This window comes from Megalobrama amblycephala, linkage group LG1 (genome assembly GCF_018812025.1).
Source record: "Megalobrama amblycephala isolate DHTTF-2021 linkage group LG1, ASM1881202v1, whole genome shotgun sequence".
Taxonomy (NCBI): domain Eukaryota; kingdom Metazoa; phylum Chordata; class Actinopteri; order Cypriniformes; family Xenocyprididae; genus Megalobrama; species Megalobrama amblycephala.
Window position 1 is genome coordinate 39,978,328 of NC_063044.1, and position 59,249 is coordinate 40,037,576.

General features: G+C 36.5%; 1 protein-coding gene across 3 annotated transcripts; it reads left to right on the top strand.

Annotated features, from left to right (window-relative positions):
* Window positions 1-10,275: 10,275 nt before the first annotated feature.
* On the top strand, window positions 10,276-50,356 carry card11 (caspase recruitment domain family, member 11). 3 transcript variants are annotated; one of them, XM_048192650.1, is made up of 25 exons: window positions 10,286-10,430; window positions 25,921-26,110; window positions 28,356-28,571; window positions 31,425-31,562; window positions 31,873-32,198; window positions 32,357-32,536; window positions 32,662-32,808; window positions 35,293-35,418; window positions 35,516-35,710; window positions 35,842-35,991; window positions 36,087-36,138; window positions 36,265-36,371; window positions 36,471-36,574; window positions 36,771-36,823; window positions 36,923-37,058; window positions 37,243-37,441; window positions 37,580-37,706; window positions 38,457-38,697; window positions 38,872-38,956; window positions 39,508-39,603; window positions 39,712-39,832; window positions 40,233-40,415; window positions 46,078-46,202; window positions 48,559-48,674; window positions 48,816-50,356. In XM_048192650.1, exons 2-25 carry the CDS (start codon window positions 26,086-26,088, stop codon window positions 49,018-49,020), a joined length of 3,453 nt encoding a protein of 1,150 aa, XP_048048607.1. In that variant the 5' UTR covers window positions 10,286-10,430; window positions 25,921-26,085; the 3' UTR covers window positions 49,021-50,356. The 3 variants fall into 3 exon arrangements, with proteins under 3 accessions (XP_048048614.1, XP_048048607.1, XP_048048622.1); XM_048192657.1 differs by lacking the exon at window positions 25,921-26,110 and having other exon boundaries at window positions 10,276-10,430; XM_048192665.1 differs by lacking the exons at window positions 10,286-10,430; window positions 25,921-26,110 and adding an exon at window positions 10,441-10,561.
* Window positions 50,357-59,249: the final 8,893 nt, after the last annotated feature.

The window sequence follows — 59,249 nt, forward strand, 5'->3', positions numbered from 1 at the left end:
AAGTAACCATGCATATGGTTAATTACAAGACACAGCCAATCTGAACAGCCTTCTCTGTTTCGCACGCTATCTCACACTTTTTTAAATACCGTTTCTGAACAATGCAAAAATAAGAACACAAACCTTGTATTTCCATGACTTCTGTGATGTTTTATCAGACGCTTTCATGGTTCTTCTTGTAGAATCTTGTCATTTCTGATTCTAAACTTCCCATAATCAGTCTCTCGTCAAAAAAGCACGCCGTCTTCCATGTTTGATGTTTATTATCCTACATGAGTAGCAGTGCTTTGGCCCAATAGACCCTTTTCACAATGACGTCAGTTAACTTCCGCCTATCCGCAAAGCAGTGTATCAGTTGTTCCGTCTTACCTTCGCGCCGGCGACTTCTCTGGAAAATGCTTTAATAACTTTAAATGCGAACGGTTTATGTCAAGGATTTACACAGTCGGCTTCTTCTGGTAATGATATTTATTATTTCCTTTCTGTAACTGCCTTGGTTAGGGTTTCCACGAGCAGAAACTTTAGCAATGTTGTCATTGAATTGAGTTTTATCACAACGATTGTGTGTCCACACAAATCTGTTAGCCTATTTGGAATAACAAGAATATTGTCTTTAAAAAAATCTTTATTTTTAGAAATAGGTAGGCTATATGATGATGCATATTGTTCTTGTGAGATTTATTTACAAATAATGGACATCTGGAAGTAACACGTCCACATTTAATACTCCGAAGAATTAATGGTGTTAAGATTTTAGATAATTTTACATCATACCAGTTTAAACTGAACTGCTGCAATATATTAAGATTGTATAATTTGTAATAAGTGTATTGAAAATACAAAACGGAAGTAGCCTATGTGTTCATTTAATGTTATTCCCTGGAGAAAAAATTTGATTTTGTTCATTTGCTGCTATAACAATGAGTACTGTTGTAAATCCTCTATATATATTTTTGTATGCGACGATCTTGTTCTGCAATAAAGAGACGAATGACAATGTTTTTTTTACTATGGTAAAAATGCCATGTACATGAGTCAGTTTTTACAACATTAACAGTCTTCATGTAGAAATAGTATTATATTAAACACAATTTGTATTATTATGTATGCCATATTTATCGAAATATAAGTATAAAAATAGACTTTGATATTTTAAAAAATAAGCTTATGTTGATCTTCATTGTACATAGGCCTGTAGTAGGCACTGAAATAAGTTAGTGCATTAAGGTTTGAATTAATAGTTTTTTACTGCACGTAAATGTTGGAAACATGCGTTTATTTCACAAATATATATAAACAGCTTCATCTGCAATAAAGACAGCAAAGTGTATGTATGGCTTCAGTACGTATTCAACTCCTCCGACTTTAAGCAGCAAATCGCGCCGATCGGTAAGTTTTTTTTTTAGATCTGCGGCTGCCAAATACCTCACCTTGAATTTACATGAAATTGGGCGACTACAGTCATCCTTTAACCACATTTGTGGCATATGTACAAATATTGAGTGCACTTCATTCGAGTCGCGCTAGTATTCCACTATGCTGACGGAAGTGAGGATACACTGCTTCGAGTCCTAACGGAAGCTGTGTGACGTCATGTGAAAAGGGTCTATAGAGTGCCCCAGGGATGACGCGTTTTTGTAGGCAAAACCCGGAAGCGAGTTAGCATTTTAGGACTTCCGGTTCCAACGCCATAAAGTCTATGGGTTTTTTGAATGGGTTTTTGCTAAATCGCCTGAAATAAGGTCTGTGGTAAACAAAGCCTCTAAATACTTTCACGTTTTGATCTATGACATAAAACACACCAGTTATAACCCACTTGTGATTTTTTAAACTTTTACTGCGTCTTCAAATCGGCGGTTGCTAACAAATTGCTAAAAGGGACTACTTCCTTTGGCGGGGACTTTAGACGTCATCATTAAAAACGGGACATTTGGACAGCATTTCTCATGAAAAAGTGGATAAGTATTCATACACAGCGCAGATCATAATCAGTGAGCATGTTTTTAAATAGAGTTGTTTTCTAAATAAAGTTTGAGGACGCTTGGTGGTGACGACGTTGATCCGCGACCATGGTGTGCTGCCGTTTATAGCCTACTGTTAGCCTTTTATATCTGACGACTTTATTTAGGCTTCAAAATCTATAAATGTTGTGTTAACTTGTAAAGATTATCTTGATAGACAAAACGTGTAAGTGTCATAACCCTTTGTTAAACACAGAGCTTATTTTCTGCGATTTTCCAAAAGTCTATGGGAAAAATGAATAGGCTTTCAGTCGAGGGAACCCGCGCGCCGCTAACTTCCGGGTTGGCCTACAAAAACGCGTCATCCCTGGGGCACTCTATAAGCTCTCACAGTGGGCGGGGCTACCGGAACTGTCTCACAAAAAAATATAATATTTACATCATGTATTTTATCCATTCTGAAAACTATCTTGTGAATTCTGAGAATTTTTACAGAGAAGTTCAAAAATGGTTATGGATAGTAAAAAACAAATTAGGCTTAGCTTCATCATGTCAGCCACATGGTGTGTAAAATGCACTATGACAGTCTATCATCACATTATCTTGGTTTATTTTAGAGCCTTTAGAGACTGTATGTGTCTGTGCCCTCATCTTAAATTGATGTATTAATATTAATTTCACTGATAATCAGCCATGTCTTTGATTCAAATAACAGTGGGCCGGCTTGTATGGATACAAATGAGCAGCTTAAACATGAATGAATGGCTTCAAAAGCGAGGATGATGATTCATCTTTCCTCTGTTCTTCAGAATAACATCCCGCTTAAGTTTCATATCCCCTCGTTAGATAAATCAATTGTATTTAAGTAATGTGATAATACAGAACTGGCTGGTTTTACCCGCACTGTGTGAGTAGATTATGACAATGAATGGGATGAGGACATGTCTGCCTTTTGTGAGACTAAAATCACATTAGGAGTGAAGGACATGACCTTCCCATAACTCTCTCCATCTGGTCTAATGCACTAAACACAAGTGGATGTATAAGAGGGGCCCCGTTTGATTGAGTTGCACTCAGATCAAGATGATGCTTAATGAGAAATATCTCTACTAATAACATCTAATAATTTACAAATTTTTCTCATTGATTGCAGTTAATTGTGATGGTATCCTACTGTTTAAGGGTTCGTCCACACAAGGTACATTCTTGCATCTATATGCTTTTCTCCGATTGTTTTCAATCTCAACATGCACTAGATGTCTTTGACATATATACACCGATCAGGCATAACATTATGACCACCTTCCTAATATTGTGTTGGTCCGACTTTTGCTGCCAAAACAGCATTGAGCCGTCGAGGCATGGACTCCACTAGACCCCTGAAGGTGTGCTGTGGTATCTGGCACCAAGATGTTAGCAGCAGATCCTTTAAGTCCTGTAAGTTGCGAGGTGGAGCCTCCATGGATCTGACTTGTTTGTTCAGCACATCCCACAGATGCTCGATTGGATTGAGATCTGGGGAATTTGGAGGCCAAGTCAACACCTCAAACTGTTGTGCTCCTCAAACCATTCCTGAACCATTTTTGCTTTGTGGCAAGACGCATTATCCTGCTGAAAGAGGCCACAGATACCAGGGAATACCGTTTCCATGAAAGTGTGTACATGATCTGCAACAATGCTTAGGTAGGTGGTACATGTCAAAGTAACATCCACATGGATGGCAGGACACAAGGTTTCCCAGCAGAACATTGCCCAAAGCATCACATTGCTTCCTCCATTGCTCCGTGGTCCAGTTCTGATGCTCACGTGGTGCTTTCGGCAGTGGACAGGGGTCAGCATAGACACCCTGACTGGTCTGCAGCTATTCAGCCCCATACATAACAAACTGCAATGCACTGTGTATTCTGACACCTTTCTATCAGAACCAGCATTAACTTATTGAGCAATTTGAGCTACAGTAGCTCGTCTCGTTGGATTGGACCACACGGGCCAGCCTTCGCTCCCCACGTGCATCAATGAGCCTTGGCCGCCCATGACCCTGTCGCTGGTTCACCACTGTTCCTTCCTTGGACCACTTTTGATAGACACTGACCACTGCAGACTGGGAACACCCCACAAGAGCTGCAGGTTTGGAGATGCTCTGACCCAGTCGTCTAGCCATCACAATTTGGCCCTCGTCAAACTCGCTCAAATTCTTATGCTTGCCCATTTTTCCTGCTTCTAAAACATCAACTTTGAGGACAAAATGTTCACTTGCTGCCTAATATATCCCACTCACTAACAGGTGGTGTGATGAAGAGACAATCTGTGTTATTCTCTTCACCTCTCAGTGCTCATAATGTTATGCCTGATAGGTGTATATACAGTAGTCAACATTTGAAGTTGTCCTAAAATCTTCTTCTTAGGACAACTTAGTTCTTAGGACAACTTTGATGAACTTTTTTGATCCACTTCAAATGTTGACTACATTTATGTGAAACAGAAATCGTTCATCATTATGAATGTCTTCCCTGTAATATTTAATCAGTTTAATTCATCCAAACTTTTGAACAATATACACAGTATATTTTTGTGTCTGTATGTATATTTATATATAACAGAGTAAGGAGTTATGTTGCCTTGACAACTCTTTGCTCATGAGGTTGTTTTAGGTCATGTATTATAGTTAGCTCAGCTGGGACACAATTACATTGTCAAAATAATTATGCGGGGGCAGTTGTGGGCTAATGGATAGAGTTGGATTTGTAACCTGAAGGTCGCGGGTTCGAGTCTCAGTACCGGCAGGAAATGTAGGTGGGTTGAGTGAATGAACAGCGCTCTCTTCCACTCTCATTACCCACAACTGAGGTGTCCTTGAGCAAGGCACCTAACCCCCAATCGTTCCCCGGGCACCGCAGCAAAAATGTCTGTCCACTGCTCCGGCTGTGTGTGCGTTCAGTACTCACTGCTGTGTATGTGCACTTGGATGGATGGAAATGCAGAACACAATTTCCGAGTATGAGACACCATACTTGGCTACATGTAAACAAAGAAAAAAACCTAAAAAGGTCTAAAAGGACAAATTTGCCAATGCCAATCTTTGCCTTCAGGTCACGTTTCTGAGAATCGTACATGACTCTAATGAGCACAGCTCATTCCACATCTCACCCATGCAGTCTCATTTCTGCACAAGAAGGCAAACACAATGCTTTCCACTGCCATCAATAACTAGTCCATTTGTTATACCATTTTTAGGCCTATTGTTGCTTTTGCTCAGCGGTTGGGCACGGAAATGGATTCATGGTCAAACCGCTGTTATTAATGAACTTGACTGAGCAGAGCTGGCGGATGAAAATGAGAGCGAGTGAATGAAGATGAAAATTGCTTTCAGAAACTTCATAAGACCTCCCCATTGAAAGGTGCCTTCTTTCAGCTCTGTGATTAGAAGAATTACCTGAATGTGCATTGGGCCTAATTAAATATTTATGAAGCACGGACACATGCCAGGGTGTATAAATTCATTTCGCCCATGTTTGTGTCCAAATTAGATTCATTAGATATAAGACATTAGATTTGATTGCATTAATAATTTATATTTGACCAACAGGGCTTGAGAATGAAAGAAGGCCGACAGAAGAGGAGTCTAAGTTGACCAGAAGGAGGCTTTAAACTGATCAGAGATGTTGCATCAAGGCTGGTGTTCATCGATTTACCCACTTCTGAGGAAATTGATGGACTCGTACAGAGCCAGGGTCCATTATGGCTCTCAGTAATGGAGACTTTTTTTGAAAACAATTTATTATTTTTAAGTTACGATCAAAACAAATAAGATTACCGCATAAACCCTTGATATTTGGAAAGCTTTAATGCTTTTGCCTCACCATTTGGATTCACCAAGGACAGCAGAGAAAGCAGAAATATCACATTTTGTCCTGCTCTATGGCAAAACTCTATTTGCTATGAAAACAGTAACATTAATCCTCTGTTGCATGGTGTCTACCACCACGTAGGATTTGTAACAATTCATTGAGCATTGCAAAAGGGAATTTCTATTCCCTATCAAGACATTGGATTTAAATTTGTACATTAGCGTGCAAAGGACGGCAAAGAGAAGAGATAGGACAACATGGCGAGAAAGAGGGTGAATAGAAACAAAAATGAATTCATCAAACTGCTCTTCTTGTTGGTTGATCGAAATATAGGAGTGCATCATAATAGAAAGTATGCATACTTATGTTCCTCAATGATATTAGTATTCAGGAACCGTATGTAAACCAAAACCCTGCAATATTAAGTATTGTGCTTATTTTTTCAGTATTGTCTGTTGGCCAAAGGTACTCACCTGCTTCACGAGCTTGTTTTCTTTCATTCAATGATTCAGAGAACTTCTCAGAAAAGGTCATCAACTATTTTTCTAATGTTCTTTTAAACAGTACTTTATGTTCAATCTATGTGGACCTCCCATCTCTTGTAAACATCTAAAATAAACATTCAGTTTCACCTGACATAAAGTGGATTAATAGGTACTCGATGTACGAGCAGCAGAATGTTAAGAATGCTGCTCAACAACAAATGCGGACTTCGATGTACTGTAATTGTCAACAACGACAGCATGGTAATCAAGAAACTTTTCTGTGAGACACACTAGCAAATTATTATTTTTTTTTTAACAATCTCTAGAATCCATTTCTCAATACATTTCAAAACTCTTCACACACACAGTAAGCAAAGCAGCAGTTATGAATTCTTTTCTCACTCAAACACACAACCACCGCCAAAACTTTATGTGCCTATGGGCCAATTTGCATGTTGACAATACTCAAAATTAAGTTCAAATTACATACAAAACTGAATAAGACAGCAATTTGCCACATTTTGTCTACGGTAATGCCATATTGAAATATATTCCGAATCTAACAACAACTAGATATAGCTGAACACCATGTGTTAGTCTTTCAATTTCTATACAAACCTAAAAGGAGAACATTTTGTACTTTAATGTAATAGACCATGTAACATAAGACTTCCCATCAACTGTTTGCTTACCCATATTCTTCAAAATATCCTTCTTTTGTGTTTAGCAGAAGAAAGAGATTCATACATGTTTGGAACAAGTTGAGGGTGAGTAAATGATGACAGAATTTTCATTTTTGGGTGAACTATATCTTTAAGTGTTTTGGTAGTGGCTATGTGAAATGAACCGCTGTACCAAGCTGGATGCTGGTTAGGAGGACTCCATGTGAAGTGTTATAAAAAAGTGTATTGAGAGAAAAAAAAACGGTAACACTTTAGAATAATGGTCATTAGTTAACATGAACTAATAATGAACTGCACTTATAAAGCATTTATTAATCTTTGTTAATGTTAATTTCAACATTTACTAATACATTATTAAAATCTTGTTAACATTAGTTAATGCACCGTGAATTAACATGAACAAACCATGAACTACTATTTTCATTAACTAACGTTAACAAAAATGAACAAATACAGTAACAAAATGAACTGCTCATGGTTAGTTCATGTTGGTTAATACATTAAAGGCAGGGTAGGCAAAAAAATGTATAAAAAACTTTTTTTCAAAATTTGTTTAAACTTTATTTATATATCAATACATAATTAAAATGTAAGTACTCTGAAAAAGAAAGTATAAAAATCGAGTGTCTGTAGACCTCTCACGACTGTTTTAAAGACAGCTCATTATTTCCATTCACTCCACCCCCTCCCTTCTGGGCTCCTTCCAAAGCCACGCCCCCAAAACGCATGAACGTGTGACTCCGACCACTGAGCTGGAAGACGCATTATTTACCTGAGACGAGCGGAGAGGAAGGAGCACAGTGCATGTAGTGACATCATGTCAGAATCACATGTAATAAAAATAACTTTAAAATTATGAAGATAAACAAACAAGATGTATTTTAGTACTCACTATCAAGCTAGCATATTGATATTGGTAAAGTTTAAAATATATATTTTTTGATTCGCTAACGAGCTAGTTATCTATAAGGCAAAGCTAAAAACAGGTTGCATGATACACGTTTTTCCATTACCATCATTTACACTGTGATGAAGATGAATTTCGTGTAAGATTCATAACATATACGTTGTTCTACAGATCAACAGAGTAACATACACTCAAATATCAACTCACAACTGCATTGCAGACACAAAATAATAACACACACATACAACAAAGTGTGTACGACACACACAGATACAAGATAAAGACATCAGTAAACATAGGTAGAGAATATAAAAACAAAACAAAGGCGAAAAAAACGTGCAGGTAAACTTGCAGGTGAACATGGTAAAAGACTTAGACAGAGGGTAAAATTATGCACAATTCAACACTATAGCTATCATTATTTATCGTCTCTACTACGGCTCGCTAAGTAATGTTATGTTAGCTATATTACGCAGCTACGTGTGCTAATGACACATGCTTCATGAAAAAATAAACAAAAAAATATGTATGATCAAAATACAAAAAGAAAGATTTACCTGTCCAGCAGAAATAAAGCCATCAAGGAGTCACTTTTCAGCCCCTTGAGTTCCCTCAGTTCTCGCCATCGCTGGAAAGCCACGCCGATATTAACTCGCGTTTTATTTCTTTGTTTATCCAAAGACTTTTGTTCATTGCCTTTTCTTGTACTGTTACTGTCTTCCTTTTTTTGCCTGGTTTGCCTTCACTAACTGCATAGGCCGATACTGTGAATTTAGCTTGCTGTTTCTCTGCCATTGTTTTGGTATTCCTAGGATCCGTGCCTCTTGGATTCCCCAAATCAAACGTGCGCGCGCAAGTGGGCAGGTCATGTGTGGCAAAAGGGTGGTTGCCATGGTTGCGAGAGAGTGACAGCCGCCTAAGCCAATCCTATGTTTCGTCCCGGATGGAAATAATGAGCTGTGTTTAATACAGATTAAACGGTCTAGAGTCACTCGATTTTTATACTCTTTTTACCAGAGTTCTTACATTTTAATTATGCATGTATATATATAGAAAGTTTAAACAAATTTGGAACAAAATTTCTTACCTACCCTGCCTTTAACTAATGTTAACTAATGACCATTATTCTAAAGTGTTACCTTTGCCACTAGAGGGCACAGTCTTTAGTTAATTAACTGACTTTCTTTGTTTGGTACATTATGTGACACTGTGGAGCGTCATAACTACAAGGTCTGTATTAGAACTATGATATAAAATGTGGTCTGTATTGTAATGTTTCTTGTACGTAACCCTAATATGAATCTAAGTATGATCTCCACAATAGGCAATGTGTTATTTCAATGACTGAGACCTCATCTCAGTTGCATTTACACACTATCATTCGAATAGTTTCTCCCTAACATGACTCCTCCAACACCTCCAAGAACCGCAATGTGTACACTCAACAGTCAAAATAAAATGCAAGCGCTGAGCCGAGTTAAATTTAAGTCGAGTTAATTCAGGTTTATTTTTGTTCCGCTCATTTCTGTCAAGTGTAAAAAAAGAATGAAACATTCCCTCTGGAGGCAAGGTGTGACATTTGTGTAACTGTTACCATAAACAAATGTTTAGAGGGATGCATTTGCATGTTCTGAAGCACAGAGTTGGACTGTCAGACGTTGGAGTGGAGAACATTTTCCACAACAAATGAGCACATAAATAAAGACTTCACACATATATATTCCTAAATCTGTCTGACAGCTGTCTCCACAATATTTTCATGGCACTCCAACATTATTTATGGCATTTTGTTCATCTTCCAGATCTGATCTTATGAAATCTAACTTTAGATTGAGACAAATCATTTTACAGATTTTGTGTTATTGTGATTTAAGATGAACCACCAATAGGAGGATTTCAGAATCCTCAATAATGACTTGTTAAGATTATAGTTAGAATAAGATTCATATCACGCTAACTAAGCCTTTTGTTTAGTGTTAGACATAAGCAAATTAGGCTATCCATCCAGTACTAAACAATAACACACCAATGGATTACTAGCTACACTATCGTAGACAATGATGGAAAATGAATGAAAATGAAGTATAAGCAAACTAAACTACAATTAAGTATAACTGACAAAAATGTATTCTCAATGATGAGAAAATCTATTTTCTTTTACATTGTAAGCAGTCTCTGAAAAAAAAAAATACTCTTTTCAGCAGTATTACACTTGCACTTCTCACTGACGTGAACATACCACCTAAAACTTATTTTATTTTTTATTTTTAAAAAAAGAAGATATTTAAAATGTATTTTTCTGTTTGCTTGCTGCACTTCGGTCAAACTTTGACTGCATCTGTAAGTTTATATAGTGATGAGCTCCACTAGCTCCGCCCACTCGTCACACTAACGCTTTGAATGACAGCTACTGTGAGGCTGCAGGTGAAAAGATCCAGCTTATCTTGTGAGTTGTTGCGACAGAGTTCAGCTGTTTGAAACACTGGCGACTTCAAGTAACTAGAATGGAGCGGTTGAATTAGACCCCGAGAAGCGATCTTCAACAGGTAAATCACTTTACTGTTGATTTAAAGAGGAAGACGATGTATGTAACTGTTTAGTAAGTAAACATTTAAGCCTCGAACATAATCACAAACTTTTAGAAGAAGGACCCCGGCGTCAGACAGACCGCCATACGGTACGTAGGAAACTAATGCGTATCAGTTTTTTTTTTTCTTTCATATTATGTAAAATACTTAGTCTTTGGACTTCTTGACCTATATATTTGTACATTACTTGACTTAAATTCAGTGTAGACGTAGGTTAATAAAGTCTTTTCCAATGTGTAGTACTCGCGCGCATAACTGAAGTAGGCTATTTTAAACTGATGCAACAGATGAATTAGTGTGATTAGGTTATCTTCCTGGCAGAAATAGAAAAGCTAGATTGTGGTTGTTATATTTTCTATATATATATATATATATATATATATATATATATATATATATATATATATATAGCTGTTTTACTCATGAAATCCGTCGTTCTCTCCATTTATTAGTCACTCTTCCTCCCTCATAATCTAATAAGCAACTAATAGGATGTGATGAGTTTAATCTTGCAGCTATAAACTAAAAGTCTAAAGTAACAGTGCATGCTGTGTGCACTCATTAAAAAGTCAGGGAGTGAAATGATCATGCACTACAACATTAATCTGCCACCATTAATCCAATGATAATATGTATTGCAGTGCTGGGTTATTCTGATATTTATGTAATGCACATAAACATCAATCTACTGTCAACCTCGATCTGTCTTTCTCCTGCATGCTCCATATATCAACTTGTTGCTGTTACTGTACAGTTTTTGCACTGTTCATGGGATTTGTTGAGGCACACACTGTCTGTGTCCCCCTCTGTCCTGCTTATGTCATGTGATCGTTCATATATAGGAGGTTCCACTATGTATGTGCAACAGATGCACTATTTTGACCTCATATTTGCCTAACAAATTGAACCACATGTCATGGCATGTTTACTTTGATAATGGCTAAGACTTTAGGAGAGTCCTATAAAACTAAGGAAAGTTTTTCCTTTCAAAGTCAGCTTGCTTTACAGGAATAGTGTTTGTTGTAGGATATGCTTCAGTAGGCTTGGGGTGTCCGCCCTGCCTTGGGCCTTTCAGGTTTGGTGATGTTCTGCAATAACACGCTAATTTCTCATCCACTCCCAGTTAATAAATCAGTGGCTATAAAGAATAAACTGTAAACTGTTGTTGCAGAACAGCAAACAGTAATGCTTTATTAATGTAATCACTATTTTGGATTTGACATATTTATGAGTGAGAGTGATTTATAATTCATGGCATATTTATTTCATAGTATGTTTTAATTATAGACATGTTGACACCTCATGAATATGTATATGATATGTTGGTTGATTATTCACACAAGTGAATAGTAATAATGATAACTGGTTGGGGTTCATTGGTTACTAAGTATTTCATTAATGTATGAAATAGTTGGCATAAAACACATGAACAGTATCTTCTGTGATAGTTTAGGTTATTTTACTTTTTAATTGTATTATTAAAATCCATTTGTCTGAGACAAATCTAAGATTGACTAAGCTCCAAACAAAATGAGACCATTTATTATAAAAATATAATGGTTGGATTTATAGGGCTCACAGAGAAAATAACACTGAAAGTGATTATAAATATTTAAGATATAAGTGTAAAAATGCCAAATATGTCAAATCACTATTTCAGAGGTGAGTGTTGTTGAATGTACAGCTAACATAAAGAAACCGTTAAAACATCTCCAAAATTTTAAATAACAAATATTAAATGTGTTCTAGCTTTATTAGCAAGTATTATTTACACCTACATTTGTATGTGTTGTTGATTTAAGAGCCATGATTTGTTCAAATTGAGTTTTTGTTTCAATTAGTCTGGGTGAAGTTATTGTTAAAATGTAATATGCCCCTCCTTTCCAAAATCCATTTCAGGGGCAAATATCGCCCTGTAATTAAAGAGTTAATTTCTAACATGGCAGTGTCTTACTGTAAAAATCGAAAGATACTGGAGTTCCCAATCTGGGTTCCTCAGTCCGTCAAACAGGTAGATTCATCTGGAGAAGAATTGTAAAGTTATTCAAGTGCAAGTTCACAAAGCCAAAATGGCTCCAACAAAAAACTAACACTTTTTAAAGATGTTTTAATTATTTTTCTTCATTCCACAATTGTGGCTGGTTTTCTGTTCAATAGGAACTTTCTGGAGAAATTTTAGGCACTCTTATTGATAAGGCAGATTTTTGGGGAACTTATAAAATGGAAAGTCCCTTGCAAGAACTCTGCAGTCTGTCCACAGTTCCTTCAATAACCTTAGCATTAGAGACAGGCTTCAAATATATTTTGGTTAGGATATTTAAGGCACCTTCAAAAGGGTGTCAGTACCGTACATAATACATCACATACAAACATCATCATGCCTTTTTATATCAAACAGATCAATTAGAATTAGCTTGAATCAAGACATTGGTTGCAATAAAAAACAATAAAGAACAATACACAGTTCTACTGTGGTGTTACTAATATATGGTATGACATGCAAAATATGTTTATTATACACAGTCCAATCTGTCTCCAGTACCAATCTGTGGCATGTCATTGTGTACTACGACACAGAAGATAACACTTTTTAGACATAAGTTGAATGCGTATGGCTGTAGCACCGGAAGCTAGTTATTTTACTTTACAAAGTTTTAAATAAGTATATTTGTCTTACACAAATGCATCAATTCGCTTCAGAAGGCCTTTATTAATCCCCTGGAGCCACTTACACTCAAAAAAATAACTCTTTGAACAACCATAAAAAAATCATGGAAAGGATTTCCACATGATTAAGTTGCTTTATTTCAGCATTATGCAATTCTGTTATTCCAATTTAATGTACTTACGTTGGGTCAACTTAATTTATTAAGGTTGATTCAACTTATTGACTATGGTTGGGCACAGCTTAATTTAATAGTGTCAGCCCAACTAATTTGCAATGTTTTGGAAAATAAATTAAAAGCAATAAATAAAAAATAAATTGTTTTCATATACATTGATTTTTACAATTAATTCTTCTTGTTTAGTTTTGTGATTTACATAACTTTTGTGATGTTCTGTGTTAGAAATCTAGATGTGATACTGGATTCATCCTAAATTGGCTTAACCAAAAACATTGTAAAGCCTAAATTGATCATAAGTCCATTGGTGGCAATGGTTTACAATCAACATAGGCTTACAATGCTTTTGGGAAATGCAACCCAGAGCACTACCACAGTGATTACTTTCTGAGAAAGTTTGTTAGCAGGTCCTCAACCCAAGTACAAGTGCAACAATTCACCACAATGGTAACCCTAAAACTATTAATTAACAGAAACTTTTAAATACCAACATAATAGAACAGTAAACATTAAAAAGTCTTTCCATTTTCTCATCTTCCTAAAAACTGCTTAAAATAACACTTTATTTCAACATTTACACTCCTAGTTCAGCCCCTTTGCAAAGCATGATGGGAAGTGAAAATCCTGTTTGATTGAGTCCTGGTTGGGTTTATTTGATTTAAACATGTTATTTCAATATGAAAACATCAAGTTAAGTCAAAGAGTAATCGTTTCAAGTCAATTTAACATGAATCAATCACATTTAAACCAGAAACCTGATACAATGGTGTTGAATCATAATAAATTGTTTAAATAAACTGAACAGCATCAAAAAATCTTTTTTTTTTTTTTAAGTGTAGAGTATATTTTATGATGGATGGATGTACTTTTTATGGGCTTCAAAATCTCATCCTCCAATCTCTCCCATTATAAAGCTTGGAAGAGCCAGGATATTTTTAATATAACTCTGATTGTGTTTGGCTGAAATAATAAAGTCATATAGGATGGCTTGAAGTTGAGGGTGAATTATGGGGTAATTTTCATTCTTGAGTGAATTATCCATTTAATATACCACTGACAAAAATGTAAAATGTTATCACGCCATTTGGGTCTTTGAAAAAGTGCTATTTTATGAAGAGATGATAAGGCAAAACTCTTCTGTTGTCTTTAGGATTTTTTTTTCTTTCTTTTTTTTCCCTGGCTGAACAAGCAGAGTTTCACCACAAAGGTAATCAAGTTATTTTCAAACCTTCAAATATAGTGATACAGCCTGTCTTGTAGTGATTTCCTGGACAAAATGTGCGACGTAAAAACACAATTTGTAATGTCATGAAACAACTTTAAATATGAAAAATTAAATGATTTTAAACTTTAGCTCATTTATTATGGAAGTGCAAGCAGAGGTGTGGTGTGAGCATCTTGATGTTTCACTCAAAATCCTAAGTAGAAATGTGCAGGCACAGATTTTTATACTCCACAAATACACATGAAAAGCATGCCATGTCAACCACACTGCACACCTGACTGAGGGAGAGCAGAAAGCTCCTGTTTCTGTATTGTGAATGTCATCAGATCGGCTCTTAGGTTCATGTGCATGGCATCGTCCATCACAAAGGTTGAATTGTTAGGGTTTGCTGGATCTTGTATCCAATTCAAAGCAATTGCATTACAGCTGGAATGCGCAGACTCACTCTTCAACTCAGAACAATGGATTTATTATGGTTCCTTTGAAGCAACTGCATATTTCTGTCATTAATCTGGGTGTGTAGCATTTTTAGAACGTCTCAGCTGCATCTGTGCAGTCTGTCATCAAGTTTAATTTGAAATGTGGTTTGTGATCTAAGGTTGCTATTTGCATGCTTACCAATAGCACACTATCACCAAAAATTCAGGAAGCAAGCTGATTTAAAAATTTATTTTTTGGCATATGTATTTATTAATTGAACTGAGTGAGTATTTTGACAATGAAAAGGCGTGGGACTGGTTTATTTGTCTGCCCAATTTGCGGGGGATAGTATTTGGGAAACTTGTTTGAAAACAGTCAGTGTTTGTTCAGTTCTGTTTGGTGTCGTTAGTTGCACATAAATGACACACCTAACGAAAAGAAGTACTGTAAATCACATTTTAGAATAATATTACAAAGTCATCAAATGTATAAAATAGCACAAATGTAAGTATGAAAATTAAAATTAAAAAAAGATGTGTTTAACTTCACCATCACAGGAATACATTACATTTTGAAAGTTATTTTGAATTGCAATAATATTTAACAATATTACTATTTTACTGTATGTTTGATCAAATAAATTCAACCTTGCTGAGCATAAGAGATTTCTTTCGAAAAACTTCAAAAATTTGAATGGTAGCATATTTGAAATCTGATTCAAATCAGATTCCATGTGTCTCAGTCTCAGTGGTCAGATTTCATTACAAAGTGCTCTATATTTTTAGGAGCTGTGTCCAGATTCACTAATTTTCAACTAATATTGCAAACTACATAGTGAAAAAGTTGATTATTCAACAACAACAACAAAAAAATTCAGTTATACTTTTCTTTTTCCACTCTATCAATGACTTTCAGATGTTCTATGAGTCTCTTGCCACTTAAACACTGGTGTAGATACAGATAATTTGACTAAGTGGAAGTTGATCTCCTGATAATTTGTATTTAAATATACTGCGTGCAAAATGAGTATCACTTCTGCTGTGCAACTTTAAATATATGGATATACATCATTCAAACCTTATCGTTCAGAGTCTCATGCTCATCAAAGCTACATTTATTTGGTCTAAAATACAGTAAATACAGTAATATTTACAATTTCAAATAACTGTTTTCTATTGAAATATATTTTAAAATGTAATTTATTCATGTGATCAAAGCTACATTTTCAGCATCATTACTCCAGTCTTCAGTGTCACATGATCCTTCAGAAATCATTCTAATATGATGCTCAAAAAACATTTCTTATTATCAATGTTGAAAATAGTTGTGCTGCTTAATATTTAATGTGGAAACCATAATTTTTCAGGATTCTTCAATGAGTAAAATGTTCAAAAGATCAGCATTTAATTGAAATAAGAAATCTTTTGTAATATTATAAATGTCTTTATTGTCACTTTTGGTCACTATATGCATGGGTTTATTATTATTTTTTTTTAAGACATTCATGGCTGATACATGTTTCCTTGTGCAGGATGTCCAGGTTCCTGTATGTCTGTTGTGCAACACCCCCATTCCCATTAGAAAAGGGGAAATGCCAGATTTGTAGCCACAATTTATATTCGGATACAAAATTAATGTCAGATAACACAAGCTCATGATAAACAAATTATTCAAACCTCTGTGGTCTAGGTCTCATTGGTTAAAGTTCACAACCTTAAAGTATGTTCGAACAAAAGTGAAAATTGTGATGTTGTTATTTCTGTACTTTCCTCTCTGGAACACAATACTAGACACATTGCAGAACGTCTAGTATCAGAACTTCAAAAAACGACTATAAAACCCCCACAGAACTCAATACGACAATAAGCCAATATGTATTCAGTATATTCCAAGTTTTCTGATGCTTCAGAAGCCATACTGAAATATTTGCTGAACAACTCCTGCTCCATGGTTCTCAGATCTCAGCCTGGCTCGTATACAGTTCACATTTGGTGCATCACGCCAAGGATGTCAAATGCGGTGCACAAACCCGACATGGCATTTGAACTGAGATTTGAGAGCTTCAGCCGAGGTGAAGACTTCATGAATAAAATTTTGGCCTCTTCCTCACAGAAAGCTTCAGAAGGCTTGGAATGTTGCCCTTGAGTCTCATGGACACTTTTATGGTGCACTGTTTGCTTTGTCAAACACCCATACTTTTTGAAGTCCTTTGGTGTTCAAGAAAGAAAGTCACACAGGTTGTGAACGATATGAGGATGATTAAATGATTTTTGGGTAAACTGTGCATTTAAGGAAGTAGTGCTGTGTTATGTTTATGTAATATATGATGTGTATCAATTTTTATCGGTAACACTTTACAAAAAGGTTCATTAGTTAAACATTAGTTAATGTATTAACTAACATGAACTAACCATGAGCAATACATTTGTTACCTTATTAATCTTCGTTAACATTAGTTAATGAAAATACAGTTGTTCATGTTCGTTCACAGAGCATTAACTAATGTTTACGAGATTTTAAATTATGTATTAGTAAATGTTGAAATTAACAAGATTAATAAATGCTGTAGAAGTGCAGTTCATTATTAGTAACTAATGTAGTTAACTATTATTAACTAATGAAACTTATTGTAAAGTGTTACCTTTTTATCTTACAAAAGTGCTATATTTAGATTTCTCATCAGCACAGTCTTAATTAGGTCAGAATTTACTCTTGATCCTGGTGTTTAGAGCATAAAATTTCAGTCATGTAAAGGAGCAGGCCCCACATCAGAACTGCTTTACTGTTTCACTTTCACACAAAACAGCTTAGTGCAGTTCCCCTGAACTGGTAGCTTGGTGGAGCAGGGCTGCAGCCCATTGGCTGATGGGTGCTTTTGGTTTGTGGTTTTTTTCTAAAATCGGATGGAGCCACGGGAGCACGTGGTAAGGGCTTCCGCTAGCTTGGTTTTATGCTGCTCTTAAACATGAAAATCACTCAAGCAGGGTCCCACGGGGAAAGACGCAGAGTTAAACAACCTGTAGATGTAACACAGTTTCATTGTTCTTGACTGCTCAGTGAACTTGAAACAGTGTAAATATTCCACTGTTAAACAGAACAAAATTATAGGTCTTTGACTTTGTTAGTTTGATTTTTTGGTGTCTGACTCAATCCTGTTTAGTAGTTAGTAAATCACTTCGAAATCTGATGTATACTACTGTTAAAAATATTGGGGTCAGTAAGATTTGTTTTGAAAGAAATTAATACTTTTATTCAGCAATGACACATTTCATTGATCAAAAGTGACAGTAAAGACATTTATAATGTTACAAATGATTTTTATTTCTAATAAATTCTGTTCTTTTGAGCTCTTCTTGAAAATTCAGCTTTGAATAAATCTCATTTTAAAATACATTAAAATAGAAAACAGTTATTTTGAACTGTAACAATATTTGACAATATATTTCAAAAGCTCTCTCCAAACTTTTGAACGGTAGCATATTTGAAAACTGATTTAAATCAGAGTTTTGATTCAGTGTGTCTCAGTCTCAGTGGTCAGATCACATTTCAGAGTTTTTCATTACAAATTGCACTATAATTTTAGGATCTGTGTCCAAATTCACTAATTTTCCTTATATTGCAAACTACATAGTGAATAAGTTGATTTGAGCAAAACAAGATCAGTCTTCCTTTTCTCTTTCTACTCTATCAATGACTTTCAGATGTTCTATGAGTCTCTTATGGCACTTTTCCACTACATGGTACAGATTGGTACGGCTCACTTTTTGGCACTTTTCCACTGCATAGGATGGCTCGGTAAGGAACGGTACGGCAAATAGTAAATAGTACCACCTCGGTGGAGGTTCTAAGCGAGCCGAACCGATACTAAATGTGACACTGCAGATCACTGATTGGTCAGAGAGAATCGTCACTACCAGCGTCATTGGATTTGAACAAATAGTCAGTAACAGCCACGCAGTATCATTTGTTTGCGCAACTTTTTTAAACAACTTGCTTTAAACGACCCTCGCACGCAACTTGAAAAATGAAATGGCTATATCGTGGTCAGTAGATGAGGTGCAGACTTGTTGGTAGCCGAGGAGCGGATCCACGGCGGATCAGTCTATAATCCCACCCACTTTGAAGTGATACTAAACTGCAGTGGAAAAGCAAAACGAAAGTAAAGCGAGCTAAACCGAGCCGTACCGTGCCGAGCCGTACCGTGCCATGCCGACCGGGCCGTTTACACCTGGTATTAAGATGCATTTTGTTTGATTGGATCACAAGTGCACAAGGCTAAATACAAGTATAAATGAGGTCTAAAACATTTTGAGCTTGTCCACTTTCGACCACTTCCAGAGGGGGTCGAAAATGCATTCGACCGGATTGATTTCTTAGTGTAAACACTCATGTGGTTGAATGTGTTCGAAACACTTTGAGCATATGAAGGATGACGTTTACTAGTTATTGGAACGCGAGTGAAGTACATAGCTTAGTTTACATAATAAATAATAATTTAGCATCCAAATACATCGGGAATATAGAAACATTTGGATTCGGATTGCCGAATGAAAGAGGTAGGCTACGTGAGCCCAACGCTGGTTTCAGTTTCGCTTTAAATTATTTCGTTTTGGTAGTATTATAGGCCTTCTTGTTTTTCATTCTTGTTCTGTTTTGAATACCATAAAATTGAAAGGATTTGTTGTGGAGTGAGGTGAACTAAAATAGCTTTTAGCAGTGTTTATCTGTGTTCCGCTTTATATAGGCTACCAGTATTTTACATTATTTCGGATCTAATAATAAAAATCAAACCCTGTATGCAATGTCACGTTTATGGACTTCTGTTTTGTTATTCTGTTCTGTTAGTTCCTGTTTAGTCTATTCCGGTTTCATTGTTTTCTGATCATCTCCTCGTTTGCTACTATAGTTACGTGTAGTCATCACCTGTCAGTCAGTATGTTCATCTTGTATTTATACTCCCTGTTTCATTCAGCCCCTTGTCGGTTCTCGTTTCAGTTTATTTGGTTTGCATTTTCCTACGTCCTCTGTGAAAAGTGTTTGTTATTCTGAATAAAAGACTTTGTTTATGAGCTCTATCGTCGTGCGTGCTGCAGACCACCTTTTAGGTCCTTGCACACCGAGTCTGAAATTCTCATCCGTCATATAAAAATAGTATCGGGTTCAATTTTCTGCGTTTTTCGCATCTGTAGCAAGCATTTTGAGAGGTGTTTTGACAATTCAGTGCCACCGTACAAGTGAATGCCAAAGTTGATCCACTTCGTCTCGCAGCACAAAGCATGACAAACAAATTGTGGAATGCATATATATTGGTGGTCTTCTTTTTAATATGTGGCTCCAGTATCGCTAGCAAACTGAGCCACCGACATCCTGAAGTAAACTTTGAATCCCTCGGGATAATCCCGCAGCTCCTTGATGAGGAGATGGAACTCTCCTTCCTCTCTGCGCAATCTCAGGATTGGATGGACCCAATATTTCCTCTTGCTTTTTCTCTTTTTAAAGCAACACTATGTCATTTTTTCAGCCTTAAAATAATGTCTCTATGTGCAACCTGCCGGCATATTTAGACCTTTACACATGACTTATCTTTTTTTTTTCTCAAAACCCGTTTTATATCGTTTTTTTTTTTTTTTTTACCATGCAGCAAACTTTTTAAAATATATTGTACAATTATCCTACTTTAAAAATGACTTTTTAAATAATCCGACATAACCCGTCCCTGATACCAGGTGCAAGCAGGGTCTTAGACACCCATGTAGAGACAGATATATTGACTTACACTGGTAAGTGGAAGTTGATCTCCTGATAATTTGTATTTAAATATACTGCAAAATGAGTATCACTTCTGCTGTGCAACTTTAAATGTGTTCCCAACATTTCTCCTTTTAAGAGGCCAAGCTAAACACCTGCTAATGAAATGAGGAAGTGAAGAGCTCTCTTACTTACTCACTTACTCCAAAATAAGTCAAGAGGAAATCTGGTCAAGGTATAAGACAGGGGTGGGGGTGGACTGCGTGTTTGTGTGTCTGTCAGAGTAAACCGCTATAGTACGTGATGCTTCATTTTTTGATTCGCTGAGTCATGTCCTGACTTGAACACAAAGCAAATGTGATGAATGATGGTATAATGCAGTATCTCTATTAATCAGCATGCTAAAATGTGAGGGGAGAAACCCAATATTTCCCAAACAAACGTTAAAGGTCCTCTCGCAGCTTAGGTGGGTGTTTTCGTCGTGGGAGAATGCACACGCCCTCATTGCTTTCAAAGCTTTACATTGACACAGTCTCCCACTCATTTCTCTGATTTCCAAATATGAAAAAACGGTCTTTTTTTTTTTTAAACAACATGAGATGATGCTGATGCCTATTGTTAGATGTGTGACTCCTGCTGTGGCATATCCTGTCTTCATCCCCCTGACCTCAGAGTGACTGCATATTGCACATTTAAAAATGGCAAACGCCAGCTAAAATCTGCAGTTCTTTTTTCTCTTTAACCAGAAGCTGTCCTCCTGTGTCTCTCACCCACTGATGTCTGATTAAATGTCTCCTGTCTGCTAGGGATGGGGAAGTGGAGGCCATTACAGTTAGTTTATGCTCGCATAGCTGTTCCTGAGCCTAGGGGTGCAAAAGCGAAAGGGCAGATATAGGAATGGAGTCTGGGATGATAGATACACAGGAATATGCAAAAGTGTGTGTAGGCATATCAGTAGCAATGGTTTGATTTCATTTGCAAAGGCCCATGGAGCGCTGGAAAACAATGCTGGTATTATGCAGCCGAAGGGGGCCAACTGCACCTTCAACGTGCCTCTTCGCCACAAAATGTATGCAAAGAAATTTGTTAATTTACATTTACATCCCACAGAAAATCAGGGAAAATATGAAAGGTCATCAAGAGCATCCTGGAAGCAGGTTATAGGGGCGATCCTAGGATTTCTATAATAGGGGCTCAGCCCCCAATGAGGGTATGATTTAAAAAAAAATGTATATAGTCTATTGTTTATACATAGGCAGGAACAATACCTAGGTTCTATACCTATCAAGTCAACCCATGATCATATTCATTAATATGCATTTAGAATATAGACAAACCTCATATTACTGTAATTGTTTTGACTGGCAGTATGTTTAATCTGCCCTATATTAAACCATTCCCTTTTTTGTTTTCTGTTTAAAAAACAAAACAAAAGATGAATCTATCACTCTGCCATTTCTAAAGTTATATACTTCTAAACCACAAATCCCTTTATTCTAAGGATATAAATATCACATTCAACTGCTCATTATTTATTAGGACAAAATAATTCACTCTAAGCAGTTTAAATGAGTGCATTGACTGAGTGCTGTTTGTCATTGCACTGTAAAAAAATATTTTCATGATTTATCATAACTTTTCACAAATCTTTTGTCAAATCAGCTTAGGTTCACAAATGTTGTTCAGATAATATAATATTTTCTGAGATTCTGTTGAATAAACCAATCTCTTTCTTTTGTATCAACTCAAATTTATAGTTTAAATTAACTCAAAAATTAGAGGCAACCAGGTTACTTTTAAGTTAAACTAACACACCATTTAAATAATTTCTGTGCATGAAGTTAATAATGCCACATGCACAATAATACATTTTATTTTAAATTTTAAAATTTCAAATGAAAATTAAACCCGGGCTCACCGGCACCTGTTGGCCTTAGGAAAACAGTGAACAGTGGGCGACATACATTTAAGCAGGAAATATAGGAGAAATATGGCAAAGTCCTTTTGATGTGCCACACTTCCTGTTGCCAGCAGGTGGCACTTTGACTATAACTAAATGTTGCCATGTAGATGTCTTCAGGTCAGGACTATTATCAAACGAGAAGTTTGGAGCAGATCGGACATTGTATGCCTAAGTTACAACAACTTCCTCTTTAGTGGCGTAAATCGCATACATTAGCAGTGAGCCAAGTGTTGCATGATTTAACGTTTTTCTAACATGTACATGTTTGGTACTATGTGGCATATTTAAATGGGTTTCTGAGAGTGAATTACAGTGTAAAGCATGCCATTTCCTGATGCCAGTAGGTGGCGCTATGACTGTAACTGAATATTACAGATCCACAGACACGCCCTTCAGTGAAAACTCAAGATCTTCGCAATGTAACGTCGCTAAGGCCTTAAGATTAGACTGACCAAATATGATGTTGATCTTATTAAATCTCTAGGAGGAGTTAATCACAGTGTAAAACATGTCATTTCCTGTTGCCAGCAGGTGGCGCTATGACTGTAACTGAATATTGGCATGTAGGTGTCTTCAGGCCAAACGTGAAGTTTGGGGCAGATCAGACACTGTATGCCCGCGTTACAACAACTTCCTGTTTCATAGCGAAACATCGAAATTTGTCAGGCCACCACGGACACGCCCTTTGGCGAAAACTCTAGATCTTCGCAATTTAACGTCGCAAAGGCCTTTAGATTAGACTGACCAAATATGACGTTGATCTGATCTCTAGGAGTAGTTTGTTAAAGTACAACATCTGGAAATGGCAAAAATTGCTAAAATTTTGCAGAGAAAACTCAAAATATCTCACTTCCTTTTGGGTTTTCAGATTTTGGGACTTTTTTGTAGGTATTGGGCTGATACATGTGTCTACCGAATTTCGTAACTGTACATGAAATGTAGCACGAAGGGCACTTAATTGACATTTTGTAGGTGGCGCTATCGAGACATTTTGCCACACCTAAATCTGAAAACAATATCAGATGCAAATTTTCAAAAATGCGATTCATTTCGGAGAAAACCACTGGTGCTCGGGCCCTAATAACACTTTCTAAAGTGTCTTCATGTTCCGTTCTCGCTGGAGGGGTGAATGCAGCGAAAACTTTACAGTGGATGGATGGGAAACTGTCTTGCATTGCTCCCGCGTCATATTATGTAAATGGCATTTATGACAAAGAACCACACAGATGCAGGTATCATGACAATCTATCGATAAACACATACCTTGTCCTCTGCTTCTGATGCTTGTGCTGTGCTACTGAGGAATGATTTCTGAAGGATCATGTGACACTGAAGGCTGGAGTAATGATACTGGAATTCAGCTTTGATCACAGGAATAAATTACATTTTAATAAAAGTACTGTATTTTTAATGGCACTTGGTGAGCATGAAAGACTGCCCTGAATGTTGAATGTTCATTAACAACAGACCAATCAGCTTTGAGCTCCAGACTAGATTCAGCAACATTAAAATAGGTCATTTTTTTATTTGCTTCTAATTGGAAATTCATTGTTATAAAAACAAATTAGGTTGTCATGACAAATTAGGTGGTTGCTAGGGTTGCTCTCCATTTTGCAATCGTGTGTCAATCTGTCCGAGAGCTGTTAACACAGGATGCGTTCTGTGTTTCCTCTGGATTTTTCTTATTGTTGGTCTATGTACACATGCTTAAAGGGATAGTTCAGCCTTTAAACATGATTCACACGTGTATGTAAGTGTCTGAGCATTCTGTCATCATTTACTCACCCAAATTTCATGCTAAAACTAAAACTTTCCAACATGTTGGTGCATGTTGGTAACAAAACAGTTTTGGTGATCATTGACTTCCATTGTGTGTGTGTATATATATATATATATATATATATATATATATATATATATATATATATTTGACCGGTATTGTATATATGTATATATTTATACATACATATACAATACCGGTCAAAAGTTTGGACACAATACTATTTTTAAGGTTTTCGAAAGAAGTCTCTTCTACTCATCAAGGCTGCATTTATTTGATCAAAAATACACAAAAAAAACAGTAATATTGTAAAATATTATTACAATTTAAAATATTGGTTGTCTATTTTAATACACTTTAAAATTTAATTTATTTCTGTGATGCAAAGCTGAATTTTCAGCATGAATACTTCAGTGTCACATGATCCTTCAGAAACCATTCTGAACTTATTATGATGATTTATTATGAGTGTTGGAAACATTTGTGCTGCTTAATATTGTTTTGGAACCTTTTGATAATTTTTTCAGGATGAATCACTGATGAATAAAAAGTTAAAAAGAACAGCATTTATTCAAAACAGAAATCTTTTCTGTTTTTACTATCACTTTTAAAATGTCTTTTCTATCACTTTTTTATCAATCAACACATCTTTGCTGAATAAAAATATTAATTTCTTTAAAAAAAAAAAAAAAAAAAAATATATATCTGACCCCCAAACTTTTTAATGGTAGTATATATTGTTACAAAAGATTTATATTTTCATAAATTTTTATTCATCAAAGAATACGGAAAAAAGTATCACAGGTTATAAAATTATTAAGCACTTAGCAAACTATTTCCAACATTGACAGTAAATCAACATATTAGAATGATTTCCGAAGGATCATGTGACACTGAAGACTGGAGTAATGTAAAGATCATGTGAAACATGTATCATGTGACATTGTAGACTTGAGTAAATTCAGCTTTGCATCACAAAAATAAATTATATTTTAAAGTATATTAAAGCTGCTGTCTGTAACTTTTTGAGCAAGTACATAACCAGCCAGTGTTCAAAACTATCTCCGATTCACAGTGGTAAACTTGTATTCTAAAATAAATTATAATGCTTTATAATTTGGGTGGTACTGGTGGGTTTCCATGGGAAAATCTTTGCGTCATTGCATCATATCTGTATACATAAAGAACGATGTATACACTACATCGCAGGTCAGGAGGATCATTTATAGCCTTTTCTCACAGCAGCTGCAATAATTAAACTTTATCATTTTGATGGCAGATTGTATGGTGTGACAAATTAACGTTAGAGATTAGACTGTACAGAAATTAAAATCTATAGGTAACGCTAATACAAACTAAATACACATATTCACGCAATGCTGATGTTGTTAACATTAACAATTTGAGAAAGTATAACAATAATAACCATTGGCAGCGAGAATTATTGTAATGCTTTTTTTTTTCCTCAGTTGGTCAGAACAAAAGTGGCAGGCGTTACTTACTTGTTCAGATGACATTTTCCAGTGAAAATTCTTACTTTGGTCATACTTCCAAGACTACTATCTGTGATCCCGAAGTACTACACCGGTGTAGTGACTGACAGCAAACATTAGATTCATCCGCGTTGAGGAGCCATGCCGATGCACAACGCACGTAAAGGTGATAATTCCACAAACAACTGCAATTGCAGGTTTCAAACAGAGATGGCGACAAAGAGGCAAAACCACAGACTGCAGCTTTAAAACAGAAAACCATTATTTTAAATTGTAATATTATTTCACTATATTACTGTTTTTTTTTTTTTTTTACTGTACAATATTACTGTTTTTTCTGTATTTTTGTTCAAATAATTGCAGGCTTGATGAGCAGCATATGAGACTTCATTCAAAACATTAAAAATAGTAATGTGTCCAAAGACCAGTACACATATATACATAAATATGTGTGTTTGATACATATAGAGCAATGTTCTCAAAGCTGTTCATTACATTGATAAACCCGTGAATTTATGAATCTAGTATAAAATGAGCAGAAAGCATTCATAAGTACATGCACCTCCTCATTTTGCAGGCTTTATTAAAATGTAATTTAATACATATTTACATTAAGTGTTAATTTAATTCCAGTATTTTTGAGTCATCGTACTGTATTATGCATAGCCTATATCAGCATTTTATCAGCCATCTGCAGGCCCGCTCTCTGCATTCATAACATTCCACCATTAATCACTATGCCGCAGTCCCCAAACCAGGTACGCAGTTGATTCACACGTGTTTGTGAGTGTCTGTCTGAGCTGCAGCCATCAGCTATTCAGAAGGCAATCAGCTCAGTTCAGCACTAGTGGAGACAAACTATTCTCTGCGCTTTCGCATCAGCGGTGTGCTGTGACATCTTTACAGCCACTGTCCACAAGGTTTAAAAAAAGATATGGTTTGTTTCACCTCCTGTAAAAACGAGACAATGTGTGGTAGCAAACAAAAGCACGCTCGCCACAGGACATGAATGCCCGCCACAGCTGCAGGTCACTCTTGTACAAATTGTTTCACTGCTGACGTTATCCTGAAGATATTTAAAGACAATAAACGTAGTAGTAGTGTGAAGGTAAATTCACAATTGTGGAAACAATAATCATTGTAACTGAAAAATTATTCTTTGCAAGTGTCAGTCAGGGGCAGTTTAATAACATTCTAACAAGAATTTGCATTTAAATAAACTATAACATAATAATAATAAGTTTAAAACCTCTGTAATGTGAATGAAACAGGAGAAATGGATTGTACTGTTGTTTAACAACATGACAATTGTTCAGCTAAGACAAACCTCTGGCAAAAAGTCAGGATGACACTGTAGTTTAGGGTCCAATTCTCACTATTAACTAGTTGCTTATTAGCATGCATTTTACTAGGATATTAGTACTTATAAAGCACATATTAATGCCTTATTCTGCTTGAACATATTCTACATTCTTAATCCTACCCAATATCTAAACGTAAAAACTACCTTACTAACTAATAATAAGAAGTAAATAGGAGTTTTTAGTTAATAGTGAGAATGGGACCCTAAACTAAAGTGTGACCAACAGATTTTCAGTAGATAAAAATGCCATAAAACAGCTTTGAAAATTGTGAGTTACAAGTCATGTGTGATCTATTGTAAAAACTATAAGTCTATCCATCACAGCCTCATTTTCATTAGTGTAAAATTCATTATGGCATCTACCCTGATTTAAGTTTATTGCCTGCACGGTCAGAAATGGAAAGTTGTTTCAAAAAAGGTATTATATTTAGAGCCGTAAGATTCGAATTGCAATTTTTCTGATTTAAAATGCTATGTTTGTTTGTAGGGCTGCACAATTTGGCCAAATATATAAACTATAAAATAATAATATTGATGATTATGCTTCTAATAATACAAATGATAATAATCATTATTATTATTATTATGACGATGTAAAAATCATAAATCTTCAATTTCAGTCATTAAACTGTCAAAGTAATATTTTAGTGGAAAACCGCAGGCAGCCCTTACAGCATGTAAAACTACAGTGCTGTGCTCTAATTTAATTAAAAAGCCCTATAGCGATTTTGGTTTTACTTTGATTAATCATGCAGCCCTCATTATAATATGTTTTTTGGCTACAGAGACAAATATTTTATTTGGAAAAAAAACATGCACCGTTCTAGACCCTAAAACGGCATTACAGACAGCAGTTATAGACAGCCTAAGACAGCAAATAAGGTCATGCTAACTTTAAAGCATTGTTATCACGGCTGAATGGTCACATCGTTCTTTGTGCATGCAATAACAAGTTTTTTTTTATCTGATGTGCTGTCAATGCTGTGGGTGTGAAAGGAGTGTTGAAATAGCATCTGAAACTTTATTCTCTTTCATTCTTGTCTCATAGGGGCCTCTGCAGGAATGGAGAACGGAAGCTTAATGAATTTGCTGGACTATGGGGAGTCATTGTGGGAGAATGCAGAGAAGAACCGGTACATCTTGTGCCGTTTCATCAACCCCAACAAGCTAACCTCATATCTGCGGCAATGCAAGGTCATCGACGAACAGGACGAAGACGAGGTGCTCAACTCGCGTCTGCTGGAGTCCAAAGTCAACCGAGCAGGTACGAGTGTTCTTCTTGTCCGCTTTTAAGCATATACAATAGCACTGTTGACGATGTGATACGGATTCGCCCAAGGTCGGTTTCGCTCTCTAAGTCGGATTGCGCAAGACATCAACATTCATAGATGCCAGTGACAGAAAATACTAAACACTGTGGAATATGGAAATGCAAATTCCATGCCGAAAACATTTACATGCAAATCACATCATCAATCAGTTACTCGGTCACCCCATCTTTCACTGTGTTTTTCCAGTGGTGTAATGTGATGATGAATGGACGCTTTTAATCCTGTGAGCTGCCGCTGTAGTTTTTCTTTCCCAACGACTCCTTCCTGAACCTTTGTATCATTTTTCAACTTCAGAACGGCCAGAGGCAAAACGGATGACAAGGATTTCACCCGAGCAGCTTGCTAAAGTCTGCACTGTTTGTTTGTCACAAAGCCGCACATCAAAATGCTTGTTTACCACGGCTGGGATTTTCACAGCCCCCTAATGATTCTCTTTTCCCTCTGGGACTAGCAGTTTGGCATGTAATACAGAAGATCTTTCAAGTATTTTTTTTTTTGTGGCATGACATTCTCTAGTGAGTTAAAATACAATGCACCGCTTTTATGACAAATCTGGACATTCCTGCTATAGTGCAGCAAGCAACACTAAAAAATGTAATTCTAGCATCAAGCTCTTTGTCTGTCCACACCAGACGCTACTAATAAATGAATGACAATCACGGCCAATAGGAATAGTGTGTGGGCGGAGCTCACCCTGCAAGCGCATTGCTGTCTCATTTTAATATACTGCAGATCACAATCAGTAGTGTCAGTTACGTTTTTGATATGCCGGATGGTGGACCCTCTTTGGAGCCCCTCAAGGGGTGATGGACCTTTAATCCCACTATAAGCAATAAGTACGATTGGCTAGTACATTTTGGAGATGCATGTTTGCAGGATTCTGACAGTGTAAGGACATTATTTATTTCAGCCTTGGTTTATTCTAGAAATTATTTGATATTAGTCAGGGTTCCCACGGGTCATGGAATTTCTGGAATATCATGGAATTTTAAATGGTCTATTCCAGACATTGAAAGTCAGGGAATTTGATTTATTTTTTGTCCAAGTCATGGAATATCAGGGATTTTTGTTTGTCGCTTTAAATTTTAGTTTCCATTTATCAAAATGTAATTTTTCTATACCATTTTCTTAATCGCGTTGTTTCACGCGTTTTGTTATTTATTTATTTTTTTTGCTGCGAACAGAGCCTTCCCACACGCTGTTGTCATTGGCTGTGATTTGTGATTGATTTTGTCGTCTTGTAGCTATGTCACGTCTGGTTAGGACACGGTAAGCTAAAAAGAAGAAAAAAAGGACACCGGATTAGGATACGAACGTCGCATTTCACCCCCTAGTGGCAGTTGCACAGAATTTTCAAATTGGTTGTACGTAGCAGTTACCATTGTTTGTTCACCATGGTAGAATAAATAAATATAAATAAATGAATATATGCACATTGGATAAACTAGGAAAAATATTATGGGTTTTCCAGGACTTAAATAATTAATCATTATTTAATAATTATTTCAGACTTAAATAATCATAACCATTTTACAGAAATAGCCTAGTGTCAAACAGTCTAAGACAAAAAATAAATGTGAAGAAATAAAAAGACTGAATGATGAACTTGATGACAAACAGAAAATCCTCTAGAGCGTTTAACCCCTGAAAGAATAAAAACTATAAATTAATTTCTGTAGAAAAAGTACAGAATAATATCAAAGTGCATTTAATGGGTGAAAGCGCAAATAAATAAATAAGTAAATAAAATAAAAAAAGTAGTGTTTAATTGTTTTTAACTTTGTTTTGTACTAAAAAAGTAAATAAAGCTTGCAAATGGATGGATTGAAAAAATACTGTCTGTGGCTGATTTTGTCTGCTCAGTGTTTTTCCGTTCATTATAGGTCATGGAAATTCAGCTTTTTAGTCAGTGAATGTCAGGGAACAATCAGCTTATTTGGCTTAGAGTGGGAACCCTGATTAGAGCCAATGAAATTACTGACACTCGTTTTTCACATTTTTACAACGATAATGAAACAAATAACTTTGTAATATATTTACAAAGAACAAACTATGCTTTTGAAGAAGAAATATCTGGAAAGAATATGATTTTCACATAATCTTATCATAGTCAGCAATGTCAGGGATTGCTGTTGTTTTCATGTTGATTGTTAAAAATGTTGACGCATGGCACTATTTAACGGAAATAATGACAGATTTTTTTTTTCTGTATTATGACAAACATTACAGTAAAACAGCTTACAATTGATTGTAAAAAAAAACAGCCCATTTACTCACCCTCATGTCATTCCAAACCTGAAAGACTTTCATTCATCTTCAGAACACAATGAAGATATTTTTAATGAAATCTGAGAGATTTCTGTCCCTCTATTGTCAGTTCACACAACTACCAATTTGACGCATAAAAAGTTCATAAAGAGATCATAAGACTTTTCCAAAAAAGGATGAATCATTCACAATAAGATCACTAACATGTGTTCAGAGAATACATGGTGTGAATTTCCATTTTATTCAGATTTTTAAATTAATATATAAAAATTGTGAATATTTGGTTTCATTTATTTTGTCTTGTCAGCTACCTAACTAAATTTAGATGCCATTTTAATCAAGAGCAACATGACAAAATATTGACTAAATGACACAGTGTAAAAATATGAACACTGTTTGATATAAAAGATTCAATGTGATCACATTAACATATACTATTTATGAGGGTCACACCAGGTAGACCACATTGTACTTTTTTCACTTCAACAAGTGTCATGCTGCAGTGGTTTTTGTTTCAGGTCGGTTGTTGGATATTCTGCATACGAAGGGAGAACGAGGTTATGTGGTTTTTTTAGAGAGTCTGGAGTTGTACTACCCTGACCTCTACAAACTCGTCACGGGGAAGGAGCCCACTCGCAGATGTTCTACTATAGTCGGTGAGACGCTTTTAATTTAAAATACCGCCCATATAAATGACCTACGACTATGCCTTAAAAATGTTTGTTGCCTTCCACCTGCTTCCCCTCTGGGACGAGCATCTGCCATAAATCCCCTTTCAGATTTGTGCAGTAACCTTATAAGCAAGTACTGTGGTGGTACTATGGTACAGTAATGGTATCAGAGGGTACTTTGGTGATAAATGATTACCATACTCATAAACAGTGATATTTACATGACATTTGAATAATAACACGGTGCTGTTTTGTGCAGTTGGGTTTTATTGACTGTATTTGGTTCTTTGCCTAGTGGAAGAGGGCCAGGAAGGACTCATCCAATTTTTAATGAATGAAGTCATAAAGCTGCAGCAGCAGTCCAAGGCCAAAGATGTGCAGCGGGTGGATATCATGACCAAATGCCGCACGCTAGAGGACGATACTAAGAAGCTACGGCTGGCCAACCGGGAGCTGCTGACTTTCCAGGAGCGCTACAATAAGATGAAAGAAGAGCGCAATAACTATAATGATGAACTTATTAAGGTGAAGGATGACAACTATCAGCTGGCCATGCGGTACGCTCAGCTCAGCGAGGAGAAGAATATGGCCGTGATGAGGAGCCGAGACCTTCAGCTAGAGGTCAGAGGGCTTCTGAAAGCATTGCAGGATGATTTGAGTTTTCACAAACTATTTGTTTCCTAGATTTGCTACTAAAAGTGATGGGTCACTCATATTTACATGAATTACTTGACTATGTGGGATACAAATATTGACTGCTGTCTCTCCATTTTCTCCAGATCGACCAACTAAAGCACAAGTTGAACAAGGTGGAGGAGGAGTGCAAAATGGAGAGGAGGCAATCTCTGAAACTGAAGAATGACATTGAGAACCGGCCTCGGAAAGAACAGATATTTGAGCTGGAGCGAGAGAATGAGGTCTTGAAGATCAAACTCCAGGAGCTGCAGTCCATCATACAGGTGAATACCCTTTCTGCATCGCAGTAAATAGGTGACAGTGAAAAGCAAACCTTTGGGAAAGGTTATTCAAAGTCAGAGTTTTTAAAGTTGTTTTGTATGCTTGTTTTGTTTCTTTTTATGCATAGCCTGGGCCTCTACCTGATTCAGACAAGGCCATCTTGGATATCCTGGAGCATGACCGACAGGAGGCTCTGGAGGATCGTCAAGAGTTAGTCAACAGACTGTATAACCTGCACGAAGAGGTCCGACAGGCTGAGGAGCTTCGGGACAAGGTCAGGACTAGCCTTATACTTTGAATAATCATTTCAGCTTCAAGCTCTTTGCCAAACAATGCATAGCAAATATAAATGTTGTTGGGTAACATAAGCAGAATCAAAATAATGGAGGCTTTTTAAAATTGTCAAACATCAAACTGAAATCAAAAATATGGGTCAGCATGATTTTTTTTTTTTTTAAAGAAATTAAAACTTTTATTTAACACGGATACATGAAATTAATCAAAAGTGGAAGTAAAGATGTTTATAATGTTACAAAGGATTTCCATTTCAAATAAAGGGTGTTCTTTTGATCTTTCTATTCATCAAAGGATCCTGAAACAAAAGTGTATCACAGTTTCCACAAAAACATGAAGCTGCACATCTATTTTCAACATTGATAATAATAAAAAGAAATGTTTCTTGAGCACATCTTACTGACCCCAAACTTTTGAACCGTAGTTATCAATATTTATCCAAATTTAATGATACAATGTAGCCTTTATTCATAGGTATGCTAGTTGCACTGCGTTCTGGGACTACCTTATCTGCAAGCGATGCAGTACATATTTATCAAAAGAAGTCATCTTATATGGCAGCACAACTTTGCAGCCTACTGTTTACAGTCATGATACTGTTTGTGATGCCTTAAAAGGCTGTCGCGGTAGGCAGTTAACTTTTGGAAGAGAGCTTCAGAGTGGGGTCGTATTGGTCACTTTTTGGTCACATCCTGAATGTTTAAATGTCCTCATAATTAATGTGATATTACATTGGCATCATGGGGCATTAAGTATATTTAATATGGACTCAGCATGAGAGTTTTTAGTTGACGGCTAGAAATAATGAAGTGTAGGCAAAGGTTTTTTTTCTTGTCACACATGAACGAGAAGTGACAGAGGCTGATGAGGACTGGCTGCTCTAAGTGGCCCCTTCTGCAATGTGCTGCAGCTCTAATTAGAAGTGCATCTGAAGTGACGTGTGAAAAGTGTCAGAATTCAGGGTTAGGCAGGAAGGGGGGAGGGGTGGCGGCAGTGACTTCTTATCACAGTCAGCCCTCTTTTGGAGCTTTTCAAATGTTCCACTTCTTGCATAAAATGTGTATTTTAGAGTGTTGAAGGCTTACTTTTAGCCAAAAAAAGGGGGGGGGGTATTTTAGTTAGTCTTGGATAGCTTACCAGCATCTCTCTTAAAGGGGTGGTTGATTATGTTTTAACTTTTTTAACTTTAGTTAGTGTGTAATGTTGCTGTTTGATCATAAACAACATCTGCAAAGTTACAACGCTCAAAGTTCAGTGCAAAGGGAGATATTTTCTTTTAGAGAAATCACTTTTTAAGGACTACAACAAATGGCTGGTAGGGGCTACAACGAGCTTCTTAGCGGGTTAGTGACATCAGTTAGCCTAAAATTTACATAAACCCCGTCCCCGAGAAAACGCAACAAAGGGGGCGAGGCCATGTTGGGCTGCTTTAGAGAAGAGAAGAGTTGTTGTAGTAGAGTGTTGTTACCATGCCGTCATTTTACACCAGACGGCTTCACAAACGAGGGTCAGTTCAACGCTGGATTTGCACAAAAGATTAACATGACGGCACATGCTAGTCGATGAGTTGAATCAACTCCACAGCAACTAAATAAATTTATCCACTAACCCTTCAGAAATGTCCAGTTTCATTCTAAAAGTTGTAACTTCTTCCTGAGTCTCTCCATCAGTGTCTGACTCTGGTTGGAACAATGTAACACAGTTACTGACAATTGTCGTTTTGGCTGTGTGAGATTCTCCAGCTTTGTTGTTAAAGAGCAACCGAAGCACGAGCTGTTAAAGCTCCGCCCTCTTCTGGAAAGGGGGCCGGAAGCAGCACCTCATTTGCATTTAAAGGGACACACACAAAAATGTTGTGTTTTTGCTCACACCCAAATAAGGCGAAATTTGACACCCTATAATAAATGATCTGTGGGGTATTTTGAGCTGAAACTTCACAGACACATTCTGGAGACACCAGAGACTTATATTACATCTTGTGAAAGGGGCATAATAGGTCCTCTTTAACTCTACAACCACGTTTAATACATGCAGAATGCTTGTCAAAGCCAAACAAAATCTTCCACATTCTCAAATAAATGTTTGGTGTTTATTTGTTTGTTTGTTTATTGACATGGAGAGTAATCCTTGTTTGAAAGTATTGGTGTGCAATATGGAAATTTCTGCTACAGCAAAATGGAAATGTATGCCGTAGCAGAGCTTTTTCTCTGTAAATGATGAAGCTTTGTCTCTTCGACATGCAGTCAGCAGGGTTTGAGCTGCATAACACCATTTAGTGTGGAATGATGGTCTGAGGGGAAGGTATTAATGATGTTCTGAAAAGAAACCCTACAAACTGTTGCTTTTAAATCTTTTTTACAGTTCAGAAGGTTTATTCTCAGGTTCATGTGATACAGTGTTGAATGATGCTCTTTATTCTACTGTTGGGTTTAAATGAGAAACGTTTTAATTTAATAATGCACAGTACCTGGAAGAGAAGGAGGACCTTGAATTGAAGTGCTCCACGTTGGTGAAGGACTGCGAAATGTACAAGAACCGCATGAATACAATCATGGTGCAACTGGAGGAGTTGGAACGTGAGCGGGACCAGGTTGAGTACTAATGTGTTCCTAGTGATCCTCAGTTCCTCAGTTCACTTCCTGTTACTTAAGAGCCATTGATGTAGTATTTCTTTTTTCGTCTCACAGGCTTTCAAGTCAAGAGATGACGCCCAACACCTTGTGTCTCAATGCCTGATTGACAAAGACAAGTACCGCAAGCAAATACGGGAGTTGGAAGAGAAGAGCGATGAACTTCAAATTGAAATTGTACGCAAAGAAGCCAAGATAGTCAACCTGGAGTGCAAATTGAGACGGATGGCCAAGGAAAATGGTTTGGATCAGGTGAGACATTATCTGTCTGATTGACAAGTTTATTGTTTCTTCTTGAAAAAAAGAGAAGTCCATAGCAAAAATGCTTTATCCCAAGCCATTGATTCGACATTGAGTATTTTTTCATGATATTTCCCCCTCAGAGTCTGCCACGAGACATTACTCCACTAATTATAGCTCAGCACTTTGGGCAACCCGATGCAAATACAGGAGGTCCTTCAGAGGACTCCGGAGAAGAAGCTGTTGATGAGCAGGAGTTTAAGCTCCAACGCAGATGTAACCTCAAAGGCAGAGTGAGTAGAAACTTGAAAGTATCTCATTGAATGTCTTTGTAATTTATAGATGCTAATATTTCTGCATCTCAACACCTGTCATTCTCATTTATAAGATTAACAGACCAAAATCCCCAGCAGCTGGACCCAAAAGTCCTCAATTCCCAGGTAAAATATTTATTAAAGAGCTTGCAATTATAATAAGTGGTTAAAACATGGTAATGTTCACCAAATGTTTGCAATAAGAATTTCCTGTGAGCTTGGTTTCTTTTAATTCAATCTCTTATTATTTAGCCGTGCCTTTCACCAATGGAGATCTGTCAGAACCTGCAGCCACTGACAACACAGGTCTTACCAGTGCCAGTGTAATGATTTCTCCTGTGGAGATCTACAGTAAACATGTATGATTCATTTTTATCTAATTATTTTGTCTCTCCAAGTAGCTCCAAGTAAATTTGAAGGCAGCTATTGTGTATGTGCATTTTTGTTTTGTTTTTTAGCTGCGTTGCCGTAACGACAGTATCTTGTCTACTGCGCCAGAGCCTCCGGGCCCTCAATCGATCGTCAGGAGAACCAAAGAAAACCCAAACTCTCAATACAAGTGGTACGTTTAACATTCACACATAAACCTAGTGTAGTTGTATATCTTTAAAACTAGCTGTGGCAGTATTGTTACTTCTTTTATAGATTATTTAGAATGCATTTCCATAAAAATACCACAGTCAACACAGTAACAGTAGTGAAGTGAATTGCTGTTGGCATTATAGAGTCACATTTACTGTGCTGTATCTGTCTTTCAGTGTTCCCTTATCAGACACTGGAGATACTGACAGTGGAGACAATGCCGATATGGGTATGAACATGTATAAATCGTTAATTCCGCCCACTCACTGTGTGAATCATACACTTAAGTGACTCATCTTTGTAAATATGTCTCTTTCTTTTCCTGTAGATGACCATGACTTGGACATTTCGTCCTACGGGCCTTCATCCATCCACTCATCTTCGTCTTCCCACCAGTCTGAGACAATGGACACATATGATCTGGAGCAAGTCAATAACATCTTTAGGAAATTCTCTTTGGAGAGGTTTATTGTTTTATTTATTAACATAGTGTTATTTCTAATCATTCTTTGAACACTGCAGCGAATTCCTTTTTGGCGACCTTGAGAAAAAAATCTTTATCTGTCTCCGTCATCTCAGTTCGTCCTCACTTTACATTTTTGTACATCGATATTATTAACTTCTCTTTGATCTGTGCTTTTTTTCCAGACCGTTTCGTCCGTCATTGACCTCAGGCCCTCAGCGAAACTCGTTGCGGCCGGTGCAGAGCCTTTCTCTCTCTGGAGAAAACCTTCTGTCGGAAATCACTCTGATTGGTGGAAATGATAGTGGCATCTTCGTGTCGGCTGTCCACTGTGGCTCTGATGCAGATCAGGCCGGAGTTAAAGTCGGACACCAACTTTTAATGGTGAGGTTGAACTCTTGCATGTGTTCCACAAATAAAAAAAAAAAAAAAAAAAAAAAAAAAAATATATATATATATATATATATATATATATATATATATATAAAAACTGTAGTAATAGTGGTTTCATTTTTCCCCTAGCTGGAGGGCAGTGTCCGTGGAGAAGCCCAGAATGTGGCTTTGGACACCTGTACCAAGGAGGAAGCACACTGGACCCTGCAGAGATGCTCCGGACAGGTGCATCTCCATTACAAGTTGAACCATGATGGTGAGTCCAGACTCTTAAAGGGTGAAAATTATCCCATGATTTACTCACCCTCAAGCCATCCTAGGTGTATATGACTTCTTTCTTCTTTCAGACGAACACAATCGGAGTTATATTAAAATATATCTTGGCTCTTCCAAGCTTGATAATGGCAGTGAATGAGGTGTGAGATTTTGAAGCCATATGCATCAATTTACGGCAAAAGAGTAACCTCTGACGTGATGTAGGATGTAGGAGAATCGTAAGCTTAGACGCCTCTAGCGGTTCAAACATATAGGGCTGGGCAACAAACTGAAGCTCCTTTTCTCTTATCTCGAAATCCTCCAACATTAAAATTCTCATTTTAGACTTAACTCATGACCGGTGTTTTGTTTTGCTCTATCCTCTGCGCTTCCACGTTTGTCATTACGTCGTGTGTTGGGTCAGAGGTTACTCTTCTGCTGCAAATTGATGCGTACGCCTGACTACGGAAGCCAGTTATTATAGTTAATATAGATATTTTTCTCACAAACCCCATCGTTTCACTTCAGAAGGCCTTTATTAACCCCCTGGAGTCGTATGGATTACTTTTATGATGAATGGATGCACTTTTTCTGTTTGGTGTAAAAGTCTCCTGTGAGTCCATCACACACCATCTTATTCAGTGCGGTGTTGGTTGCATTCGATTCTTAGAAGCTCAGTGGCTCCTGTGTTCAGGTTGTTATTTATTAGTCCACAAAATGTCCAGTTTTGACCCCACTTTCTTGTTTCCAGGCTACAGGCGGCTGCTGAAGGATATTGAAGATGGCACAGTGGTATCCGGAGACTCCTTCTACATACGTCTCAATCTGAACATCTCCAGCCAGTTGGACAACTGCTCACTGAACGTACGATGTGACGAGGTTCTCCACGTTCTGGACACCATGCACCAGGGCAAATGCGAGTGGCTGTGCGCCCGTGTGGACGCTTTCACCGACAAGGACCTAGAGAGAGGCACCATACCGAGCTACTCCAGGTGAGGACACTGAAAAATGAGTGACCATTATAGTTTCAAATCAAGTGTGAACATTCGTCTATTGCCTGCTGCAGATTGTCTGTCAGTGTGTAGGTGACTGTGTGGGTGTGCATTTTTATGTGTTGACTGTGACGAGAAGCTGTTAAGCGAACTTAGCTGTCACCTCCTCCCCAGAGCCCAGCAGCTCCTCTTGGTGAAGATTCAGAAGCTGATGTGTCGAGGAGGTCGAGAGGAAGTCGAAACTCTGCGAGGGCTCCGGGTCAGTTCCTTCTGGATTGTTGGAGAAATGTGCACACTTTTGGCTTTTACATTTGTAGATGAGTCAGAACTAGCGGGACACAACTTGAATGCCAATTAAAAAAAACACTTTTTGTAGCTTTTTGTCACTTTAAAGGGATAGTTCACTATAGTTCACCAAAAATGAAAATTCTGTCATCATTTACTCACTCTCATGTCATAAAAATGTGTAAAAATGGGCCATTTATAATGTCAGTCAAAGCTTCTTGGCTCAAAACAGTCATAATTTGACCATCAGAATTAAACTGTTTTTGTTACGTCACCTCTGTTGTGATTGGCTAACCTCCACATTACAGTAGTACACACTGTTGTTGATCAGTGTTGCTCACTACAGTGTAGGTGTTCATGTGTGTGTATGGTCAAACGTCACATTGGTAGTCGTGATGTCATACCCACAATGGTTTTGAAATGAGATGTATTTTTAGCTTGGTTTTCATAAATTCTACTGGTAAATCTCACTTTCCATTTCTTCCTTTCGAATGAATTATCTCTGTTTTCCGGTTGTGCTCACAGAACACCCTACAACCTGAGGAACCGACACCTTCCCCGGACCCCAAGTCTAGTCCACGTCTGTCGAGAGCCAGTGTCTTCATCTTTCAGTTATTACAGGTAACAGGTCCTCTTGAGTTTGCTCACACTGCCATAGTGCTGAGGTCTTGTCTGAAGATAGGAAAAGAGTGGAGTCTTGCTGAGATTAAAAGAGATCCCTGGTGTCAGTTTGTCAGCAGGGTGGATAACAAGTACAAGAGGATGAACAGCAGTGAGCGTGTCCGCATTGTCAATGGAGGAAATCCATCATCAGTTTCCAGACCAGGTTTTGAAACCCTGAGGCCTGAGGGTAAGACTGCCCACCCTCGTCTTTACTTGTTTATTTCAGAGGAATCTTTGCAGTGGATGACATATGGACAGGTTTCGTACTGTCATGAAAATGAAGCCAGAAAATATTAGGGAATTTTTAAAGCTTGATTTCCAGGACTGAAAAGTTAATGGAAATGTTATGCTCTAAAATGTTTTATCGGCTAGAAATTGGCCTTTTTTGAGCACAGTCTCCAAAAAATGATTTTCAAAATCCAGTCTTTGTGAATGCCTGGAAAATTCACCGGTTGAAAGGGATGGGAACCAAACGCTTATTCACAGTGCCTCTCATGTCAATTTCTAGTGTTTATGCTGATTTACATTTGACATTTAGCAGTAAACTGCTTTCAAAGCTGATCCATGAGTTGTTTCCATTCTTTCAGACACATCTGACCCAGAAAGTGACTTAAACAAGAGCTTGAATCTGATCCCGTACAGTCTAGTGACCCCACACCAATGCCAGCGCAAAAGACCCATCCTCTTCACCCCCAACATCCTAGCTAAGACCATCGTCCAGAAGTTCCTTAATCTCGGAGGTGCTATGGAGTTCAATATCTGCAAACCAGGTAAAAATAGCTGGAAGAGGTTTCTCCTTCTAATTATAGCAGCACATTGTGGTGGTGGTGGTGATGATGATGATAGAGATATTGTTCCGTAAATAGAAAAAATGACTGCCATTATCAATGATGGGTCACATATGTGATATATTAATCTTGATAAAGAATCCTTATTTTAATTTGTTCCATGACTTCAACTATTATGTCACAGGCAACAACCCACTCAGTCCATGTTTAGCGCAAACTTGCACAAACTAGCACAAATTTGAATATATGTAATAGACCTCAGTAAAGATATCACATAAATCCAGCTGTTACAGTTACAAATTATCAGTTATTAATGTAGAGTAGGGCAGGGCGTAGAAATTGACTGGCATTTATGTTAAATAACTATGAAAGCCCATTTCCGCCACTAAATAAAAAAGTAAAAATGGTAATTGCGACTTTTTTCTCAGAATTCTGACTTTTTTTCCCGCAATTCTGACTTTTTTCTCTCAATTTTGAGTTTATATCTCAGAATTGTGACTTTGTATCACACAATTGCGAGTTTATATCAGAATTGTAACTTTATATCATGCAATTGCGAGTTTATATCTCAGAATTGTAACTTTATATCACGCAATTGCGAGTTTATATCTCAGAATTGTGACTTTATATCAAGCAATTGCGAGTTTATATCAGAATTGTAACTTTATATCATGCAATTGCGAGTTTATATCTCAGAATTGTGACTTTATATCATGCAATTGCGAGTTTATATCTCAGAATTGTGACTTTATATCACGCAATTGCGAGTTTATCTCTCGCAATTTTTACTTTATCACGCAACTGCGAGTTTATATCTCAGAATTGTGACTTTACATTAAGCAATTGCGAGTTTATCTCTCGCAATTCTGACTTTATATCACGCAATTGCGAGTTTATATCTCAGAATTGTGACTTTATATCAAGCAATTGCGAGTTTATATCAGAATTGTAACTTTATATCATGCAATTGCGAGTTTATATCTCAGAATTGTGACTTTATATCATGCAATTGCGAGTTTATATCTCAGAATTGTGACTTTATATCACGCAATTGCGAGTTTATCTCTCGCAATTTTTACTTTATCACGCAACTGCGAGTTTATATCTCAGAATTGTGACTTTACATTAAGCAATTGCGAGTTTATCTCTCGCAATTCTGACTTTATATCACGCAATTGCGAGTTTATATCTCAGAATTGTAACTATATTACGCAATTGCGAGTTTATCTCTCGCAATTTTTACTTTATCACGCAACTGCAAGTTTATATCTCAGAATTGTGACTTTTTATCTCAGAATTGTGACTTTATATCACGCAATTGCGAGTTTATATCTCAGAATTGTGACTTTATATCACGCAATTGCGAGTTTATATCAGAATTGTAACTTTATATCATGCAATTGCGAGTTTATATCTCAGAATTGTAACTTTATATCATGCAATTGCGAGTTTATATCTCAGAATTGTGACTTTATATCATGCAATTGCGAGTTTATATCTCAGAATTGTGACTTTATATCACGCAATTGCGAGTTTATCTCTCGCAATTTTTACTTTATCACGCAACTGCGATTTTATATCTCAGAATTGTGACTTTACATTAAGCAATTGCGAGTTTATATCTCGCAATTCTGACTTTATATCACGCAATTGCGACTTTATATCTCAGAATTGTGACTTTATATCACGCAATTGCGAGTTTATATCAGAATTGTAACTATATCATGCAATTGCGAGTTTATATCTCAGAATTGTAACTATATTACGCAATTGCGAGTTTATCTCTCGCAATTTTTACTTTATCACGCAACTGCGAGTTTATATCTCAGAATTATGACTTTATATTAAGCAATTACGAATTTATATCTCTCAATTCTGACTTTATATCACGCAATTGCGACTTTATATCTCAGAATTGTGACTATATCACGCAATTGCGAGTTTATCTCTCGCAATTTTTACTTTATCACGCAACTGCGAGTTTATATCTCAGAATTGTGACTTTACATTAAGCAATTGCGAGTTTATATCTCGCAATTCTGACTTTATATCACGCAATTGCGACTTTATATCTCAGAATTGTGACTTTATATCACGCAATTGCGAGTTTATATCAGAATTGTAACTATATCATGCAATTGCGAGTTTATATCTCAGAATTGTAACTATATTACGCAATTGCGAGTTTATCTCTCGCAATTTTTACTTTATCACGCAACTGCGAGTTTATATCTCAGAATTATGACTTTATATTAAGCAATTACGAATTTATATCTCGCAATTCTGACTTTATATCACGCAATTGCGACTTTATATCTCAGAATTGTGACTTTATATCACGCAATTGCGAGTTTATCTCTCGCAATTTTTACTTTATCACGCAACTGCGAGTTTATATCTCAGAATTGTGACTTTACATTAAGCAATTGCGAGTTTATATCTCGCAATTCTGACTTTATATCACGCAATTGCGACTTTATATCTCAGAATTGTGACTTTATATCACACAATTGCGAGTTTATATCTCAGAATTGTGACTTTGTATCACGCAATTGCGAGTTTATATCAGAATTGTAACTTTATATCAAGCAATTGCGAGTTTATATCAGAATTGTAACTTTATATCACGCAATTGCGAGTTTATATCTCAGAATTGTAACTTTATATCATGCAATTGCGAGTTTATATCTCAGAATTGTGACTTTATATCAAGCAATTGCGAGTTTATATCTCAGAATTGTGACTTTGTATCACGCAATTGCGAGTTTATATCAGAATTGTAACTTTATATCAAGCAATTGCGAGTTTATATCAGAATTGTAACTTTATATCAAGCAATTGCGAGTTTATATCAGAATTGTAACTTTATATCACGCAATTACGAGTTTATCTCTCGCAATTTTTACTTTATCATGCAACTGTGAGTTTATATCTCAGAATTGTGACTATATCACTCAATTGCGAGTTTATCTCTCGCAATTTTTACTTTATCATGCAACTGCGAGTTTATATCTCAGAATTGTGACTATATCACTCAATTGCGAGTTTATCTCTCACAATTTTTACTTTATCACGCAACTGCGAGTTTATATCTCAGAATTATGACTTTATATCACGCAATTGCGAGTTTATCTCTCGCAATTTTTACTTTATCACGCAACTGCGAGTTTATATCTCAGAATTGTGACTTTATATTAAGCAATTGCGAGTTTATATCAGAATTGTAACTTTATATCAAGCAATTGCGAGTTTATATCAGAATTGTAACTTTATATCACGCAATTGCGAGTTTATATCTCAGAATTGTGACTTTGTATCATGCAATTGCGAGTTTATATCATAATTGTAACTTTATATCAAGCAATTGCGAGTTTATATCAGAATTGTAACTTTATATCACTCAATTGTGAGTTTATCTCTCGCAATTTTTACTTTATCACGCAACTGCGAGTTTATATCTCAGAATTGTGACTTTATATCACGCAATTGCGAGTTCATATCTCAGAATTGTAACTTTATATCACGCAATTGCGAGTTTATCTCTCAAAATTTTTACTTTATCACGCAACTGCAAGTTTATATCTCAGAATTATGACTTTATATTAAGCAATTGCGAGTTTATATCTCGCAATTCTGACTTTATATCATGCAATTGCGAGTTTATATCTCAGAATTGTGACTTTATATCACGCAATTGCGAGTTTATATCTCAGAATTGTGACTTTATATCATGCAATTGTGAGTTTATATAATAATAACTAAATTATTTTGTACTCTGAAGGTGAACAGCTGGCTTTACAACACTTATACATTAAAATAATTTATGCAAGTTACATAAAAAGTTAACTGTGAACAATGTAGTTTCCCATGAAATGCACAGTGGTGTAATGCCATTTTTGGTTGTTATTTTTAAAAACTCATTAGATGGCATCTAGGGGTGTGACGAAACAGGTATCTCACGAGACGAGACTCGAGATCGAGTTCACGAGAACGAGACGAGACAAGATTTTTACACACTATTTTTAAGAAATCCTCAATGGCGAAATGCATGACTAGAAAAATATTCTGCAGGTGTATTTAAAATGTTTTAACTAATCATCTTATAATGAATGTCATTTCAGTTCTACTTTCTTAGTATGAATTATCATATGCAGTAAAAGACAACAATTCTCAAGCACTGTAAAAGGTTTTGCCACTAACTCAACTGACTGACTTCTCTCCTGTATGATTTCAGTCTCTTCAGACCTTACTGTACATGATTGATGAGCTTCTACAACTTTTGACCTCCTAAGTGAACTCCTTTCCACAAACTGATCATAGAAATAAAAACAGTGTAAATAAAAATGGTAACACTTTACAATAAGGTTTCATTTATAAACATTAATGTATTAATAACCAACATCAACTAACAATGAGCAATATATTTGCTACAGTATTTATTAATCTTTGTTTATGTTAGTTAATAAAAATCATTGTTAGTTCATGATAGTTCACAGTGCATTAACTAATGTTAACAAATGAAACCTTACTGTTTGTGCTTAATAAGATTAAGAGAAAACTGTTATTCATTTTTATGGTAACACATTACAGTAAGTGCAACCATAATCGCACTCTCTCAATATTCAAAGTGCAAATAAGACCAAATTTTTCTTTGATACAGAGCTGGTTACAACTACACAGCCCAGCCTAAAATAGCTTTCATATTGAGAGATATCTGTATTCATCAGGGAACCGCTTTCAAAATGCGGAGTATTGAAATCGCGTTTGAATGCGCGCTCGCGCTTACTTTCACTTTCACGATCGCGCGTAACTCTGTGAATATGGAGCGGCGGCGACCGTTATCCAACTGAATTAAATGTTTTTTTATTTAAATACAAAGCAAAACGACAGTGGAGGTGTAATGTAAACGAAGCGGTGGCATATTCTTTCCTAATCATCCTAACTCTCTGTCATGGCAACATCAAGAGACTACTTTTCGCCTCGACGAGAAATCTCGTCACACTTTAGTCTCGTGACACGAGATCTCGTCACACCCCTAATGGCACCATTTATTGGTAAACCCAGTATCTAAGAATAGAAAACTGACACATAAACTGATCTTTAATTTGGAATCAAGAACCAAATAATTTTTTTTTTTAAATAAGTAAAATAAAGAAACCACATGAATTTGATGACAATCGATTTCATTAATGGTTCAAGGAAATCTGCATTCAAAAACTCTGACACTGTTTTTGCTATATCTGAATGCGAAGAGAGAGAAAAATAGGTGCCATTTGTCAGATTCTTGAAAGAAATGATCTTATTACCTGGTCTTGAATCAGCTGAAAAGACTCACGAATCAGTCTGGATGAATTATTGATTAATGTTTACATAATCATAATGTTAGACTCACTTAAGTGACTGGTTGTTCATATGACAGCATGTATCTTCGATTACACATCCACAGTTTAATTGTAATGGTGCTTCTTCCAAAGTACCAAAATAATCATATATATCAATATAACATTTAAGGAACTGGAATTGTTAAGAGTAATCGAATCAGTGCCACGTTGTTTAAAATCCTTACGATTGTCATTCCTTAATGCAATCGATGTTTTCCTTGACATGCCTGCTTACAAGAACTATTAATTCATCTTCTTTCCAGACATTGTGACAAAAGATGAATTCCTCATGAAACAGAAGATAGAGCCCATCATTTATTCCAAAGAAAAGCAGGCAGGCACATACGAATGCATCACCCCAGAAAATATCGAAGCGGTTGCCTTCAAGGTACAGTAATAAATGTTCTTTTCAGAAGAATTTAATAATAGCTAAATTTTGTTTTTGCTTTTATGTGCTGTCATATCTTCTGCTTACTTAAGAAGCTTGCCAGAAATGTGTGTGTTTGCTGTTTTGCCCAACTGTATCATTTAGAAGTGCTTCCTCATGGTGAGAGCTTAACCCTTTCCTAAAGACACCAATGGGATTTTCACACTACACCTATCCCTGACCTAACTTCTAGTTAAGGGCACTTTTAAACCTGGATTAAGCAATGTTTCACACTTGTCATTTTGAAAATGGTTTAAAGTAAGGCTGCACAATTAATCGGAAATAAATCGCACGCGATTTATTTTAACGGCTAAATGCTGCTCCATCTGAAAGCCAGAGGGCGCTCTTGCACAGAAACTCCAAATATGCCCCGTATCAGAAAGATAACACATGTCGTCTCAGGAAATCGCTATGGGCATCATATCATCGCTGTAGCTAAATAAACAGAAGATTGAAACGCTTTGATTAAACATGACTAATTAACACACGACTACAACAATATATGGTTTATCTGAGTTCTTCAAGCCTTCTTGGGTATTTTCATGATAATAAAGTATATTAATACTTCAGTGCTAATCGACATAGTATTCTATACTGTGATAAAGGCTATGACATAATATGTCGTGTGCCTTATTCTGTGTAAGAAGCCACATCATCTCACAGAAAGAAGGATGTTATTTCAAACACTTGACTGACATTATAGGGTGACCATACATCCTCTTTTTGCCAGACGACATGTCCTCTTTTTAGACCCGTTATTAACATGATATCTTGCTTTCAGATGCTCAGTCTTTTCAGAATGACCAAAACAAAAGCATTTCAAATGCTGTGCAATGCAAAGTCACATGCCTTTTTTGTCGCGCATCATGGAATTTATTCAGTAAAAGTGTTTACATCGTAGTTTATGCGCATGTTTTTGACTTAGTTGAGTGCATACGTTTTTTTAAGTGCATTTTTTTTATTTATGTGCATCTTGGTGTTTCCATCTAGCGTTTTTTATGCGTAATCCCAAAATGCGCATAAAATAGGTGGATGGAAACAAAGCAGGGACTTCTGTGTACACAATACAACTTTAAACACATGCCTACTTGATTGATAATCAAGAACTGTTGGGAAAGATTTGATCTTCAGGAAAGTATACCAGAGAACACAAGGAGGACTGAAATTATTTTTGACTGAAATAGTAGGGTTTTTTTTTATGGCAAATTTATTTTATTTTAACCTATGGCCATGAAAAGAAAAAGTGTCATGCAAAAGATGTTAAAAGCTAAACTATTTGTTTGTTATTATTCTTTGTTGAGGGCCAAAAGTTGAATGGAAAGGATGAATTACTTTATGTATTGTTCAAGTTCAACCCAATCCTCTTTTTGAAAACTAAAATATGGTCACCCTAGTAAAAACATGTTATTAAATGTGGTCTTTTGTTGGACAAGAGGTTCATAAATGCTTCTCATGTTTGGAAAGATGTTTGACGCTCTGAGATGTTACTCATCTCAGAGCCGTGCTTCACTGACAAGCTGCGCATAAAAAAAATAATCGCAGCCTTTGTGATTTTATAATCGCACTAAGCCAAGCGGTTTAAGCGCGATTTCAGTTTAATTTTGATAAATCCCCCCCCAAAAAATCATTTACTCAGCCTCATGTCATTCAAAAACCCGTAAGAAACACACATTAAGATATTCCTAATCAAACCTGAAAGGTTTCTGTCTCTCTATTGAAAGGTCAGGCAACCAAAATTTAGAAGATCCAAAAAAGATCATGAAGGCATCATAAAACAGATCCATATGAATTGAGTGGTTTAATCCAAATCTTGTGAAGAGATATGATCGATTTATATTTTGAACAGATTTATTTTATTTATTTACATGAGAGCACATCACATATGGTAAACACGGAAGCTCAAATGTGCACAAGTCTCATTGTGTTTAAAGTGACTGAGAGGGGAATCAGCAGCACTATGTAGGAGACAGACATCTCCTGATGGCTGCAGATGCAATCTGCTTGTTGGGGTTTTATCAGGTGGTTAGGTGAGAGGCAGCATATTGTTTTTCACTTGCTAATGTGTCAGGAGATGAGTCTAATTTTCCACTGCAAATCTTGTTCGAGAGGTGTGCCAAAAACAGGACAAAAATGAGAACCGACACCTCACTGGATGAGTTCTCAATTCTCTCTTCAATTCTCAATTCCCTTTTCTGGTTTAAAATATGAATTAATATTTACTATATTGCTTATATTGCTCTATAATTGTCATAGAACAAAAATTAAAGTGTATTTTTTTTTTAAGAAAATTATATTAAATCATTCTTTTGCTTCGTAGAATAAGCACTGTCTTCTTGAAGCTGATCTGAGCTGTGTCAAAGACCTTTTGAGGAGAGAGATCTACCCCATTGTGATCTTCATCAAAATCTGTGAGAGGAACATCAAAAAACTAAGGCAAGCAGTCCTCCAATGTCCTCCAGACTCACTGCACTCTTGAATGAATGTCATATTGATTATTTAGTTCCAGTTTGAAGATTCATTATTCATGGACAAATGATCCATTTAGTAATTGTTTGTGGTGTTTTCTTCGAGCAGAAGGCTTCCACTGAAGGTGGACTCTGAGGAGGAGTTCTTGAAGATGTGTCGCTTTAAGGAGAAGGAGCTGGAGACGCTGCCGTGCTTGTACGCGGGCGTGGAGCCCGACTCTTGGAGTGGGGTGGAGGATCTCGTCAAGATCATCAAGGACAAGATTTTTGAGGAGCAGAAGAAAACGGTCTGGGTGGAGCAGGACTTGCTATAATCTGATCACGGATGCAAGTTAGGGCTTACGGCGTTTCTGTGTATCAGAACTCTGTCTGTTTGCAGCTTGAGTGGAATGTGTGCATGCAGCACAGGCGTGTGAACAGGAAGTGACTTTGTCAAAGGCCACAGCTTGCTGAGGTGTGTTTCTCTCTGCTGTCAAAAAAACAAAAAACAAAAAAAACCAACCAAAAAAAAAAAAAACCACATGGACAAGGAACGGGACCATGTGATGCACCTGAGATTCATATAGTAAGCAGAGGAAATGTTCTGAGCTTCTTATCTATTATTCTCCTGAAGCGAAGCTGTTGTCAATAAAACATTATCCTTCTCACCATCCACCTGTAATGCTCAATATAGTGCTGCCTGCTGCATTTTCCTTCAGTTTTATTCTGGCTGATTTGTGTATAACTGTAAATTGAATCTGATGCAATTATTGTTGCAATATACAGTATGTATGTTTAATCTTTATAGGCACATAAATTAATATAGTTAATTCATCACTTCTATATTTATTTTAACACAAGCACACTTGTTTAATGTGTTTTCGAAGTCGATAACACACGTGTGGCTTTAACTCTGTGCCCATTTCAGCTGCTACCTAAAATACTTGCCAAGGTTTTACGTGTTTTAAGTATACTGTAGTTCAATGGCATTATATGTGTTTCCATGTTGAGCTCACAACTGTTATTTGCAACTTTGTGTTTTTAATGTAGGCATTATTTTGGAGTCTGTTTAAGCTGTCATTGACGTCCTAAAGTGGGCTCTCAGATGTTATCATAGCGAGAGATGACTTACTGCTTGCCATTTAGACATACCATGATTTATAGGTAGTCTACAAATATGTACATTTTAGGTTAAAATGTATGTGAATGTATAAGGGAAATGTATATTTTAGGTATTTTTTGTAATTCAGTACTGAAATATTGAATGATGTCAACTACCCTTATACTGACCCCTGTGATTTTAAACATATATGTGTATATAATGATATATATTTATTGTTGAGAATGATGAAGGGGAATTTACTGCACCAGCTGTTTAATAAAATCAAACCGCAACGTCAGGCTGTTTTTTAGCTAATGTTTGTATATGTAATGGCATCTTATCCAGGGGTGTACATGTGTTGTGTTATAAAATTACACAAATTTGTCACTTATTAAGAAACTTTTTTTGTGTGTGTGTGTGTGTGTGTTTGTGTGTAATAACCCACTCCCAAGCCGTGATTTTAACTATTTTTGTACATATTATTTTGTAAACAGACACAGGAATGTACTTCGCTGAACTGAAACAACATTACACGGTGTGTTTTATGTAATAAAAGGATTTGAGAAGCAGCATTTCTGTTTTCTGGGTTAAAACTTCGCGCACATGTGCTTCAGAAAGAAGCTGACACGTTTTTGCTGTTGAAATGAGAACTGAAAAACAGTTAAAGGGCTTGAAAAGAGGAGAAATCCTGGAGAGAGTGTGTCACGAGCAGCGCAGTGGAAATTTCAGTTGGGCCCTGACAAGCAGACATCTTTATGCTTTATGTGGTGTTGGTGGTGGTTCCTCTCAGAGTAACGTCACTGGCAGACAACAACTCTGACGGTAAACCAACTTTCCACTGTGATTGTAAACACCATTGAAGAGGCTCTCGGATCTGTCACTGCTCACTAAAACAAGGAGAAATCAGTTTCATTTAACAGAACGCGTCGCGTTAGATGTTTACAACCTAAAAACGTCTGTTACTTTTAGTCGTGGGCATCTTGTGTTTCTCTGAATAAAATACTGTGTTTTTGCTTCCTATTAAATGTGCCAGGTTATTGTTTAGGATTGAAGCATACGTAAAAAGGCCAAGGGGAAGTAGAGATATAGAAATATAATTTGCACATCAATGCAAACACATTATGTTTTGAAAGTCTTGGGCAAACAATGTCGGTTTCTGCACAGACCTGCGCATTGTGGTCCATGTACTTAAGAGATTATGCACAAACTAATTTGTATCCGTTATCATAATATATTCAAAACCCACTACATACAACTCCGATTGAGCTTTTCATTGCTATACCTTCCAGCGGTTTTTGTTAGTGCCTTTCTTTACACAGCAGATCGCTACAGGAAGTGTTGCGTACGTCTCGAGAGTGTCAATTTGCTGTGGCAGATGGTTTGCCAATCTGTTGAATGCAGTGGTCCCTGCATCCATCAGTCAAAGCTGCGAGGAGCACCGGAGCTGAAATGTCATAATAGACTCTCCATGAAGGAGTGTGTCTGTCACAGACATCAGAACCTTTGTGTCTAGGCCATCTGTATCTCCCTCTTTCACCCACAACTTCATAAGCGATCAGATCCCACTCATCCTTTGTTCTAAGAAGCGCAAGGCGTTTAGCTCCTCATCTAGCTGCTCACCAAAGCACAGATAAATATGTTTTCCGCACGGTTAAATATGTTTTCGAATGTGGGGAGAACTTTTGTGCCTTTGTAATAGTTGTTAACAAAACACATTTTCAAGATCATTGCTTTGATTAGGAGAGGAAAGCTTTTGCTCATCAGCTGCACCCTTGGAAGGTGTTTAAAGTCACCATGATGAAATCAAAATTGACAATTCTTGTTTCCCCTCCCCCCGCTTTTTTAATGGAAAATTAAAGTATTTATTATGAATGATTTTTTTAAATGTGCTCTCATAATCTCAACATAACTTCCCCTCCCTCTATCAGTGTCGCAACATTTCTTCTCTGATGATGTGTTTACTGGCACGAGGGAGGGACAACCTGTCACTCACATGAGATCCACCAATAGCAAAACACAACCATCAAATCAATTCCACATGGACAAAATCAAGTCCCGCCCAACATTTTTTTCTCGCTCAAGACGCCATTTCACTTACAATATGTCACAATAGGGAAGAAAAAACTATCGCAGGTTCCATTTTAATGTCCAATTGCTGCTCTTTTATGTTAATATTATCAAAGTCCCTTTCAAGGAAAGTCTGTTCACTCGGCGGCCATATTTGCAACGCCTCCGGGCAAATATTTTGGGCATCCAAGACCAAGTCCTATCTATTTGAATGGGGGAATCCTGAAATCTCAAAAACTGCTTGGCAAACTCCCAATTAAATTACATATTTCAAATCAGCAACAAAATCTGACATGAACTGTCCCATAAATATTGTTTCTCATGCTTAAATAGTGTTAAAAAAGCCTGTTTTTCAGGCTAGACGAGCCAATGCGCATGTGCAGTCCTAAGCACGAGTCTCAGGTTTCTATGGGAACCCGAGCCTCTAACTGCAGCTGCAGTGGTGCGATGACTTTACCAATCAGCGATTGGCTCTTTTACTTAGAAGGCGGGACCTATTCCGCCATATTGCGCATTGCAGTTTCTCCCATAACTAATAGGAGTGAACCGTCTTTCTATATCTATAGTCTTTGATATTATCACTTTAAAGTTGATGTTATTTGGTGTCTGCTTGTAAAAAATTGCTATTTTCTCCCTCCCCCTGGTAAACATGGGCTTGTTTTTTTCTCCAGAAAACCTTCTTTATTCTACTAACATTGTGGCCATCAAGTACGGACCTCCATTAAAGACACACTTGTCCATGTGCTGTATGAGAGTCAATATGCTGGAATCAAAGAGTGGCATAAATTTAATTATTTGCTGTTTTATTTATTTAATTAGAGATTTTCCTCTATTGTCCTCTGAGACCACATGCCCGCTGGGTTTAGTGTATTCTTATCTCACTTAATTAGGCTGGACAAAGCTTTGAATCTGTTTTCCTTTCTGATTCCCTTGCTAAATGTATTTGCCAAGCATTTGAGACTGAAAACATTATTTTATCCTCTCAAGGTTGCTTTGTTCTATATGTTCTTAAGGAATAGTCTTAAATAACCTTTAAAAAACAAAGTTAAAGGATTAGTTCCCTGAATGAATATTCTGTCGTCATTTATTTTTTAAAAGCTCTTGACCTTTTTATAATAGTTCATAGTGAATGGGGCTGTTGAGCTCAAATAAATGAATAGATAAAAATACAACATAAAAACACAAAAATTGCTATGAGCTTGCTTGAGGGAAAAAAAAAAAAGAGCTGGGTAAAGACCCCTCAAAAAGTCTCCTTGTGTACACAGGTAAAAATGTACAGGTTTGGAACACAATGAGGGTGAGTGCATAAGGACATTTCATTTTTGTGTGACTTATCCCTTTAAAAACAACTGCTTATTAAATAGATTTTTAAAATGCTTTTTTTAGTATATGCTGTTCTGATTTTTTATGTAAAATGTGTAAAAAAAAAAGAGTAAATGGTTTCTTTTTTGCTGACATAAACAACAACATGCTCATTCACCAGAATATGCAAAAACTTACTGTAAGACAGTAACTTTGACTTCTACACCAAAAAAGGAGAAATGAAATTTACATTTAAGGCTGTTCCTATTGAGTGACTTACCAACAGTTTCATGCCATAATAATGCTTGTCTGATTTTATTTTTTATTAATTGTTTTATATATAATTTTAGTTCATTATCATCTATCTATTTACGCTGGCTTTATATGTAAACATTAAAAAAAAGCTCCAATACATCTTACATGGTAAACTAAACAAAACTCTCGCTGAATCCCATGAATGAACTATGATTACCCAAAGTTTTAGCACTTCGTGCTTCATTGCTGCCTCTGCTTGAAAGCATAGTGTGAAATATGGATGGCAGTGATGGTTATTTCAGCCTTAGTTTGCCTCAACACTCTCCAAGAATACCATCAAGTGCAATTTACCCAATGAGAAGAATGAATACTTGTACGTTTATGTGTTGCTTTCTGATTTGGCGATCAAAATGTGTAATCATGGCCGTGTAGCTTTCTGAAAGCCTCTTCAGCTGTGTTTCGTGTGCATGTTGATTTCATATTTCCTCCAAAAACCCAGTCCAATTAACCTCCTGCTTGAAAATCAACTTGAAAGCTTTTCCATTAAATGTTTTCCTTGTGCATATCAACTCAACAAATAGGTTTAAGAACTCTGAATCGGGACCACAGTAATCAGAGTGTTTTTTCCAGTGCTGTGAATGGCATTGAATAATCTACTTGGAGGAGGAACGAAAAAATTGTCACTATTTATATGCTAATGTTGGAAGTCCTGTTTTTCATATGTAGGTGGTCAGTGGCACTAAATTAGCCTGCTCTGCTTTTCTGCACCTGTGGTTTTAATAAGAAAATGTGTTTGTGATGCTGTGCTGGGCAAACAGTTAAATATTATTTTATATTGTTGACAGTATGTGTAATCACACAATGAGAGAGTGTCTTATTAATGTACAAAAAAAAAAAAAAAAGCTATACTAATGAGCACAGATTTCCATTTTGACAAATGATGTTTTGATAAATGTGCTCATTAGGTCTATATGGCTTCTTTACCTGTGGATGAAGCTATAAACTTTTCTTTTTCTGTTCTTTTTTATGGCTCGACACTTATGACAGAGCTCATTTTACAAAAAAAACAATGATGTATATGCACTAGCAAAATATGACTCAAAGGAAATGTGTGAATGTAAGCACAGGTTAACACTGCCCTCTGCTGAATGAACAGATGTTATTTTGTTCTTACGCAAGAACGAGACCAAATGAATAGTATGGAGTCAAATTAATGCCTTAAAGTTTTGCACAAAAATAAAGTTTTGCAAAACAAAAAAAAGAATTGAGCAATAAAAAAAATTTGCAAACAAAAATAAAGATTGCAAAGGAAAAATAAAATGAGCAGAAAAAATAAGTTTTGCAAGCAAAAATTAAATTGCAAAATAAAATAACGTATGCAAAAATAAAAATATAATCAATTACAAAAATCAATGACAGCTGTAATCATTTTATCTTTGCCACATATTTTTCATGCTCAAACCTCTATATGCTCATTTTATTCTGCTTCTTTACCTGTGGACTGTTCTGTGATGGCACTGGTTTGCGTGGGGGTATAAACGTCTCGGCAGGAGACGCAGATCGCAACAGAACAGATCAAGCATAGAGACAGAGCGCTTTTTGAAAACCTGTCTCCATTGACTTTGTAATGCATGAGGCTGCCTCCTTGTCTTTTCTGACTCATTACAAAAAAACAGAACAATGCCTAAAAGCTGCTGTGTGACAAGGTGTACAGCTAACAAGCTAAAAAACCCAGAAATAAGTTTTTATAAGCTGTCGACCCCAAAAAACGAATGTTTAAGGACACAAAGTGGATACAGGCAGTGAGACAGAGCACAACAGGTCATATTACTATAAGAAATGCATTGAGGGGGTCGTAATTGGCGACAACATATGCTAAACAAACCAACAAAAACAAACCATTCATTATTTTTAACCATGTCAAAGAATTATTTCACCTGTCGTTGATTACGTTCCCCTCCAATGCATTTCGCGGGGGCGTGCCCCCGTTTCTTGACTCCACCCCCACGTCAAACCAGTGCCATAAAGAGATCCGCACAGAAAAGTGCAGCGCAAAAGAAAACCAGTATCGTGAGCGCACGCTTGACTGAAACGCAGAATAAAATGAGCATTGCAAATGATTTAGTAGGTTTGAGCATGAAAAATATGTGGCAAAGATAAAATAGGATTACAGCTGTCATTGATTTTTGTAATTGATTATATTTTTATTTTTGCACTACTTTATTTTATTTTGCAATTTATTATTTTTGTTTGCAAAACTTATTTTTTTCTGCTCAATACTTTATTTTTCCTTTGCAATTCTTTATTTTTGTTTGCAAAACATTTTTTTATTGCTCAATTCTTTTTTGTGTTTTGCAAAACTTTATTTTTGTGCAAAACTTTAAGGCATTAATTTGACTCCATAGAATAGCCTTTTCTCTCCATGTCTGTCCATGTATATATATACTCAACGTGTCGTCAAAATTGTGAAAAGCCAGTGTCGAAATAAGTGTCTAAAATACTGCAGGTTTTGACTCATAAGATTTGATGAAAGAAAAATGCCTTGAATATATCTTCTATAAAGAATATATTTTCTGGAGAATGTTTAAAAAAGTGTCATTAAAAGGCTGAAATTCTTTGCAAAATAATTTTTGCATAATATTTTTCTTATAATACAATAATAATAAGCAGTAAATCAATTTAGCAAAAAAAATATTAATATCTGAAAAACGTTTGTCTATCAAAAAGCTATTTTGTTGTCATGTGACAAGGGTTTGGTATCCGTAGAGGTTTTTAGTTGCTCAAAGCATGAGGTGTGACAGATGAGCCGATTCTCCAAACAAGCTGACCATATGAGCCGGTTCTTTTACTGAACAGTTCAAAAAGACGAGATCTTGTTTGAATCTGAAACACTGCCCTGTATATTTACAGCGTTAGCAGCGAGGGTTTCTTTCATATGGACACTATAATCGAGATCAAATCGAATCGTAAAGCGAATAAAAAAAATCAGGAAACAACCGGATCGCAAGAGTCGATTGTTCATAAATCGGAATACATTGGTCGAGTTGTTTATTTGTTTAGGACAACTCGAGAAATACGCTTCTTCACATTATTTCGCATAAGACTTTCTTGCATCACATTTAATACAGACTGCAAGTTCACAGCTCAGGTCAGATGTGATTTATTTCTCTGAATTCAGCAGGTGAGCATCACTGCTCTAAAGCGGTGCAGAAAACACTCACAACTACAGGGAAGCTTCTAACTTAAAGCTGCAGTCCGTAACTTTTTTGGTCCAAAAAAGTACATAACCAGCCAGTGTTCAAAACTCTCTCCTTACCTTAGCTCGATTCACAATGGTAAGCTTGTAATAATGATTTATAATAAGAGTGGTACTGGTGGGTTTCCGCGGGAAATACGAGTATGCGGCCATTCGTCTTTGCGTCATTACGAACATCTGTAAACAGAAATGAAGAAGTCCCAGCTAGTGGCTATATCATGTGAGGATGCTGCTTGTAGCGGATCATTTATAGACTTTTCTCAAAGCAGCTGAAATAATTAAACTTTTTGATTTTTTTTTTTTTTTTTTTTCATTTTGATGGCGTATTGTAATCCAGAAAGGTCCAAATGACAATCATCAGTGACAACTGGAGATTCACCCGTGGTCACAAGCAAAAGACTTCGTACTGCAGAGTGGCTACAGAAATTGAAATCTACAGGTAATGCTAATACACACTAAATACACATAGTACAAACATGATATTTGTAAATTGTCTTTCTAAATGTTTCGTTAGCATGTTGCTAATGTACTGTTAAATGTGGTTAAAGTTACCATCGTTTCTTACTGTATTCACGGAGACAAGACTGTCGTTATTTTCATTTTTTAAACACTTGCAGTCTGTATAATGCATAAACACAGCTTCATTCTTTATAAATCTCTCCAACAGTGTGTAATGTTAGCTTTAGCCATGAAGCATACTATCAAACTCGTTCAGAATCAAATGTAAACATTCAAATAAACACCATACTTACGCTATTAGACATGTTGCATGATGAACACTTTGTAAAGATCCATTTTGAGGGTTATATTAGCTGTGTGAACTTTGTTTATGCTGTTTAAGGCAGTCGCGAGCTCAGGGGGTGGGGAGCACGAGAATTTAAAGGGGCCGCAGCCTGAATCGGCGCATATTTAATGATGCCCCAAAATAGGCAGTTAAAAAAAATGAATAAAAAAAATCTATGGGGTATTTTGAGCTGAAACTTCACAGACACATTCAGGGGACACCTTAGACTTATATTACATCTTTTGAAAACACGTTCTACGGCACCTTTAAGATGAAAAAATGAAGTAAAATGATTAACAACAATATCAAGTTCAAAGTGAGTTTGAAATTTAAAACAGAAAATGCTAAAACAAAATGATATCACAGAGATTTAAGTCAAATTGTGTAATCCTAAAAGAAACTATTATTCAAAACACACACACACACCACTTTATATTAGGTACAGTGTTGCCAATTTAGCTATTTTATCACAAGATTTGGCTTTTTTTGACATTTCTTAAAAGCCTAGTGACAAATCTAGCATCTTCTTTGACAAACCTTATCTAGATTCTTATCTCACTCACTCACTGATCTATATTTATAATTATATAAATCAGTGATATCGCCATTATGACGTCATCTAATGACATTTAGCGATCAGATTTAGTTACTTTCAATTGAATGCAGTTGGCAACACAGATTAGGTACACCTGGCTAGTACCGGGTTGAATTCAGAATCAGAGCTGCCTTAATTCTTTGTGGCATAGATTCATCAAGGTGCTGGATTTTGGTCCATGTTGACTCGATAGCATCAGTTGCTGCAGATTTGTCGCTGCACATCCATAATGCAAATCTCCTGTTCCACCACATCCCAAAGCTGCTCTATGGATTGAGATCTGGTGACTGTGGAGGCCATTTGAGTATAGTGAACTCACTGTCATGTTCAAGAAACCAGTTTTGAGCTTTGTGACATGTGCATAATCCTGCTGGAAGTAGCCATCAGAAGATTTACATTTAGTCATTTAGCAGACGCTGTGGACACACTGTGATCATAAACGGATGGACATGGTCAGCAACTATACTCAGGTAGGCTGTGGTGTTTAAAGCATTGACACAAGGCAGGATGGATGTTTCATCTTTCATGTTGTTTACACCAAATCCTGACCCTATCTGAATGTCACAGAAGAAAATGAGACTCATCAGACTCATTCTACTGTCGAATTTTGGAGAGCCCGTGTGAATTGTAACCTCAGGATCCAGTTCTTTGCTGACAGGAGTGGCACCTGTGTGTCTTCTGCTGCTGTAGCCCATCTGCTTCAAGGTTCGAAGTGTTGTGTGTTCAGAGCTGGACCTCTGCTGTAACAAGCGGTTATTTGAGTTATTGTTGCCTTTTTATCAGCTCAAACCAGTCTGGTCATTCTCTGGACTTCTGGCATCAAGGCATTTTCACCTACACAATTAACGCTCACTGGATATTTTGTCTTTTTCAGACCATTCTCTGTAAATCCTAGAGATGGTTGCGCTTGGAAATCCCAGTAGATCAGCAGTTTCTGAAATACTCAGCTCGTCTGGCACCAACCACCATGCCACATTCAAAGTCACTTAAATCACCTCTCTTCCCCTTTCAGATGCTCAGTTTGAACTTCAGCAGATGGTCTTGACCATGTCCACATGCCTAAATGCATTGAGTTTCTGCCATGTGATCGGCTGATTAGATATTTGCTTTAATATATATAATGTATAAGTGTGTATCTGTCTGTGAATAATTATTATTATTGAGTTGTGTACAGTCACTCACATGTATTAAGGTGCGAGGAAA

Bases quoted from the DNA above. Each gene is read 5' to 3' on its own strand.
- card11 (XM_048192650.1), top strand. From the start codon at position 26,086: ATGCCGATGCACAACGCACGTAAAG. The intron at 28,572-31,424 runs GTACGAGTGTTC...TTTTTGTTTCAG, and splicing joins GTCCAAAGTCAACCGAGCAG to GTCGGTTGTTGGATATTCTG. The intron at 31,563-31,872 runs GTGAGACGCTTT...TTCTTTGCCTAG, and splicing joins CAGATGTTCTACTATAGTCG to TGGAAGAGGGCCAGGAAGGA.